We start from the raw sequence: 67,973 nt of genomic DNA, 5'->3' as shown, positions 1-67,973 counted from the left end.
GTGTTTCTTGGGTACCAGCCCCTTCCCTCGCCCTACATCCATGTGTCTTTCCTGGCGAAAACCAACCGCTCCAGCATCCACTCTCATTTTGGGGTGAATCCAGGAGATTGAGTTATTATTGCAATGATCAGCTTCACTCCCCATTAAAAATCTCACTCCGTTTAGTAACTACCACTGGGCAAATGCTGTTATATCCCGTTGGCTGCTAGAACTGCTCTGTGCAAGCTCAGATGGATATGTACCTGGCAGCAGCGCAGAGTTATACCTTTCTTTACATAAACTAAAAGTCAATTTTCCCCTGGGGCAGAGGATTTTCCAGCACTTCAAATCACATCCGCCTTGTTTAGTCTCTCCTGCCTTTATCATTTGTTCAACAAAACATCCGTCTGTCCATCCCCACCGCACTGCTGTACACCTCGGCGGGTATCCAGTGAGCTGGGGGAAATAATCCCGTGGTGGCAACCCCTGTGAAATGAAGTCATGGGCTCTCTGGCCATGGGTCCCCCTTCCCCACCTCCCCCCAATAATACGTTTTGTGATGTGGATTTCTGTCGACAGAGCGAGACGCCCGGCTCTCTCCTCCTGATGAACATGTCCCGCGAGGACAATGATGGAGTTCCTGCGAAATTTTTACCACTGACCTTTTCTCCGCTGTGGAGCGGGAATGCGTCTCCCAGTGAAGGCTGGGGACAGTGGAGAGCATGTTATAATGCTGGAAAATGTGACTCGGTCTTTGTGGAATGCCATTCCTCCCCCCCCCCCCCTTTCTTTCCCTTTCCTTCTCCCCCCCCCCCCCTTTAGAAAAACGCAGTGCTGAAAACTTGAAAATTTAATGCAAAAAATTGCTGTCTGCTGCCCCCCTCCCCTTCCCAGCTCCGTCTGAACAAGCAGCCAAGCTGTTAAATGCTTTTACCTGCTGTGTCCAAGTCAAAAGTTAAATAATGTGTGAATGAATGTGGAAGGAAAACAAGAGGCAGAGAGGGAGCGCGGGAGAGAGCCCCTCTTACAACAAGATAATTGTTACATTATGAGAAACAAATAACACGCTGCTCCTCTCTGGGTCTGTGTCCGTGACATCTTGACAGGTACATCTGAAGTTAATTACGTGCCTTTCGCTGTGTTTTGCTCCACCGCTGGGGCTGGATCCTGCAAACACGTGCCCCAGAGCATCACACCCTGGCAGCCAACGCTTGCTTTTCAGAGGTCAGTGAGTTTGCAAGCGGGGTCGATTTGCTTTCCTGGGCCATCACTGCTGCAAAAATGCCATTGGCAAGAGGCTGGGATATCCCAACTGGCCGTGCATGGTGGGTTGCATGCTGGTGTCACGGGACCTGCCTTTCACCCATGCCCACAAAGAGAGGTTTATGGCTCCTGCTGACAGGAGAGGGCTATGTTATTCTTCCTAACTAAATAGTGCAGTTGCCACATCTTTTCTTCCTGGGGCTTGTTTGTGGCTCCCAGATGCTGGAAATGTTTTGCTGTCTAATCCAATGCATTCCTCTTTGCATAGAGATGCTGGTTTAACCCTGCATGTTTCCACTGTTGCTGAATCTCCTTCACCACATCTCAGGTCCAACACTCCCTTCTTGTGCAAACCCTCCACCAGATCACCCATCCCACCTTCATCCCCATGGGGGGTGTCCTGAGCATCTGAATTATTTTTAAGTGCTAGTACTTGCATCAATGTGACAAATGAAAGGGCTCTTGGTCCCTTCTGGACATGGATTCATCTCACTTGCAACAGCCACCAGATGTCTTTTGGTACCCTGAGCTGCCTCTGTGTTTGATGGAGAGTTTCTTGGAGAGCAGTTCATCTGTCTTCTTCCATGGCTGCATTTAGGAGAAGAGGTTGTTCAAAGTGTCCCCCTCTCTATGCTGACTATGAGAGAAGCTGGACATGACTACCTCAGATCGAGGGGACATGCTGATGAACATGTTTGGTCATATGTTTCCTGCCCAATGCATAGAAATGTGTGATGCACTCACTAAAGACACTGATTTGGTCTCCTCTTTGTTTTAATATTGCTTTTATTGCGGTTCACTTTCAAAGAAATGAGGACTTTGATGAGTGGAGGGGTGATATGGGATTTCCTTCAAACTCTTCCCCCAGACACGCATTTGTCATGCTGGATCTGAATTTCTTACGGTGCAAAGAAAGGAGATTGTACATGCATGGTACAAAAGGGCGACGTCTCTTCTCCAGCCCATGTTCGGTGGGATGAGCCCAGGGTCACCAAGGCTGACCCAGCAAAATGGGTTTGTCTGCATTGCTGACCAGGAGGACATCAGAAGTTGAGCTTGAGACCTGATGGTCTACATGGCTCGCCCCCCTTGAGCTTACTCAGAAGTCCTTGTGGGGAAGGAGTGTGAGTCTGAACCTGTTTTGGCCCCTTCTGTCCCATGCATAGACCTATAGCACTATCCCAGCAGGCTTCACACCCTCAAGCATCAGTTTCATGCTAGAAAACAACCACTCCGGTGGTCTGCAGCACAGCCCGCATATTATTTCAGACAGATTAACTTGGCCAAAACACACAAAACTGTTGTTATGTCTTGGGGCTGGAGGGGCAACATGGGAGCTGGGGGAAAGCCGGCACTGTGTGCGGTGTAGGGGGGATGTGCTCCAGACAGGGGCAGCCCTGAGTGGTGTGGACACCCACTGGCCCATACACCTTGGCCTCTGGGCCAGGGACACTCGCTAGGCCTCTGTTATTTGGCAGCATAGACATGATTTACTAATCCCACTGCTAGGAGCTTCTGTGGCTCTTCGTATTGTCTTCATCCATACCCCAACATTAGCCACAGCTCCCTGGGTGAAGACATCTGGCTATGTCCACACCACCTGGCTACACAGAGTGCAAAAGTGCTGAAGATTTTCCATCCACAGTTCAAAGAGGCATTTTTTTGGACTATAGCCTGGTCCTGTGGACCTGCTCTTGGTCAGCGTGTGGTGGGTGCTCCCCTGGAGCGGGTCTTTGGTTTGGGTTTGTTAGGAACTGAAACATCAATGCAGATGCAGACCCTCCCCTTGGAGAAATGTGATGGTGAGGAAGACCATGAAAAGCTCTCCCCTCCCAAGTCCCACCCCAAGCTTCAACTCTGAAGTTCAAATAAAACTAGCAACTTGAAAGAAAACCTCATCCCAAAGCTTCCCAGGGGCAGCTTCACCCTTGCAGCCGTAGTGAGACCACAGGCTGTTTGCTCTTGCTCGGGGCAGCGTACCTTGCCCTACTCTTTCACCGATGCTCAGCAGAGTCTCACTTCCATTTCAGACACCAAATCCAGATGATCTTCATCTGCCCAGAGTTTTTCTTTTTATTTGCACCCCTCTAACAATGATGTTACTATTCCCCTGGCCATCTTCATCAACACAAATGAATGTCTTCTGTGTCTTTTTCTCGGAGGATGAATTTTGATGAGTCCCTTCAGCTATTACTTTGAGGTACATTATGGATTTGCTATGATCAGTGCTTTCTGACTTTCTAACTAGGTTGAAAATCTCCCACAAAGAAAATAATCTTTTGCGAGTAAATAAGCATTGCCACACACTCCACAACAAATTTACGATCTGGATACCCTCAAGACTTCTAAGTAAAGACCACATGTATTTTTTTTTCAAACATTTTATTTGGCAGGTGTTCCTGGAAGACCAGGGCTCAGCGGTGGGGTTGCAAACTGACTGAACAGCACCCGTAACTGTGCTTATGAGATGGCAAGCATTTTTAAGGCTCTTGGAGAAAACACCAAAGAAAATAGTTTGAAATTAAGTTGACGGTGCTTTCTCAAGATTTCTTTTCCCCCAGAGGCAAACTATATCACACAAGACTCTTGTCTTTCTATCGCTTACAGACAGAAAGGAAGGTAACTCATTTGATGTTCACTCCCCTGAGTAGACCTGCCTCTAGCCTACCATGTATTTTTAATATTAGTCCTAAAAACATTCCAGGTACAGTTCTAGATGTTGGAGGGATTTCAGAAATGCTTTTGTGCTGCATGCCAAAATGCTAAAAGCAGGGCTAGATTGTGTCATCAGTTTTCAATCAAGTCTCTCTGTGCCTCTTTTTCTAAGTTGCTAAAAAAGTTGCACATAAAATGGTGAGCAAAGACTTTCCATATAACTTAAAAAATGAGGTTCCTCATCGCAGCTGCTGTAGGTGGTTTTGGTTGTTCTGTGGAAGGACCTGGTCCTGTCTGGGTTCATATGGCAGTGGCAAGAAGAGGGGAATACTTTTGCTTGGCTTAGTTTGCACATTTGCTGTGTTTTGCACCAGATTTGATCATCATATTTTACAATTCCATCCCAGGCAGGAAATCTAGACTATGGATCAGTGGCTGCCCTAATTTTTATTGGCAAATCATGATCTTTATTGGTGGAATTATGAGCTAGCTGGACTTTACAGTCTTTGTGTAATGAAGCCAATATATTACTACTAGTGTGATGTTTTAAATGTAATGTAGCAAAGAACAAAGGTAGCTTTCTTCTTGCTTTCCTTCTCTTTCTCTTTCTCTTTCTTTCTTTCTTTCTTTCTTTCTTTCCTTCTTTCTCTCTTTCTGTCTTTCTTTTTTTCCTTCTTTCCTTTTCTCTTGTTCTTTTCTCTTCCTTTCTTCCTTCCTTCCTTCTTTCCTTCCTTCCTTTCTTCCTTCCTTCCTTCTTTCCTTCCTTCCTTCCTTCCTTCCTTCCTTCCTTCCTTCCTTCCTTCCTTCCTTCCTTCCTTCCTTCCTTCTTTCCTTCCTTCCTTCCATCTGTCCGTCCGTCCATCCTCCCATCCTTCTGTCCTTCCATCCTTCAAATCATTTAGGTTGGAAAAGACCCTTAAGATCATGAAGTCCAACCATTACCTTAACCATACCAAGTCCACCACTAAGCCATGTCCCTTCTGCATTGACAATAGGTCAGTCACTCCAACATGGACACAGTCACCTTGACAAAAGAGCTCGGTATTAGAAGAAAAAAAGAACCAATACTGTCATGTTGAAGTGTTTTTTTCTGGTGCAGCTGCGGTGAGAACTGCATCTCTACCCAGCTTAGTCCCACTGATCTGTGAGATGGAGGTCTAAGTTCAGAGATCACAGATGCAAAAGTAACTCCGGATTTTCTGTTGCATTTTACAAAGCAGAGATCCATATTTCCAAAAACATGCTGTAGACCTAGTGGTTATGCTAGTCTGAAACGGAAAAAGCTCCCAATTGCCCTTTGGAGCATCCTCTCTCCCTCTACTGACTATGGAAAAGCCAGAGGATCTCAGACAATTACTATAGCTCCTTGAAATTAGCTGGCATGAATAACTGCCCTCCCTCCACCTCCCCTCAGGCTTTGCCCTGGAGAGTGGAATGAGGATGGGAAGGTCAAGGAAAGGAATAGGGACATGGGGTGAAATCATGGGCTTGGCAACACCCTCCAGTCACTGCTGGAGCAGGGAATGCAGTCCCAGAATCTCCATTTCTAAACCAGGATCAAACCCACTAATTCGCTCAGCAGTGATAAGCTTCAGCAGGACTTCGTGTTTCACTTCCAAAAAGTTAAAAAAAAACAAACCAAACTCAACCCTTTTTATGATTCTTTTTGGTGTTGGTTTTTTTTTTGAGGATGGGAGTGATCACAGTGGTGATACAAAGAATGAGAAGGATCAGACCCCCGGTGCTGCTGGAGGTGGTGCTGGAGCCAGAGGAGCACATCTGGCTTTTCAGCTCCTGGGATGGGTTGGCAGCACGAGCAGCAAAAAAAAAAGCACCATGTTTTATTTGTAAACCATGCAAAGTCAGAGTGGTGTCACCGCAGCAGAATAAGCACTGAGTCCCACAATACCAGTTTTACGGTCTCCATCCAGACCAAAGCCTTGCTTTAATATTGCTTGCACATAATCTTCAGTTTGTAACATTTACCTAATTCCTTATTGTTAAAAACCCCAGAGGAAGAATAGGCTAGTCCTAACCTCTCCTGGACCGCAGCTCTGAGCTATTAATCTGTCATGTCAGCATATTTTATTAATACTGTTTTCCTGCGGATGATAGGTGGAATACATCATAAGTCACTTACCATCTGCTGTGTAAGTGCGTTGTAAAGTATCTTTCTTCCATAGATTATTGCTTTGATAGATTAGGGGTTTGTACAGCCATGATACCTCATCCCATCAATTTTAAGCTCCCAGGAGAGCCTTCATGGCTGAAGTATCTGATCAATGCAAAAGTCTTTAACAGCATCTCACTGTGCCCCCGCAGGCTAGGAAAGTGCTATTACACCCGCTTTCCAGATGAGGACACAGCGTCCCGGTTTTGTGCTGCATTGCTTTAATTAAGAGCCTTTTCTCCTTCTCATCCATCCCTAGGCAATAGGGAGAGATAAAGAGGTCTAGAGGGGAACATCCTTTTCTCCAGACTGCATCGGGGAAGCTTTCTTAGAGGTGCCTTGTAGCATCCCAGACACCGAGACATCTGCTCTGCTCTTTTGGAGCTTGAGCACATCTACACCACCAGCTTTTATGGGCAGAGCTGCATCAGCGCAATGGGTGACATACAGACCATCCCAGAGCAGCAGCGTCCGTAGGAGCAAAGCTCAGCCAATGCTGTCAGAATCCACCTCACGCTGATTTAGTTGCATTTAAACCTGCATGCTTAAGTATAAAGAATGGAGTTAAAAAAAACAGAGAGAGGCACCGCAACAGAAAAGGTCTATTTCCAGCCTAGAGAATGTATCTAAAGAAGGTGGGCTGAACTGGAAGTGTGCTTGCTCCATCCCACCATAACTGCAAAATAGTGTCACTCCCTTTCGTTGCGCTTTTTTTGCCCCCACAGTTACAGAGATGGGGAATCCGTGGGCAGCTGATACATCAGCGGTTCCCATTCTTTCCCCCGTGATGCAATGTGTCCTGCTGGTGGCTACTGCCCCCCACCCTTGTCCATGACGTAGCTGTGTCAGTGCTGTGCTCAGCTTTATTGAGTCCTTGCCTTGGTTCCTCCTTGAAGAGATGCCTGAAGAGCTGTCTGAGCTGGTGGTAGTCCTGAGACACTGAACGGATGAGTTTGGCCCCAGGAACCAGTGGTTTCTGGTGTGCTGGACCTGCTGTCAGACTTGAAAACCACATGAACTGAAGTGGTGCTTTTGGGAAAATGCAGTCTTTCTGGAGGAGGGCTTGTTTTCCAAGAGCTGATCAAAGGCCTGATTCAGCAAGATATAGAGCAAGGGGGACAAGGTGCTTTTGAGTGACATACATCTGGTAAAAGTTAAGGATTGTGGGGTTTTGTATGAAAGTATGCATTAAATGCAGTAAGAAATTCGGTGTGAAGAGCTCAGGAATAGATCAAATACGAGATACCCATGAGGATGGGGAATAAAGATGTCAGTCAAAGGAATACGGCATATCAGCCTGTAGTCCAAGAGATGCCGAAGAGACCGTGGCAGTTGGGATGGGGCATTGCCCAGCTGCATTTTCCCTGCATCCTGGTCTCCAGATACCCTAAACCAAAGTACACCACCCCTCCTTGCTGCCCCTAAGGACTCGTCTCCCACACTTCAAGCATGCTCAGCACTGCAAAGCCTTCATCTACCTGAAAGCCCTTCAGCATGCTCAGGGTTAAATCAGATTTGGTATCCAACCAAGACCTGGCAGCTGAATTTCAGCCCAGCATGAGTTTTTACGATCAAATTATAGACCCCAGAAAAAGAAAAAAAATGCCAAAAAAAAATCCAGTCCGAGGTTTATAATGGAAATCATGACAGAGCCGTGATTGTAGTAGCAGGAACAGCATCACTGTAACACAGTCGTAAACTGGTACTGTCCTGCAGGGTATTATAAAAAGGAAAAAAAGGCATCTGAAGTGCACTTGGTACCCCCAAAAGGTCTAAGGAGGTGGGTGCCACAACGGGGATGGGGAAAGGGCTACTTGCCAAGATGAACTTTAAAGATTAAATCTCTCCCCTGGTGCAAAATGGCATCCACAGCGTCTCCGTGGCCCCATGTTGAGGGAGGCGAGGTGCTGAACCGGCCCCTTTGCAGGGCTCACACCAGCTCTTTGCACCCCTGAGATGGGGAAAATTAAACGTGTCCATTTCCAGGATGGACCGCTGTCTACATGCAGGTAAACTCAAACTTTATTGGGCTAAGCAATGTTGGATTACAGTGGTTTTTCATAATGTGGGTCTAACAAGGTGGAGGTGCAGCCTTTTCCAACATTTAAGTACAAAAAGAAGTAATAAAGCTTCTGGATCTCATCTTTATTATTATCTGGCCATAAAGGGAGGCAAAGCATTTGTGAGCTGCTTGCAAATCCCAGCTTCTGAACTCCTGCTCTAGATCCTGGGTTTGCAACAGTTTTGGTCCATCCTTTCCAGGACCTCTTAAAAAGATGGAGCAGAAATGATGTTTGGCTCCAGCAGAAAGTGAAAGCCGAGAATGATACAATAAAGGAACAATGGTCACATTTTATTGCCTTACTCACCCATGGTTTCTTGAGTATGACTTATGGAAGCTTTGATTTACACTGGTGCAAGCTTTATCTGCTGCTGTCTTGGCCAGCTCATTCTTAATACCGAGACCTATGGGCCTCTGCTGACTTTCTTAGTTAAATAAATTAAAGAAAATATAAACGTTAATGGAAGCCACTTTATTTATGGCTAGATTGGAGCACTGTCTCTTACACCATGGGTCCAATCCAAAACCCATTAATCCAAAGCCTACTGACATCCCTGCATCAGGCCCTGTCTTTGGGCTTTTACTTCTCACTACGGAAGGGGCAGTTAAAAAATAATTTTAAATAAGATTACATTATCCCACGAAAGCCATTCTGCACAAAACTTTCAACCCTTGGCACCTCTGGGGAGGCAAAGCATTCAGGATATTTTAGTGGCTGTTGTTTGAAGGCTAAAGATACTCCTTCCACAGCAATGCCTCCCCTCCTTTTCCTCTCCATGCCAACCATCCCACCCTCTAAATATCTCTGCGTGAAACATTTTGCAATGCATCATGTGCTGTTTGTGGCCAAACACATTTTTGGCTTTTCTCTGATACAGAACCTCCTTCCAGCTCTTCAGACACTTTCTCAGATTGTTCCTTGCCAAACCTTTAATTCTTTGGCCTGGTCAGATGGGAGAGAGATTTCTGCTGCTTTCATGATCATCATCATCATCATCATTATTATCATTATTATTCTTCTATTGCTATTGTTTATTCAGAGATGCTTTCTGCCACATGTACTTGGATAACTGCTGGCTTGCCATTCCAGTGTCTGCCATAATGCATTCTGGTATTCTCCTTCGCCTTGCCCCCTCTATTTCACCTTCTCCAGTTCAAAAAAATCCCACCAAATAGCCCCAAACCACAACAAAAGCAAGAAAACAAAATAACACCCCAACAACAAAAGCACGCTTGCGTGCTCTTTTTGTGCTGAAGACCAGAAGAAAGGAGCAGCACAAAATGTTAAAAAAGTGGAAAAATATAGGAGTTGTCCCACAGAGTACTTGGATGAGTCAGTAATTGAAGCTGTTGTGTTTTCACATGGAAGTAGCAAGTTCTGGGTGTTTTTTGTAGCATAAAGTCTTACTGTTATCACAGCTGTGGGAGGGATAAAAGGAGCAGCGAGGAGGAGGATCAGCTCCTCAGTGAATATGAATTATTATACTTTATTGAGGCTGCAGCTTTTCATGTCTGATCGTGTTCTGTTGATATTAATAGAGCTTTTCCACTGAGTCAAGTGGGGACTGGATTCAGCAGCTGAAAGGCAAGAAGAGAGCATTTGGTTAGACCTCCACAGTGGAGAGGGATGGGGAATCTACCCAAAATGGTTACAGCATCAACCTTCCAACCTCTGCGTGAGCATAAGTGCATCCTTTGGGATGGCATCCAGACTTGGTGGGTTTATAGACAGCATGGTCCTTCCCTACCGGGTCTGTTAAAGCACATGCACACCCAGACATGGTATCCCTGGCTCTGCAGGATTAGAAAGCTGCCAATCTAACAGATCGAGATAATTCAGGGAGGCCTGATGCCTTTGTATCCATGTTCAAAAATAAAGAATAGTATTTATATTGCAGCAGTGGTGTTTGGGGGCCCTGGCTTGCTTTGCTCCAGGCAACTTGTGCGCACGTAGTAAGAGCGATTTTGTACCTAGGACAGTCCACTGTCCCCAGGAGGAGGATGGGAGAGGAGACAAGAGCAGTGAACCTGCACACAAGCAAGTGGGGAACTGGGGAAATCCAAAATTAACCCATCCATTTCTCTCTGACATCTGTCATCCCAAACATTACAAAGACGACATGCCAATGCTGACTCTCAGTACCACCCTCCACACCACCACATGCCTCCAGCAGCTAAGCTTGTGGCGTCTTGGTGAACTTCATGGGTCGTTGAAGGGGGTTTACCAAGCTGGCGCACCATGCTCCTATAGCCCAGCCTACAGGCCACATCTGGGGACTGCTTGCAGTTTGGTTGCACGGTTTCTTACTGAATTAGGATAACAACCCTCAGTTCCAGGGAAAATGGAGTGTTAGGCAGGTGGGCTGGGGTGGGATGTCCCAGAAGCAGCACTATAATCCCACCTAGGTCATGTCAGCATGGCCACCCTCTGCCAGGCACAGACTCTAGAAGCATCCAGAATTCTCCTTAGACCCATCTCACAGTGCTTGGTGATGAGCAAGGATGGAGATGGGGTCAGAAGAGGGGATTTTGCATGGTGTCTTCAGACTTTTGTGGCTGCTCTGCATGCAGCTCAGCATGGGAAAAGTCTGCTGGTATTTTGCCTTCCTCCTTCACACATGTCAGCACTGGTAGGCTGCAGGGATGTGGCCAGGTAAGGCGGCTCAGACAAGGCCACATTTCTCCTCCCCATTACCTCACCTTTATGAACTCCCTATAATCACCCTGCCAAGCCCTTGACTTTTTGAGCAAAGTGACAAATGGCTTTCAAATCTGCCTTGCATTTTGCTGAGGAGAGAAGGAACTTCATTAACATTTACCCTGCCAATTTTCTCAATTAAAATAGCTTGGTGAACTCTGTAGACTCCATGCAGTTAAGTGAATAAGTGATACGTAACAGCCTATGTTTTTCGAGAGCAGGATAGTGTCTGAGCGATAGCGCAGCAACGCTACAAAGAGGCAAAGGAAAAAGCGCCTCTCTGTGTTTTTATGCCATCCTTTAATTAACCTGTGGAATGGCTCTGGAATAAAATTCAAGTAACTCAGTGCCTAAGTCAGACCCTGAATCCATACTACATCCTCAAAAGTGCTATACCTTGCTCAGCACGTATTTCACAAAATTTTTATGATGGACATACTCCATCATGGAAGAGGAACCAAAGCCTGTAATCAGGTGTTTGTAGGTACACAGAAAGCCTAACTGAACTGTCAAGGTGGAAACAGAGAGAAATCCCATCAGGGTCAGAGAGAAATCACTCAGGAAAAAAAAAATCTCCGCTGACAACAAAAAGGACTAATCTCCAACAATTTCCTGGCAGTTTTACATAAAAACAACCAAACCTGGGTGTTCCTGGGAAAGGATGAAGGGTTTTCATAGGAACCCCTTGAAGACCATTCTTTAATAAAACCAAAGGGAAGGGAAGATAACTCAAGCTGGTTGTCTTAAAAATATCTTAAGGATATCTTAAAGGATGCCTAAGAAAATCAGAGACCAGGTTTTTGGAAGCTGGGCTCCCGGCAGAGCAAGCAGATGAGCAGCTCTGGGTCACCATAGCTGTGATCCAGCCAGGCAGGTTTTTAGGAGAAACTAGCACCCTAATTTAGAGAAGAGCCATGTATTAGCGGGATATAAATGGGGTGTGGATGCTTGAAAATTAGATCCCACCTGAGCTGTCCAGAGGAGCTTCAAATTTACATCTCCAAGAGAGGTAAGGGGTGAGCGACACAGATCATAGAATCATAGAATTATAGAATCATCTAGGTTGGAAAAGACCTTTAAGAACATCAAGTCCATCTGTAATATTTTTTTGTAAAAATATAAAAACCTGGTGTTAACTATCGTTTATGATTACATAGAGCAGAGTGTGTCTGGGAGAGGTTTTCCGTGTCCAAATGGTTCCAGGCTGAGTTTCAAAGCATGGTACCTTGTCTGATACCTTGCCAGCTCTTGTCAAATTAGGTCAGAAGGCGATTATTGCCATTAATCTCCTTGCTGTCCCAAATCTCCATCAAAAAGCTCCTTTTTCTCACAGTTGCAAATAGAAATACTTGGCTAAGCTGAGGCATTGTGGGTTCCTTTGGGATACTTCCCCCAGCCTGGGGGCTGTACAATCTCCACTCAAAGCTGTGGATTGCAACTAACCAAGGTGACCCATGTCCCATCTCGGGTTTGCTTTGTTTTGCCTTGTCTGAAAATGTTTCTTCAGCAGAGCAATTCGTGTCTAAATCTTCAGACATGTTCAGCCCCTTTGGTCACAGCTGGGTTTGCAGAGGTTCTCAGCTCCCCCTTAGGCAACAGAAATCCTGATTTTGCAGGATGTTCACACAAACAGCATTCAAATATCTGCCCAGGAGCTGTGGCAGCAGGATAATAGAATCACAGAACCACAGAAGGGTTTGGGCTGGAAGGGACCTTCAAGACCACCCAGTCCCACCCCCTGCCCCGGGCAGGGCCCCCTCCCCCCAGCCCAGGCTGCTCCCAGCCCCGTCCAGCCTGGCCTTGAGCCCTGCCAGGGATGGGGCACCCACAGCTGCTCTGGGCAGCCTGGGCCAGCGCCTCGCCACCCTCATAGGAAGGATTTCTTTCTATTATCTAATCTAAATCTCCCTTCTTTTATCTTAAAACCACTCCCCCTTGTCTTATCGATACATGCCTTTGCAGGGCTGTCTTGAGCCCTGCAAAAAGTCTACCTTCTTTTCTGCAAGTCAGTCTTGTCTGAAAACCTCTCCAAAAGCCCTTTGGATAACCTGGCCCTCATGCTGCCGCGCACGAGATGTTCCCAAGACCCACTGAGTCAGAGCAAAACCTGGCACAGCTTTCTCCTCGTCCCTGCTTCCCATCACAGAGTCTGAATGAATGTCGGGATCAGGGACTAGATTAAAAATGGGCAGAAATAAGGATGTCTAACAAATGTCTTGCTCACAGATGAGGTGTTTTTACTCTCAGCCAGCATTTACAAAGTTGGGACCATAATGGCAGACACTCCGCTGAACATTTTACAGTATTCCTCCTATTCCAAAAAGACTATTCAGGCGCTTTATCCCTTCCAGTTGGTTTCCATCTCTCCACTCTTGCAAATCACTGTTATCAGTTGGCCTCCTCTGTGAGGAGGACTCCAGCTTCAACACCGCAGCAAAGGAGGGGTTACTGGACTTCTTTGTAGGGAAGAGAAAGCACTACCCCACCCTGTAGGGATCATTCAGCTTTGGAGAGAGGAGCTGACAGCTGTTTTTTATTAGGATGGAGGCCTTTAAAAAGCAGTGTTGGAGTAGGGGTGGGACCTTTGGTCCGGAAAGGAAGCATGTTCTGCTCAGTCCCAGGGCTGGAAGGTTGGGCTTGCATGGTGTTCAGCCAAATGGCATAAGAGTCAAGAAGCTCTGCTTTGTTTTCCTTCTGGCTGGTGAGGGGAGCTGGACTGGTGCAGTGGGACAAGAGTTGGCCACTGCTGTGGCTGGGACTGGGCATGGACTGGGCACTCCTACAGCATAGGTGATGAGTGATGATATTAAAGACAAGGTGAAGGAGACAAACACCACTGAAACTCAGGGAAAATAAACTGTTGGCTACAGCTCTGAATCCTGCTCCTTTGCAGGCATATAAACAGGTTGTTAGTGCACAAAAATCCCTGCTACTTAAGGGCAGGGTAGGGGGAGAAGAGAGGGATAGTAAAGCAGAGCTGTGAGGCTTCGGGCTTGCATTTCACCCTGGAAAATGCTATAATCTTCTGCAAAATGTCTGGTGGGGGAGAGATCTCAGGTTGCTGTGATCTTCCTGCTTTACAGGGGTGGCCTTGCATGCCAGAGGAAGGACAGAGTGGCCTCATCCCCTTTTAAAGCTCTCTATCCCATAGGTACAAAGGAGTTTGTATATAGCCTTTGTAGGATCTAGTCTCCATCACCAGGGTTTGGGCACTACAAGGAGACCCATAAAGTCTTCACTTCCCTCTGACTGCATCTTCTTGGGACAAACCCCTCATTTCTGTCATTTGCCTTACAGCTGCTGAGACATAACTGAGCTGCATCCCCTCCGTGCAGGTGGTGGTGTAGCTGTGGGCTGTGACAGATGCTCACACATTGCTCCTATGCACCCCAGTCGTTGCTCCGTGCCTGCCAAAGTGTATTCTTGTTTTAACCCGCTGTCTGGCTTCAGAGCAACCTCCTGTTAAAAAAAAAATAATCCATGCATCAGAAGCTATTTTCCTCTTCCTAGAGATGTAGCATTTCTCCCTGGATGCTGTATGGACAAGGAAGGGCCATATCCCATCTTGTACCAGTATATTTACCCCTCAGGGGTACCAATGCTTGCTATGAGGCAGTCCGGAAAAAACACTCAAGTATAATGCACCATTCTTGATGTCATTTGGAGGAACCTCAGTTACTGAGTCATTACTTTGATATATGCTCCTGCTCTTCAGCATTTTGCAAAAGATTTTAGCATCAAACCATCTTTGTTTGTTCTTCCTGCCAGAAGAAAAAGCATGTGGCTGAACACTCAAAACTTTTACAATAATGATTTTGGTTATTTTTTTTTTTATTAGGTGGAGAAGCCTTAAAAAAAAAGTCCCTATCAATGCTTGAAATTAAAACTTAAGAGACCCAGTGGAAAACTTACACCTCCTTCAACTAGTATCTACATAGGGTAAAAGGCACAAACCTGGTCACTGACCTATAATTTATTATTAATTGGCATTGCTCACCAAAAAAACACTCACCAAAGTCTGGGCAGGGGTTGGGGGACCTAAAAGAGATGTTTCCCAGTGCAGAGTGTGGATGTGGTCACCCTGTTTTGGGCAATGGAGCTTAGGTTTCCATGCCAGTTGTGCATCGGGCCAGTAAATAGCCACTAGCCCGAAGTTATTTATATTTATAGCTGGAGCCTGTGTCTGAAGATGGACAGAAAACCTGTTGAAAATGGAGGAATGGCATCCTGTCACGGGGCATGCAGTCAGGTGCCTGGCACCTTCCAGACGCTGGTCCACGTTATATAATTTAAAAAAAACCTCCAGGACATTTATCAATGGCTCCTTTGACTGTCACATGCAGAACACACGCTAACGCCGGGTGAAGTGCTACCCTAACCCCCCTGCGGGTGAGATGGCTTTCGTGGCTCATTCATAGCACATCTTGAAACTCACTGATAAAACTGTAATACCATACCCCACAGCACACATAACTATGTCATATTAATAAATATTTGCAGAGTGCCACATCTTGGCACAGCCCTTTAGAGGTTTTTTTAAATAAAGGAGCATGCCCCCGCTGCTCCGGGAGAGCTTACACTCAGGTCCTGGGTCTGCCTATGTGTCATGCTATCCTAAGTCATCTGTGGAGGGTCTTCCCCTCTTGCGGGGAGATGGAAGAAGAGAGGGTAAGGAGACACATGCATAAAAATGAATGATAAACGATACTACCGAAGGCAGCAGGGGTGGGCTCAGGGCATTAGTAATGCACTATTCCTTTTTTGCATCTATATAGTTGATAGAAATCCAGGTGAGCTCCTCAGCACCTGGATGGCATCCCTCTCCCAGTGTAAGGGTTATGGTGCATGTAGCATCAATCTGGTGAGGTCTGCAACAGAATTAGGACTTTTGCAAGGGGCTGCAGGACACATTCCTTCTTGCTTCTGAGTTACATGTGAGGCCAGGGACAGATGTAGCTTTGGTCTGGGTGGCAGGAGTCTCACCTGTGCTGCTTTGGAAGTCTGATGTCTCAGCTCTGTAGGCACTCCTGGTAAATCCTGCAAGGACTTGCTGGCAGATTCGGGAAGGTTTCAAGTTTTGGAGGTTACTGCATCTGCTGCAACAGATGACAACAAAGACTCATTTTCCAGCCCAGTATCTTTCTGACATACTAAAAAAAATTTTTATACCTCCCCAAATATATTTCTAAAAATTGACAAGAAGATGATTTTCCCAACATTTCTGTAAGTCTAGTAATTAGGTCAATTAGCAAATGCAATCCAGACAATATCATCCAAATGCCTCCACTTCTAATAATGGGTGGATACATCCATACCCTACATAAAGCCCGTGTCTTTGCAGGCTGTGAAAACAAAGAGGGTTGTTTGCTCAACAACCACTTGTTTCCCCTGGGGCTTATATGCTTTTGGACAGCCCCAGCTCTGGTTTATTTATTGTCACACTGGTGTGGCCGGTTCTTTTTTACGAAAACCCCATGGAAAATGGTGAATCAATTTGTCTTCTGCCGATGAAAATGGTAACAGCTTTGACCCACAGAAGCAGCAGGAAAGATAATGATTGCTAAACTTTTAGATTTAGGCCCCTGGTTCAGCACTCAGGCCCTGTGAAATAAAACCCCACGTGCACACCAAGGCAGCTCCCCACTTCCCAGGTGTCCATAAAGCATCCACGCTGTGCCACCAGACCCACACCCTGCTGTGTGCATGAGGAGCCGGAGACAAAGACCCGCAACGTTTCTGCAAGGAATACCCCCGATTCATCAAAGCACTTAGAGCCCAATGTGTCACACAGAGATTAGGAGGATTTAAACATGTGCTGAAATATTTCGGCATATCAGGGCTGGGGGTGGAGGCTGCTTGTCTGTGCATGAAATTGTCTCAGATTAAAGGTTTGGGCTGGTTTTAAAGTTCCTGAAGCTCTTCCTGAGTAACTTCCTATATGCGTGTGGTTAGTCCAGAGCATGTTTACCCTATATCCTTTATGTATACATCCTTTCTCACTAGCCTTCTGGTTTCTTACTCTTTATCCCACCTTTTGACTTCTATCTCCTATGCCCTTGTGTCCTGATGAACACCGTGGACAAGCAGCTCTCATGAACGCCACAAGGAGTAGATACTTGTGCTCCCAGTGCCATTTTTTTGTAATGATTCCCCGGCACGTTGTCCCCTCGCAAGAAACCTTAAAAAACTGTTAGGGCTCAAGACAACCACGCAGACTGGAACCTTCTTTCCTTCTTTCCATAGCCCTCCTCCCCACCATCATTTCTGGCCATTCAAGTCTCAGCACCGATATTTAGACCGTGAAGGTCTGGTGATAGGACTTGCCTTGCTGTGTGGTGTTTGCACAGCTCCGAGCACAGCAGGTGCCTACTGCAAAATCAGGAGTATATAACTACTGCTACTTACTGCTGCTGCTCCTATTGATTAATAACAACTTCGTTTTCCCAACAGCCCTTTAAAGATTAAGATAATTTGGAAAAAGGCTGTTTATACAGAAATCAGGGTGTTTGCACAGCAAGCCGGACTGCAATAGATATTCCAGGCTATTTCCCCATGTAAATAAGTCCTCCTTGGAGAACTCTGACAAAACCTCCTCCTCATAGGTACGTGTTTCTGGGGGGCAGTGGGGTGGGAGGGGGGCTGGGGAAATGGGTCTTGAGAAGTTTGAGCACTTATGGGCAACTGTCACACAAAGAAAAATGGACATACTGTGCAAAGCTGCTGGCAAAACTGGGTCTTAAACAAGTAATATAGCAGCCTTGGGAATTTGGGATTGTGTATACAGGGTTCTTTGCAGTTCACTTAGGAAAGCCCATTAGCGACTTGTGTATATGAACGCAATCTTTCCGGCACAGGGACACGTACATAAAAATATTATCCTATATAATAGCTGTTCCGAAAATAGACCTTTAGGAAATTTGTTCTGAGTCTCTTGGTCCTGAGACTAAAGCATTTATTCTCTTCTTTCCTTTCACCTGAAACCCATAATTAAACTGCATGATTGAAATGACACTGGTACTTTTGTAACCAGCATCCAGTTGTTCACAGCCCACAGCTGACACAGACGTCTTAAATTCAGACTCATGAGGCTTGAGGTTGAGAAGCCAGTGGTGTTTTCTTTCTCAAGGGTTTTTTTCTTAACTCTTCTATTTCTTTATCTCTTTTTCTCTTTTTCGTTTTTCTCTTTTTGTTATTTCTTTTTCTTTTTTCCTGTTTCTTTCTTCTTTTCACCTTTTTCTTTTCTGTTTTACTTTTTTGCTCTTCCTTTTTTCCTGTTTCTTTTTTACTTTTTTCTTTTCTCTTTTTTTTTTTCTTTTTGCTCCTTTTCTTTTTCCTTTTTCTTTTTTTCCTGTTTCTTTCATCATTTTTTCCTTTTTCTTTTCCCTTTCCCTTTTTCTCCCTTTCTTTATTCCTTTTCTTTTTTCTTTCTTTTTATTTCCTTTTTCTCTTTTTCTTTTTCTCCTTTTCTTTTTTCCTTTTCCTTTCTCTTTGTTTTCCTTTTCTTTTTTCCTTTTTTTTTTCCTTTTTCTCCTTTTATTTTTCTCCATTCCCCCCCCCCCATTTTTTCCTTTTCTTTTTCCTTTTCTCCTTTTCCCTTTTCTCTTTTTTCTTTTTCCTTTTCCTTTTCGCGCCTTTTCTTTTTTCCTTTTCCTTTTCTCCTTTCCTTTTTCTACCACGCAATCGCCAATCCTCCACCCCCGATACTGGCGTGAAAGCGAAAATCAGATCCCAACATCTGAACTTTCCACCGATAGAAGTAAAAGACAGGTCAAAGAGAGGAAAAAAAAAAACCAACCCGGACTAAGCTTGGGCAGCCCGAGGGCTGCCAGCGGGACGCGGTGAGGCAGGACCCAGGAGCGCGGGCAGCGGTCCCCCAGCCCCGCGGGAGGAGCAGCCCACCTGCCAGCCCCGGGCAGCAGCAGCAGCGCTGTGCCTTACCGGGGAAGGGGCCGCGCACCCCCGGGCTCAGCACCCTCCGCCGGGGCAGCCCTTTAAAAGTTTCCGGTGAAAACACGGAAAACACGAACCGGCGATTTTTCCTGCTAATCATTAACCGCTCATTAGAATAACGCCCCTCACCACGGCGGCACCGGCTCCAGGTCCCGGCCGTCCCGGGGGGTCGACGCCGGGTCCCCCCCCCGGCAGCGCCGGCCGCCCCCGCGGAGCCGTGCGGGGGGCGCTGCCGGGGCGGGGGGCGCCTCCCCGTGCGCGGAGCCCCGCGGAGCCCCGGCCCTGCCCGCGGGGGGATCCGCGGGGCGCGGAACGCTCCTCGCCGGGCCCTTTGTTATGCTAATCCGGGCTGACATCACGCCGCATATCAAAGCCGAGGGGGCCGCATATAAGGCGGCTCCGCGGGCCGCCCCGCCAGAGCAGCCCCGGCCCCCGCGCAGCCCCGCCGCGCCCGCGCAGCCCGGGCGGAGGTAAGCGGCGGGCGGGGGGTGGGTGTGTGAGCCGCTGCCCGGAGCTCTGGGAGGGGACGATGCCCCGGCCGGAGCCCTCCGAAACGCCGAAGGTGTGGGGGTGGCTGAGAGCAGGGGGTCTGCGGGGAGAGGGGAGAGCAGGCGGGAGGCTGGGAGTCTGCAAGGGGAGAGCCGGGGGGGATGCAGGGAGAGGGGAGGCTGCAGGGGAGAGGGAAGAGCCGGGGGGGATGCAGGGAGAGGGGAGGCTGCAGGGGAGAGGGAAGAGCCGGGGGGGGATGCAGGGAGAGGGGAGGCTGCAGGGGAGAGGGAAGAGCCGGGGGGGATGCAGAGAGAGGGGAGGCTGCAAGGGGAGAGCCGGGGGGATGCAGAGAGAGGGGAGGCTGCAAGGGGAGAGCCGGGGGGATGCAGGGAGAGGGGAGGCTGCAAGGGGAGAGCCGGGGGGATGCAGGGAGAGGGGAGGCTGCAAGGGGAGAGCCGGGGGGATGCAGGGAGAGGGGAGGCTGCAAGGGGAGAGCCGGGGGGATGCAGGGAGAGGGGAGGCTGCAAGGGGAGAGCCGGGGGGATGCAGGGAGAGGGGAGGCTGCAAGGGGAGAGCCGGGGGGATGCAGGGAGAGGGGAGGCTGCAAGGGGAGAGCCGGGGGGATGCAGGGAGAGGGGAGGCTGCAAGGGGAGAGCCGGGGGGATGCAGGGAGAGGGGAGGCTGCAAGGGGAGAGCCGGGGGGATGCAGGGAGAGGGGAGGCTGCAAGGGGAGAGCCGGGGGGATGCAGGGAGAGGGGAGGCTGCAAGGGGAGAGCCGGGGGGATGCAGGGTGGTGGAAGATACGGTGCGTGCAGGGAGGAGAATTGGAGGCTGCATTAGCGACCTGAGGCCCGGTGGGGTGCAGAAGAGAGGGGGAACCCAAGGGCTGCAAGGGAGAAGAAGACCTGGAGGGTGTAGAGAGACCAGAGACCCATGTGCTGCAGGGGAGAGGGGAGACCCAAGAGCTGCAAGGGATACTGGACGCCCCGAGAGCTGAAGTGAGAGGGGAGGCCCGGGGGCTTAAAGGGAGGGGGAGATGCAGAAGGGTGTAGGGCAAGGGATACTGGACGCCCCGAGAGCTGAAGTGAGAGGGGAGGCCCGGGGGCTTAAAGGGAGGGGGAGATGCAGAAGGGTGTAGGGCAAGGGATACTGGACGCCCCGAGAGCTGAAGTGAGAGGGGAGGCCCGGGGGCTTAAAGGGAGGGGGAGATGCAGAAGGGTGTAGGGTATAGCCTAAGATCCGGGGTCTGCAAGGAAGAGGGAAGATTCAGGGCTGCAAGTGTAAAGGGAGATGCAGGGGGCTGCAGTGGAGAGGGGAGACCAGGAGACCGTGGGGTAGCAGGGACACCCAGGGGTTACAGTGGTGGAGGGAGATGCAGAGGGCTGCAAAGGAGAGGGGAGACCTGAGGGCTGGAATCGGCTTCCCTCACACCCCCACCCCACCCGCCCCCCGCCTCCATTCCTTGCCCCTGCTTCCCATCCTTACTGCAGGTCATCTGGGGATGCGCTACCCCTAAACCAGGCTCCGGTGCTCCCGGGGAGAGCTGCAGGCTGGCGGCGGGGGCAGGTGGATACCTCTCCTTCTTGGGTGGGAAAGTTGCAAAAATGTGAGATGGATACTCACATGTTTTTATGTACTTCATATTGCGCTATGCCTGGGACCGGGCTCTCAGAGGTGTCAGATAGGAGCGTTTTCTGTCTGCAAGAGTGGGGCTGGCTGCACAGAGGCTCGGGGTGAAGAGAAAAAAGCCTTGAGCTCAAAACAGCTCCGTTTTTTAGGAGTCCGCAGGCCACTTGCTGCTGGTTTGATCAGTGACCCAGAGCTCTCCAGAGCTGTAAACATCACGTCTGCCCCAAAGAGTCTCCCTCCCTCCCCTCCCCTTGCAAATTCCTCTTGCAAACGTAACCTGTGCTGGGCTAAGTGGAAAAAGGCATTATTACCTCCCCAAATAACAGGGGTGCGATTGCAGGCCAAGCTTGCAGCTCTTGGGGGGTGGGGGGGGAGCGTTAGATCACTTCTATTCATCCCTGGGGGCTGGGAAAAAAAACAAACTGTGACTTTTTCAAGGCAAGGGGCAAAGCAGAAGATGATGTTGGCTCATCAGGGTTAGCGAGAGGGGTTTAAACCATCTGAGGCATTTTACACCCAAGTCTTGTGTTGTTCAGCAGTTCACGGGAGGGAGATAAGGGGTCTGAAATATCTAAACAGACACTAAAAGTCACGGGCAGGATTAGGGATTGAAGGTTTCCAGTGTGCTTGTGCTGGGGTGGGAAGAAAAGAGCTTCCAAAGATGAAAAGATACAGAAATATCCTGAAACAAGAAGTATGCCTGGATGCTCGTGGGAGCACTGCCTTCAAGGGACACATCAAACCCCAACCCGTGTGGGCATTAAAGCAAAACAACCCATGGCGATGAAATCCTGCCTCCCTTGTAGTCAGCCAGAGTTTTGTCTCGGACTTCAAGGGAGCCGGGAACTCGCCCCTAGAGGTTATTAAAATCCTTTGTAATAACAGCACTTCTCTGGTAACCCTTTACACCAGGCACTGGGGTTGGGATAGCCAAAAAGCAGCCTAAATGGAAAAATACACTGCAGATGGCAGAGAAAACACTCAGAAATTTTCCTTCCCCCCTCTCCAACCCAGTTGCTCCTCAAATGAGGGTATCGAGGCAGAAAGCTGCAGCTGGGTTATATCCAGAGCTGGGGGTCAGGTGGGACATGTTTTTCCCAGGGTAAGGGGTTCCCCGAAGTGATGCTGACTGCTCCAGTCGTTCCCGGTCCCATCCCAAACCACTTTGAGGGGGAGACCGGGGTGGGGGTGGGGGGGGTGGGGGTGGGGAGAGACCGGGGGGGGGTGTGGCAAGGGGGGGGATGCGTGGTCACAGCTTGGGGATGCCAGCGTGCCATATGATGGGCTGTGAGAATCCAGAGGTGCAATGTGGTGGGCAGGTTTTCCAGTTTATTTTATTATTGGCTTTCTCGTGGGGTGGGAAACCACCGCAAAGACCACAAAGAGCAGCCTGGAGCGGTGTCTGAAGTGAATAACTGAAGGGAAACCCATTTACTGCTATTAATACCACTGCTAAAATAAGCAAGCTGTGCCCTGGAGACAAAGAGGACCCCTCTAAGAATTTAAGTCCTGCACCTGGTTTGTTTATCTGTTTGGACTGAAGAAGGGGAAAACAACAAAAGAAAAAAAAAAGGGGGGGGGGGGGGGAGGGGGAAATCTTTGAGAGCTTTTTGTCTCCTCCTGGCTGCTCTCCAGAGACAGAAATGTGATTTTATGTTTACGAAGTTGCAGCCCTTTCCTTGAGCTCCAGGTGCCCGAGGACTTGGAAGAAGTGAGAGGCAGAGTTAATGAGGTGAGAAGGAAAGCAGAAGGGAAAGAGCAAAACACATTTGTTGTAACAGATCAGACCGAAACATCTGCAGGGCACGGGCACCTGCGTTAAGTTGGGAAATGCACTTTTTATAATTTGTCTTCTCTGCAGGAAAAAAAAAAGGGGGGGGGGGGATAAAAAAAAAAATCTGGAGAGAAGGAAGGGAGAGATGAATAGCTGAAGATTTGGGCTCGTCTAAAGATATTTTTTTCCCCTTCTTCCCGAGCAGTTACACAAACCTTTTGGAGAGGGGGGGTAAAAAAGTGAAGCAGCGAATGAAGTCTTGCCATGTGCAGGGTTAAATGGAAACACACAATCAGACCATAACTCAGGGTGTAATTCAAGCCATACGGTTTGTCTGTCTGTTGACTCGAAAGGTTGTATCAAGGCTTGGCGAGGGAGGAGACTGAGAGGGAATAATCCAAACTTTTTCGTGATTCATAAACCACTCCTTTGCAATTTGGATAATAGATCTCTCTCTCACAACGACTCGCTAAACTTCAGAGTTAACTGTAGCTTGTGCTCTTTCTCTCTTTCCTTTCAGGTTGTTCATCTCTGAGGACGAGCAACACCCAAACTGAAGGGAAATACATTGTGCAGAAAATTAAGAAAACTCCTTTTTTTTTCTTTGGAGAAGCTGATTTCCTTCAGCAAGTGGGGGACGGTGGAGAAAATGAAGCTGAGTCCGCAATTCTTCTTAGCTGGTTTTCTGTCTTTGATTCTGCAGACGGGACTTTGCTATGGGATAAAATGGATGTAAGTACCTGGCTATCTCTCTGCATTTTTAAAGTCTGTGTAGGCATTGCTGGTTTCGTACCCGTTTTTGCAACTGCTGTTTGAGGCACACTGTAAAGCCGTTTAAAGAGCAGTGAGCGCTGTATTTCTCCAGGCATTCATTGATTTCAAGTGTGTGTGCTAGGGGCTTGTGCTAACAATACGTCTCCATCTTCTCGTCAAAAAATGCATGATTTAAGCTTGCTTTTTCTTCTCATTGATACCAAAGGAAAGGCACACACTTCAACGCTCACATGAGCCACTTAATGCAGTTTCTAGCGTTAGCCCCTGCCACTCTGGGAAACTCTTCCACTGGGACCACTGGTCGTGCTGCATAGGAACTGAGAGCAGGAGGCAGGCAGCTAAGATAATGCCACCAATCTCCAACCACAGGGGATGCTTGACAGATAACATGTTTTTTTTGTGGACCTTTTAACCTTTGGGTTTTGTGAAGGGTGTTAAAAATGGAGGGGGGGGGGCAGGAAGTGGGGGAAGGAGGATGAAGAAATATCAAGGAACGTGGTCAAGTCTGGATCGAGTTTCCTCAGAGGTAATGTCACTGCAAACAAAGTGAAAACATCACTATCATTTCTTTGCTTAAGCAAGCAATCAATTAGTTGCTTACGGCAAAATAAACAAACCCCTTCAACACCCATCTGGTTTCATGTCCTCGATGAGTGATCTGTCATTTCTACTCTTGTTTGAAGTTGTGTGCAAAATAAATACGGGGTTGTGGGCTTAGCTTCAAATGAGCATCTTCTGTAAAAGAAAAGACACAATGAAATGCAATGCCATTCTGTTATGTAGGGTATAGTCGAGGTGAGGATCTGCAGGTTAGGAGGGGAAACTGGGACAAGAGGTTCCTGTTTTGTGCCTCCTTCTGCACAGCATCTGTGCTACATCTCATTCCCATTCCACTGTCCCAACAGTTGTCATTTGAGTCTCTCCCCATGCCGCCTTTTATAAAGAGTCTCTTAAATCTGGATATCTGCAAATTAAGATGTCTTGTTGGAGCCAGTGTTTTCACTGCTCTTACATGCAGCTGAGGGGAGAGAGGACCTTCCAGATGGCGATTTGTCCTCTCCAAAGAGAGACATCCAACACAAATGTCCTCTTGGAGATGCCATGCAGGGAGCTGGTTGAAACCACACATCCACCTTTTATATGGATAAAAAGAAGCAGGGTGAATCCTTCCACAGGGTGTTTAAATGCACGTGGCCAGGTAGGAGGAATAGTCACTTACTTTAGGGCATCTTTCATTTGCTGTCTCCGTACTCTAAGGACCACCTTGGAATTAGAGGAGAGTCAGGATCTGACTTGCTCTTCACTGTCTTGGCTTTATACCTTGTAGCAGTCACCTCTGCTAAATTAGATAGCCCAGCTATTTCTTTCTGCCAGCTTCCTTGAGTATTTAGGCTCTCAGATCTGCATACATCCAGAATCTTGCACAGGGCAGGCATCTTCTCCTGGCAGGGCATTTAGCAACATGCCCATGGGCTGGCAGAGCCTGGACTCGCTTGTAACCTTTATTTCTATGCAGCACAGAAATAAAGCTGTTTTGTGGCACCCTGATTCATCAGGCACTTATGTACAGACCCATAACTGAGCAGAGGGGCTCGCTCATGTGCTTGGCTTTAGGCTCTTGCTTAAGCAAGGTGCTAAATCCCAAGCAAAGGGCTTGGGTTCTTCCAAAGGGCAGGGTGAGATGAGCTTCAGAGGGAACCTGATAGCATGGTGACAAGCCATAGACATAAAAGAAGGCTGGAAGGCAGGGCAAGATCCCTAATAGCTTTGTTGGTAAAAGCAGCCTTTCGGCTGGTAAGTGGTTAAGCTGGGAGAGTTGCTTTTGGGGATGGGGTAGGGGGATAAGAAGCTGGAGGAAAGAAGGTGCAGTTGCTGCTCCTCCCCTTCCCAGCAGACATATCCCTTCTATCGAAAAGCAATTGGGAAGATGAAAGCTGGGATTAAAATGGCATTTGAAGCATGAGCTGCATCCAGATGCGCTGCTGGGGCTCCCCTCACACCTGTTTAAAACCTGGTGGAGACCTGCACTCCCTGTCCCGGGGCACTTCACCACTGGGATGCTGCCAGCTGGGATTTCATAAAATTATGGGGTTTTTTTATTTTCATTTGCTGTTTCTCCTCCCTTTCCCAGCACTGTTTTTCTATGGAAAAATGGGCCAGTTTTCCCCCCTTCCGCATCACCTCTCTTCCCTGCTGCAGCAGTGCTGCGCTGCCATCCTTGGGGCTAGGGGAGCATCCTTGGAAGTCTCGTAGGTAAATTCTTGGTGGACAGAGACTGATGCTACCAAATACCGAGTAAATACCTCAGAGCTGCAATCCCAGCCCTGGACTCACATGCTGGGTGCAGTACAACCAAACCCTGCCCCTTCCCACTTGTGCTTATAGGTGGAGGGGCAGAGGAGGAGAAAAGACAGGATGAAGAGGGAGGAAAGTGCTATGAGATGTTTTCAGTCATGGGCTTGTCTCAGCAGCCTGCCTGCTGTGTCGTTGTTGGCATGGTGCCAGAGACAAACTTCAAAGAGGATTTGGGAAGGGAGGGGGAAGATAAGGAGGTGGCTTTTGCCAGCCTGGGGAAGAGGGAGTGACTGATACGAAAGGCGATAGGAAATTCAATTTTGATTCAGTGTGTGATGTAATTGTGGGGGGAGGGGGAAAAGAAAAACACACTTTCCAGCCGCTTAGGACTTCCCTGTAACACAAATATCCCTTGTAAATTAGCAAAAGTGGGGAGAACGTAAAAGGGAGCTATTTGTTTTATTTTATTTGGCTTATTTTTACGAGTTCTGTGGTCCAGATCCCCAGCTGCTATAAATCAGCACAGTGCCCTTCCCTGCCATGGAGGCGCGCACCGCTGAGCAATCAGCACAGTGCATGGATGGTCAGCATCTCGTAAACCAGCTCTTGCTGCTGGAGAAGCTTCATATTTTGGCCTCTTCTATCCAAGTTCCAGGGAGCTGCTCAGGTGAAAAGTCAGGGTACAAACAGATCTTTGCAGGATCAGAGCTGTCATGGAAAGGCAACCTTTCCATTCAATGCACATGAGATCCTGAGTCTTATTTTTGCATGCAGGTTTTTGGGAAACACTTTCCCATCCTCTTTTGGAGTTTTTTGCATCGCTTTGTGGTCCTCAGTGCTTGTTTTTCATCACAGAGGCTGGGGAGGTGAGGCAGCTGTCAGTTTCAGTGGGAGATGCCTTAGGGCCAGTGCATGCAGGAACTCTATTGCCTTATCTATCTCTTGCACATCCTTTAGCTTTCCCAGGAGGGCTTGGGTTTGGCCAAGCAGGTTGCTGAAGCAACTTGTTTCTGTAGAGCCGAATAACAGATGAACACTAGAGGGAGTTGTGGCCAGATGTGCGTGCTGCAGAGGTCTGCAGATGTTGGGATGTCCAGGCAGAGTGGCTTTTGAGGCACTTCTGCCTCCCTGGGGGTTGGCATCTCCTCTGCCCACAGGCCAAGACACAGATTGGGCTGTCCTTCTGTATTGGGGCTGGAGCGCACCCGCAGTGGGTTTGCAGAGGACACGAGCTGGGGGCAGTGTGACCTGCTGGGGGGCAGGGGGCTCTGCAGGGGGTCTGGGCAGGCCGGGCCGAGGGGCCGAGGCCAGTTGTATGAGGCCCAACAGGGCTGAGTGCCGGGCCCTGCCCGTGGGTCACACCAGCCCCCCACAGCGCTGCGGGCTGGGGGCAGGGGGCTGGGAACTGCCCGGCGGGGAAGGGCCTGGGGGGGCTGGTCGGCAGCCGGCTGGGCAGGAGCCCCCAGTGTGCCCAGGTGGCCACGGCGGCCAGCAGCGCCCTGGCCGGTGTCAGCAGCAGCGTGGCCAGCAGGGCCAGGCAGTGCCCGTCCCCCTGTGCTGGGCCCTGGTGCGGCCGCCCCTCGGGCCCTGGGCTCAGCGTTGGGCCCCTCACCCCCAGACAGACCCGGAGGGGCTGGAGCGTGTCCAGAGCCGGGCAGGGGCTGGGGAAGGGGCTGGGGCACAGCTCGGGGGGGGGGCGGGGGGAGCTGGGGGGGCTCAGCCTGGGGAAAAGGGGGCTCAGGGGGGACCTTCTGGCTCCCTACAGCTGCCTGGCAGGGGGTTGTAGTGAGGTGGGGTCAGTCTCTTCTCCCAAGGAACCAGTGACAGGATGAGAGGAAACAGGCTCAAGTTGCACCAGGGGAGGTTTAAATTCGATATTGGGAAGAATGTCTTCCCTGAAAGGGTTGTGAAGCACTGGAACAGGCTGCCCAGGGATGTTGTGGAGTCACTATCACTGGAGGTGTTTAAAAGATGTGGAAATGTGGCATTTTAGGACATGGTTTAGTGGTGGACTTGGCAGTGCTGGGTTAACTGTTTGACTTGATCTCAGAGGTCTTTTCCAACTTAAACGATTCTATGATTCTGTTGTCACCTTCAATGCAAGAGTGTTTGTAAAGAAGCCAAATGCAGCAAGTGGGCTTTTTTGCATGGCTTGCAGGAGCAACCCATGACAGCGAGTGGTGATATTAGGAATCCCATCATTTTTAGGTGGATCTTGGTCACTTTGGGGAGTCCCTGCCTATGCCTGTTGTGGTAGCCTGGACATGCCCCATGCCCTCTGGAGCCATCGCTAGCTGAGTGCCTTTCCCAGCTAGGATAGGAGGTCATCCTTGCTGCACAGTTCCCCTGGTTAAATCACAACCCTTCAGGAGCGAAAGGGTGCATAGCCATGCGTTTTGATGAACCCAGGGATGTCCCCCAGCTCACCATCCTGGAGCAGCACCACAGCCTTCCTGCAGCCAACAGAAAATGGAAGAAAATGGAAAGATTTTGTGTTTCCCAGCAGCGCCTGCTTCTCTGCTTTAACCGGGGCGGGGGGAGCTAGGACACTGGGGCACGGACGCCTGCGAGGAGACCGTCTGCCTGGCAAGGGGGCTGCTAGATGAGCTGCTGTGAAAGGACTGCAGGATGGGGACGGCAGGAGGGGAGCAGGCTGGGGTGAGGAAGGAGGGGGGACAACAGCTTTGAAGTTTGCTCTTCGCTCCGTAGGCAGCTTGGGAAAACTTGACAAAGCTCCATGGCCTTCCTCGGTGCTCAGTGAGCCAACTTGCCGCTGGCATCGACTTCAGTCGAGCTTGGGCTGGAAGTCAATGGCCTTGTGCCCACTACTGCCAGCGCTGGATTTGGCACCGTATCTGAAAGCAGCTCTTATTTTAGGCTTTTACTTCAGGGTTGGTCCCTCCTCCCCCCGCCTCCTCTCTATTTCGTTTTGGGGTTGTGGCGTTTTTGGTTTGGGTTTTGTTTTGGTTTGGTTTTTGGGTTTTTTTTTTTGCTATATAAATCCCGCTTCTCTGTTTGAAAAGGCTTTGCAGAACCAGTGGAAGCATTTACCAGGGGATGTGGTAGCTTTCCCAGAGCTTGTGGTCCCCAGACCAGGACTAATGCAGGGCATGGTGGCAGGGACATGGGCTGCCTCTGACTACCAGGAGCTTAGAGAAGGTTATTGTAACAGTCCTGCAAGCCTTTTCCAGTTGAAAACCTGAGAAAATGAGGCTCCTACAGATTAAAAACCTTCAGTGAGATCAAATGCAAAAAACCACCCTGTCTATGCCTCTCTTTATTGAAGTTTATCACACATTTTGACCTCCACAGCCATGCAAGTTTGTCTAGATCTTTTTGTTTCACTCAAATCCCTGCAAGATTAAAGGGTTTAAGAACAGGCATAAAAAAGAGAGTGTCTTCGCAGAAAGTAACGTGGGAAATTTGGAGCAGAAGTTCATGGTTTCACCAGTAGTCCCTCTGTGAGACCTTCCTCTGTCACATCACACAAGGGAGCATGGGGAGATGCCCTCCAGCGAGAGCCCATATCAGAAAAAGATGAGATCCTTCCACCTTTTAAGGGTGTTTTAAAGGGCACCAGTGCTTCACTGCTCGATTCAAGCAGTTTTTCTCCCTTTGGCTTGACCAGGAGCAGTGTCTTACTCACAGCCATCCTTGTAAGCCAAATAATGTATGGCTTTCACTGATACCTGCTCGGACCTGAAGGTACTTCTCCCAAGCTGCTGCTCCTCCTATGAATAGTCTTCTCATGGAGCCCAGATCTGCAGGATCATACCTCTCAAAGGCCCATACCTCTCAAAGGACCCAACACTGCAGAGCATTCATGTTTTCAAATGAATTTATTAACTGCCTGAGATAATTAAAAGAGTAAACGAAAGTCATAATCCATCCATGCATCACATTTCCTCTCTAATTACGTTTATGGTTTGCTGTCAGTATCCATAACTTCAATCAAAAGTGCTGATATGCTATATATAAAGCAGGAGATGTTTGGTTTGGAGCCTGTTTATTTAAAGGGATGGGTCAAATATGTATATTTAAAAAAAACCCAAAACAACCGCCCCTCAGTTGTCCTCAGCTTTCTGGAGAATGAAGGATGGGGCAGGAGAGTCAAGGGAGGGGAGCATGACGTTAGCAGGAGGAAACAGTGAAAAGCAGCATTTATAGGGTGTTAGCAGGTAAAATCCCCATGTGCTTCTTCTCAGATGAAGGGTATGAGTCCCAGGAAAGATGCTTATCAGAGACTTTTTTTTCCCAATTTAAGAACTAAAAGCTGTTCTTCTAACTACGCCCTCGAGGGCTGCTTTATTCTGGCTGGCTGTGCCCCTTTGGCTCTGGTTTCCCTCCCAGTGCTGGTGGTCAGTGGAGACTGGGTGGAGGTAGGATAGCGACCTGCCACTGAACCCTGCCATGGACAATGCTCTTCTGGGGGAAGGTGATCTCCTTTCCTCTGCCCCACAAATGGACTTTGTTCCCCAACAATGTCCTTTGGAGGTGGTGGGCATCCCTCTCTGGTACTGCCAGAATTTGGGGAGCAGGGAGGGTTGGTGCCTTTCCACAGGGAGGGTTTAAAGCGACAAGGGGTGGAGAAGGCATTTCTGAATGCAGGGTAGACTAAGCAAACCTGGGCTGTCAGGGCATGGGCTAGATGACCTAATAGGCCTCTCACATTCCTGATCTGTGATTTATAAATGCACTTTTTGGTCTCGGCAAGTGACTCCAGTAACTGTGAGTTTTCTTTTCCATCTCCATTACCCTTTACTTTTTCCTCCCGGTGCTTGGAGATGTTTCCAATTATAGGTTCTCACAAGCAAAGGCATGAAGTTCAGGCCTGGGAGATGTTCAGAAAACACCTTCCTGAGTCTCGCATTTTTATTCTTGGTGGGTTCCCTGGAGCTCGGCTCAGTTGGTGGGAAACAGCCATTGCTGTCATTTACTGCGTTCTCCCCAACGGGGCTGCGATCTTTCCTCTCTTGACCATCTGGCAGATATTTCTCCCTGTTCCATGAAGCAAATTTCTTTTTTGTTGCATTGTAAATCTGCTTCTCTAATGGTGATCATTTCAGGCCATCTGTAATAACATGATCTTGTTGTATCACATCCCCTTTTTTCACAATGGGGATGAATTTCAGTCTGAATTCAACTCTCATCCCAACTTGTAGGTGCTTATTTCTGCTGTTCCTGACTTGTCTGTAATGGTGAGATGCAGGTGCCTCAGTGGAGGCTTCCAGGTCCTTTAAAGATCCTGAAGACCTCTATACAGGATTAGAAAATGTGGTACAGGACCTAGGAAGTCTCTGCATCCTTCTGGAGGGCCAGGTGAAACATCCCAAGACCTCTGAAGTGTCCTTTGGCACCTCTGATTAGAAAATTGAGGTGGTGCCCCATAGTACAGCAACTCTCAGAGACCTGGAATGTTCCTCATTTGCCCAAAGTCCAGGCCGTGAAGCTCTCTTATTTTGTGTGCCTCACGCTGCCTGCTTATTTTGCTGCTGGGACATACTGTGCCGGAGTATTTATCATTTCTGCTCTATTAGTGACGAGCTGCATTGGCCTTTTGCCTGATTTGCATTTCAGCCCATTCCTGAGAGTTGCTGATAGGCTTTCTGGGATAAGTTTTCACAGGTTTCTGGTGCCAAGTACTAGGGGTTGGACACATCTCACCCAGCTCTGTGTCTATGCAGTCCAGATGTCTGCATCTGAGCTTGGTGCCTGAGTTCCCTCTATAGACAGTGCAGAAAATGAGCACTTCTAGGGTGTGATGTTTTCCTACTGTAGATCTCAAAAGTACATCAGGCTAATTACTCCCTAGACATGGCTTTTTCTTTCCATGGGCTGAAGAAGGCCCCTGAAGGACTACCATAAGACCCACACTGTAGAGGTTTGCAGTCAGGTGACATTCACACTGTCCAGGCTCATGCCTCTACTTTCAAGGACATGATGTATCTGAGATACCTTAGCACCAACAGTATCACCCACAGGTTTTGTCTCCACCAGCTCAGGTCCAGCACTGGTTCCCATCTGAGGCAGGATGAGCTGCCTTCTGGAGCTGCCCCTCTCAAGACAAGGAGCAGTGCATGAGCAACAGCATGCAAGGGACTGAGATGAACTACAGGGCAGAATTCTGATATTTAAATACTCCACTTTTTCCTTTCCCTTGAAATTCACTGGCCAAAACTTCTATTCGCGGTATATTTAATGGACCTCTTTAAATATATGTATGATGTATATATTTACATGACTAGCAGAGTGGTGGTTTCCCTTCCAAGTTTACCACTGATTATCTAGTGCCAGAAATGCCAAACTCTAACCACCTGGGAATTTGTCAGTGCAGACCTACTCAGCCCCAGCAAGGATCGTAGCTCTTCCCTGCTGGAAGAGCAGTTGGGGTTAGCAGTTATGCACAGCCCAGAGAGAACTCCAACACACACAGCAGCTGGTTCAAGCCAACCTTGAGGGAGCTGGTGGAACATAGATGTGTTTTCCTGAAAACCAGAGATCAGAGCTAAGACCTCTGATCTTGGTTAGGGCTCAATTTTAGCTCCATTTCCATCTCATTTAACTTCTGAAGGATATGGATGTTACAGTAATAAAGTGAAATGCACCCCGAAATGTGTCTGCTAATAAGCCAAACTAACCAAGATGGCTTAGGATGAAACTGAAAGGCAACACATTTAACAAGGAGAGAAGGAAATATGTGTTAAGGCAGTTGTGTTGCCAGGATCAGATGCCAGTTACTGATGCAGCCAGCTAGAAAGTTGTTTTATGGGAATGAATAACATTTATGACTACCCTAAGCAGGTCATAAAGATACAGAGAGAGTTACACACCAGGCTTCTGCTGATCGCTGTGAGTGCTTAGGGAAGAAAAGCACAGCCCTGTATGATGCATGGCAGCGTTTTTTGCCTTTTTACCTGGAAACATCGGCAATTGCATGCTAGAAGAACCAGTGGGGTCTTTGGGGTGTTGTTGGTTTCTCCCGTGGTAACATAGGTGCTGGTGCTGGTGGATCGCCTCTCAGTTTTGGTCATGGTACTCTCCCTGAATGTACTGTCATCGTGCTTCTGCACTACATTTTTTGAGATTAGAGAAATGGACTTATCTACGTGCAACAGTGATGGAATTGGTGGAGGCCCTTGGCCTTAACTGTAAGGGAAAGCATCTGTCTTGCAAACTTGGTGGCTTTTCCCTAGGCTATGCAGGGGATTTTCTCCATAATTAATTACATGACATTTAGCATAATCCTTAGAGAGTGTGTGAGACAGATGCTGAATGCAAAACACTGATAACACCAACTTCACTTCCCCCCCCCCCCCCCCCCCCCGAATACCACAGTCTTGGAAGATCCAGCTTTCTGTTATCGTGGAACTGATGGGTCATTTTTTACTCTGTTGGGAGGTCCATCCTTTTCATTCTTCAGAAAAAAATCTTTCCATAAGGATTTACACATTCAGTCAACTTGGCATATGCCCCAGGAGCTTTGTGCTCCCCTAGACGATGGAGAGAAATGCACGCTTTTGGAGGGTGTTTCTTCCCACCTACTTTAAACACCTACTTCAGATGAGATAAATCACTCTTCATAGTTGCCCATCCTTCTCACCAGCTAAAACTAAGCACCTATTTACAGGTAGATAAAGTTAAGTCAGATGAACACAGGCCAAAGCATTCACTGGTTTGGAGGTAGTGGAGAATTTAATAGTGACCTGAAGATTAACTTTTTTGCAGGTTTTAATGCCTTTTTGCATGTGCTTGTCTCCTCAGAGCTCTGTCCAAGACTCCTTCAGCTTTGGCCCTGAATCAAACCCAGCACTGCAAGCAGCTTGAAGGCTTGGTGGTTTCCCAGGTGCAGCTGTGCCGCAGCAACCTGGAGCTAATGCAGACCATCATCCAGGCGGCACGGGAAGTGATAAAGACCTGCCGTAAAACTTTCTCAGACATGCGGTGGAACTGCTCTTCCATTGAGCTGGCTCCTAACTACCTGCTGGACTTAGAGAGAGGTAAACTGCACTGCTGGCTTGGCCGGGGACATGAGTGAGTAGAGTCAGCCAGTGTGTGTATGCGTGCTGGGGTTGGGAAGGGTCTTGCTACCAGGGGCGACATGGAGAGCTTGCATAGCCTAGTTGTCCTATTTTCTAAGACCATGTTCATTGTTACGGTGCCACTCATGCCCAGGAGCTCTCAAGGCCAAGACCTAGTCTCCCTCAGCTCTTACAAAGCATGCCACCAGCCTGGTCTGCTCATCTCATGGTTAGGAGGACTCATGCTGCATTTGCTGACAGCCATGGAGCTGTTGTTCAGGGCATGCAGGCTTGTCAAGCAGCACACGTTACACGTGAGGCTGCAGTCAGCTTTCATGGGCCAGAGCATCCTTGCATGCTCTTGCTGCAGGTCTTTGGCCTTCCACCACCTCCCCCAGCTCCATGCATGCTGCTCCATGACCTGCCAGCAAGCTACATTCAGCACAGGGGGAAAGGGCAGTAGGAGAGTCCGTGGCAGGGGCTTCTTCATGTGCTCCAAGAGCAGATTATACCACAGTGCACAAGCTGCATAAGTCCATGTGCCTTCTTACCCTGCTGGGATGTTGCCTCATGCTGAAGAGCTCAACTAGGAGGTGTGCCTCCAGCTGGTGATGCCATAGGAGGTCTCAGCTGCAGTGAGTTGGTGTGTTTGCTGCTCTGTTGGGCACAGATTGTGTAGGTCTCTTTTGGAGGAACATTTGGCTGTCCCAGGAGGCTGAGCTGGAGTTCTTGTTTCTTCCAGGCACAAGGGAGTCAGCATTTGTGTATGCCCTTTCTGCTGCTGCCATCAGCCATACCATTGCCAGAGCCTGCACCACCGGGGACCTCCCTGGCTGTTCCTGTGGTCCCATCCCAGGTGAGACACCTGGACCTGGGTATCGATGGGGAGGATGTGCAGACAACCTCAACTATGGTCTTATCATGGGGTCCAAATTTTCAGATGCTCCCATGAAGATGAAAAAATCAGGATCACAAGCCAATAAACTGATGCATCTGCACAACAGTGAAGTAGGGAGACAGGTAACAAAACCACGAGAGTTATTGTAATTGTACAATCATCTGTAGTGGTCGGTTGCTCTGTAAGGTTCAGTGCCTCTATCAGCTAGCGAAAGGCCAGATTGCTCTGAACTCCTTTGGCCTGCTGAAGACTGTGGCTTTGTAACTCACTCTGGGAATCAGGAGGTCCTGAATGCTATTATCAGCCCTGTATAACCGTGGGTGGGAAGTTCATTGCCACCCTTTCCACAGCCAAGGATGGCTCTGGCTTGCTTACCCCAGGAGGTGTGGTAGGGATGGTTCCCGTTGTGCTCTGCCAAGGGCGTTGCACAGGCGAATTGCTGTGTAAGCGTGGAGGATCATCATCTGCCAGATGCATCCAGCAGCAGCTGCCTCCCAGCCATTGCTGCAGCCAGGAGGGCTGATTTTTCCTTTTCAAACTGCTTCGCTAGTGATTATTCCCATATCTGGCAGAAGCCGCTTTTAACAGCTTGCATCCAGTGGAGGGATAATGCTTACCATGTGCAGTGCTTGGTGTGCACCGAGGTGCAAATCCCTATCGCAGCCCTCCATGCAGCTGGAGAAGTGGGTGGAGGACTGTAAAGCTGACCCCTGCACCCATCTCTGGGGCTGCAGCAGCTCTCTAGGCTGGTCCTACTACACAGCTTGGTCCTTCCAGGCTGCCTGTGCTTGGGCACTGGAGCAGAAAAAACATGGAGCACGTTGGGCTCATTTGCAGCTTACTGTGTAGCTACAGGCTGAACTCCCCTTTGCAGAGCACAACCATGCCGAACTTGCCTCCCCTGGGCTTTTTTCTCTACCATTCCCACTCTATCTGGATTTCTTTTATTTTCATAATGTCTTGAGGTTTTTTTTTCATTGCAATGGGCCTATTTTGGTTTGGGACATTGCATTGCCATGGCTGGTGCATTCAGCCCTGCCTGGCAGCATCCTACCATGTCCCACAGAAATGAGACTAGTGCAGAATCAAAGTAAAAGGCTCCTTTAGCCCCATGGCCAGCAGAAAGGCAGGGTGAGGGCACCCTGAATTCATCAGAGCCTTGACATCTCTGTTACCCAAAGCCCCAAAGCTGCTGGAGGCAGAAATGGATGTTAAATACTTATTTAGGGATTGCTTTGATTTTCAGCTCTTTAGGTATTTAGAGGGTGGAAATGCAGCCCTATATTGTTATCTGACCAAAATTCAAAATACTCTTCTGTCTGCTGGCTGCAGAGGTGCCTTGGTAAAAGTAGCCCTGGGCTGATAGTGATCACCGAGGTGCTCTGGGATCTCATTCCCTTCGCACAGTAGCTACTTTAGAGTTACTGTGCAGAAATCAGAGCAGCAGTCCTTTTCTGTAGCAGTCCCTGCTAAGAAAGTGCCTTCTTTAGCAAGCTTGTGGGACGTTCAGAGGTAAGAGAAGGGCATTTCCTAACTCCTGCATTCCTTTTTGCAGGTCTTGAAAGCCTCTCTTGAAATGAAATGTAAGTGCCATGGAGTTTCTGGGTCATGCTCTATCAAGACCTGTTGGAAAGGCCTTCAAGAGCTGCGAGACATTGCATTGGACCTCAAAAACAAGTATTTATCAGCCACCAAGGTCGTTCACCGGCCCATGGGCACACGCAAATACCTCGTGCCAAAGGATATTGATATCAGGCCGGTTAAAGAGACAGAGCTGATATACCTGCAGAGCTCACCCGATTTCTGCATGAAGAATGAAAAAGTGGGGTCACACGGGACCCAGGACAGGTGAGGGTTTCTTCAGCAGGTGCTGACTGCACTCTGAGTCCCAAAGAGGGAGGGGCAGAGGGGAACGTGTGAATAAGAGGCAAATAACTGGGCTGGTAGCACATGCGTGCAGGTAAAGGACATCTCTAACATACGGTATGGTCTACAGATGCCTAAGCCTGCTAGTGGTGGCTGTGGCCAAGACAGGGCTGCAGCCACCTTTTGCATTATACAGGCAGGTACAAGATACCTTTTGACATTTCCCAGGCAGCTCACCTCCACGGGAGCTTGTAATGATCAAGCAGCTGCTTTATGCTGTGTTGAGTCTCTCCAAGTCATTTCTTGCAGTCACTGCTGATGTGATGGGTTATTACTCTACTGCGAGGCTCCTCTAAGTAGCCAAGTGTCAACCCAATTAGGACCAGTGCTCCTAAGCAGTCCTGAAAAATCTCTGGAAACTACGAAGGTGATTTTTTAAGATTTCTTTTCCACTGCATTTTAAAAATCCAGGTTTGTTTGTATTGCTTATGGCTCTGCAGAGGAATTTCATCATGTCATCGATATTAGTGATTTAAAGTCATCATACCCAGCCTCCACTGGGCATGGTGCTGTCCCCTTTCACAGGCAGCAGACATGCCTGTCTCTTCCCATCATCTGTTTAATTCCCTCCAAGAGAAACCAATTCCACGTTTCAGCAGTCTGAGCATCTCTAGGTGGGCAGCAGACCCTTTGACAGCCAAATAGCTGTGTATTTCCAGAATTTTGCAGAATTTCCAGAATTTTTGTTAGGTGGCTGCAATGGCTGGATTTCAAGCTGTCTCATTACTTGCTGCCTGCTGGTTTGGCTTTCTTCAGATTGTTCTCATAATTCTTTGCTCTTTGTGTTACTTTGTGGTGGAGACTCAGACAGTCAAGTTGCAAGGAGCATGCACCTACCCTTTTGTAGGTTGGCTTCATTTTAACTCTTGTTGGTCGTAGTGGTATTTGGATCGCTTAGGTTCAATGGAGAGAAGGTTTTGCTCTAGTGGAAATGAAGTAAATGACGGAAATGCATAAAAGGTATTCCCTGGATCCCTTTGATTCATATGAAGTTTGGTGGGGGGACTTCAGAAGCTATCCTTTGGCAATGGCCATTTCATCTGGAACTGCAACTCTGTATACAGTACATCAGCATTTAACTGGTGGAGCTGATCAGGAAATGACGACAGTTGAGTAAGACAAGTGTGTTCTTTTTGTCCTCTGATGTTTTGTGGTAGTTACAGTTTTGTATCATCCAAAACCATTGGCTGGACTGCTCTGCAGCAGCACTTACCTGGCAGCTTTGTGGTGGGAACACCAGGCTGACGTTCATCACCAGCCCAGTGGTGGAGCAGTAATTAGCAAGTGAAGATGTTTATGAGTCACCAAGGACTGTAGGGAAAAAGCATGTGTTGTAACTGGTTTCTGAAGGAAAATGTGATATGAGTGGAAGCAATGTTTCTGTGGATTTGTATGGATTTTGACAAATGTGTGTCTTGAAAAAGACCTCTTTGTTGTACCACTCAGTTTTGCAATGAAAAAAATTGTGGAAGCTATTTGGAAATTAGTTTTATAGGAATTGTGTGAAATCACAGGTTGTGTCAAAAATAAACTGAATCTGTTACAGATTTGCTAAGTAAAACATTTTCCACAAACTGAAATCCTTTCAATGGGGAGGGAGACATGACTTCTTCTTCATCTAATTTCATTTTACAGCAGATTTTGCCTTTTTATCCCAGCTAGGGATGAAAAATATGTCAAAGTCTTGAATTTGTTTATTTATTTTTTTTTCTTCCAAGGCTAGGAAAATATGTATCGCAGGCATCCATTTATCCCAAGCTGGGCGACAGCAGTGATTGTGAGCAAGCCAGGCAAGGGTCTGTGGGAAGTGAGATTGAGTGAGGATTTAGAGGACCAAGATATTAAGGCAGGAGGGGATGACTTTCAAAAGAAATCTGTCAAGAAATAACTCATTCTTGGATGTGCAGCACGGTGATGGCCATGGGAGGGGAGGAGGGTGAGATAGTCCTGTGTTGAGCTGTAAGATTCTCTCAGGCCAAGTCTTAAAGTGATGTGTAGCTACACTCATGTTCATTGCAATCCATCCGCAGGCTCTTGAGAAGCTGCCTGGTGTCTCAAAATTGGCATGTGCAACACAAGCCATAGCATCCCCCTTTCTGCATTAAATTAGTAGAGGAAATAAGTGTAAAATGCACACAAAGTGTTTGCAGATCAGTCCGTTCTTCCTGGGGGCAGTGGCAAAGAGGAGGGATCTTCCCCAATTTCCTCCTCCCATGGTTGCCTGTCTCCCTTCGAAATTTTTCTCTCACGAAGAGGACATCTAAATGTATTTTAAACACGGTGGCTCTGTTCCAGCCAGCCGCAGGGCTGCAGAGATAGCACCTAATGACAGGGATGAGGGAGAAGGAACACAAAAGGGATGCTGTTACAGAGGGCAGGGAAAAATGAGGTTCGTACTTACTCCACAAAGACATAAAAACACTTGCATGGGAATAGCCCAAACAGGTTTTTATTTTATAAGTCAAATCTGCAGGTATCTTAACATTTTTTTTCTCGGGGTAGGGCCCACTATTTCCGACTAGGCTAAGTTTTAAGGTCTTTTATGGCAAATATGATCAAAGAGGGATTTTTAGTGGTGGACCCTCAGTTTGTTTTCTTTCTTCTTCCACCATCTGCATATTCCCTCTTTGGCCTTTTTCTGGCCATGAGCATGGGTGCAGGGCTCAGCCCATGGGGTATTACAGTGCAGACCCCTATCAGCACAGTCCAGGAGACTTCAGTCTGGGCATCTCCAGCAGCTTTCCAGCCCCACTTTCTGCCTCCGGAGGGAAGGAGACCCCATTAACAGCCCCTTTTCCTGTTACTGAATTTAAAAATTCAGATTGCTGCATTTTTGTTACAAAAAATGAGTAGTCTTGCATCATATGGAGAAAAAGGCCTTTCCCCCCGCCCTCTCCCCCAGGTCTGATTCTTGCTCAGAGCACGCTGGAAGCAGGACAGAGGGTGATGGCTAAGTTGCAAGACCTTGGACATACTGGGTTTCAGCATATGCTGTAGGGAACAATCCTGCATCGGCAGGTGGGTGGAAGGGATAATCTAATTGGTGGCTTCCATCTCTCCAATTATCCCTCGCGTTATGTGGACTTATTGTTTCTTTTTCAGGCAGGAAATTGAATTACCTTGTAGTGGAACTGTGTGAAAATCCATGCAGAAAATGTGCACCCGCTTACTCAGAAGCTTTTCAGAGCTCTTTGCTGAAAGGATTTCAAAGCCTTCTTCGGAACAAGCCTGAAATGTTTTCTAAGACACCTTGGCCTTTCCTGGTTTGTTGAAATTAGAAATGGTTTGGAAATCTGCATGCCTCCAAGCACTTGGGGTGTATCCAGATTTCAAAGTCAGGGAGCTGAACCCAAACCTGAGATTCAAAGCCTCTTTGAAGTGCTCAAAATCTGATCAAGGAGCTGAGTTTTGCAGCTGGTGTCCAAGGCTTCTGCAAACTGGCTGGCTGCAGCCGCAGCCCTCATCGACTCCAGCCAAACTCCATGTGCTGATATGCCACCATCACGCTTTCATAGCCAATAAAAAATGGTCTGGAGAAAAATCTAAAGAAGCTGATCTGTGGAGCAGCAAGCAGATCGTACAACTTTCTATACAAGAAGTTAACCACTGGGAAAAAATTTACATGTTCCCGTTCTAGAGCTGTCATGGGCAAAAGCACCCTATATCTCATTTTTTAACAAGGTAGTTCAGTTTCTCCTGCCTGAAAAATTTCTTATCAACTTTGAGTAAATGATAAATAATAGCAGATTATAAAATTGAGATCTCTTGTGAGAAAAGAAGCAAAAGTATTAACCTTCTTTATCAGCAGGGTGCAATGTATCATATTTCAAAGGCTGTTTAAGGTCCCTTAAGGAATCCGAGGAAAGGGATATTCTGCCATGCGTGCAAAAGCCTCCAGCCCCTGAAGCCTTGCAGAGATAACTGAGCTGTTTATTATGATCTTTCCCAGAGCAGCCTTGGGACCAAGTGAATGCTGCTCCCTCCCTGCTGAAGATGGGAAGGAGCTCTCTTAACACTGCAGAAATGGGGCTGCAGTGTTGCACCGGAGCTAAGCTGGGCTGCTCAGCCACAGCCCCTGAGCAGACTCACTTTGGCACCGAATGGGGACATTCTTCGATGGTTGCTCCTTCCCAAGCATTCGTTCTTTTCTGCAACATAAAATATTAGTCTTAATTGTCTCCCAAGGTGTCTTAGGCTGGTGTGTTTTCTTGGATAAGCACATGCATGAAATCAGGTGAGCATGCCACTGTTGCTTGGTGGTGACTGCAAAAACTTAGACACAAGCACAGAATGGTTTGGGTTGGAAGGGACCTTAAATATCATCTTGTTCCACCCCCCTGCCATGGGCAGGGACACCTGCCACTAGATGAGGCTGCTTACAGCCCCGTCCAACCTGGCCTTGAACACTTCCAAGGACGAGGCATCCACAGCTTAATAGCTGGTGGTCACCTCTTTGGCATCTTGGTGGTCCCAATAGCAGGGCTGATTAAGTGCTGCAGAGAAAGGGTGTAGTGGTTCTCAGTGTTCAGTGGCAGCCCTTGATACCACTTGTTTCCTGTCACCCTGAAAATATGCTTGTCATTGCGTGATTATGTGGACAACAAAATTTCTTAGCAGAAGCGCTCGTGTTTAGGTAGGGAGGAGTGGTACTTACGGGTAGACAACAACGTTTGGTGCTTGGTTTTTGTTCAGCCTCTTTTAGTTTCCATCACTCAGTGAGGGCACGAGAAGCGACATGATGAACTTTGGCTTTGAGTAGGTTATTGTGTGTATGATGATTTAGTAATTTTTGGAGCTGTTATCAGGTGTGCCACCTTTTTTTCATGGGATCCAACGAATGATGAACAACAAATAGCAAATAGTTCTTCTGTGAGTGTCCCAGAATGGGACTGGTGGAAAGTCAGAAAAATGGTAGCTTTCTGTTCCTCTCACCTGCCATGCTATTTCTACTTTGCCAGGGCAATGTGCTCATAGCTGGTGCCCATTTTGGTAGCTGGGCAAGCTGTGCTTCTTTGGACTTTTTCTCAGTTAACCCCTGGGGAAGTTTGAATCCTTCCCACATTGAGAGACCTGGATTTGACCGTAAAGTTTCCTGAACAGATTTGTGAATAATAAATTTATTGGTGGAAAGAGTAATTTCACACAGTAGAAGTGCAGTGGGTAGTGACTTCAGGGGATAAAAACCTGCAGCCAGCTCTCCTAAGTGCCTTTAGTCCCTCTGCATCAAAACAGTGTTGGAGCTAGGGAGTATCAGGGCTGGGAATGACTTTCCACAGAGCCTGATCTTTTTAGGAGCAAAACTCCATGGAGACCACCTAGACTGTTATTGAAGATACTTGTCTACTCTGGCCTTCAAAACAGTTTCCCTAAACAACCTGTTCCAGGGTTTTACTATTCTCAAAGTTACGTCTTTCTTAATCTAAAATCAAACTAATAATTTCTTGTCCTCCTTCCTCATTTCTTCTCTCTCCTTTTTGCAATAATCTTTTATAGATGGGAAGACACCTCTTCTTACAAACTTCTCTGAATCAGTTCCTTCATAATTCTCTACTTTCTGAACTGCTCATCTGACTCTCTGGGGAACATTCCCACATTAATCTGGATTTTTCTCGAAGTGTGTTGCTTACTTTGCGTTTTAATCCACTCTCCAAAATGCTCTCAGCTCCTTTGCCCCAGTGTTATCCCAAATTTTTAAGCTTCCTCTCTACTCCTCCTGAATGAAAATACAGGCTGGTTCCAGGATCTCCCTTGACATCTCCTTGCTGACATGTACTATTGATAACTCTCCTTCGTACAGTTGTTCAGTGTCAGCCTCTAGACGTTCCTTGTGGATGAGAAAGCAATTTAAAAGCAGTTAAGATTCTGCCCTCAAAATCTTATATGAAGCTATGCACTTTGATGTATTTTTAGCAATGTCCACTGTGTTACATACCCCCTGGGGGCTTTGAATTATTTTTCTCTTTCTTTTATATACTGCGGTATGACTTGACATTACTGGAGCAAGGGGCACTAAAGAAATGAATAGAAATTTGATTTAAAAGAGAAAAATTAAATTATTTCTTTTCACAGCAGTCCTGTCTTCTGGGACTTGTGGCTGCTGGAGTTCATGGGGGCAGCTGCTTTCCCTGAGGTCAGAAAGGGATGAGACAAATGCATGGCCAAGATGCCCACGAGGGGTTACTGAGATGTCTAGGCAGGAACATACCTTCTGTTATACCTAATGCAACAGCTCAGGTGCTGGTGGTGTATGAGGAAAAGGACTACAGAAAGTGTCCAGATTTGTGTTTTCCTCCCTGAACAGCATCTCCCACAGTCATTGGGAGATGTACTGGGCCAGGCAGGCAGCTGCTGTGACCCAGAATGTCTTTTCTTATGCGCTCATAGCATCTTCCACTTATCAATAGGAGTGATGGAGTGAGGTCCCAATGGACATCTGGCCCATCCCTGTCATCATGTGTCATTTCTGTAGGTGACACGGTGCAGAGTGGGCCTCAGTTTGGTTCTTGGATGCTAGGTGGGCAATCAAAATGATCATCTGCTGATGGGACAGAGGTGAACTAAGATCCACAGTGAAATTAAGCGTGACATCTCGCTATAGCTTTCAAAATTAAAATCCCCTAGGAAGTAACTGTGAGCTTAACCTCTACATCTGGGGGAAGACTCTTAGAAGTGCTGGGATGTCCTTCACCATCTCTGCTGAGGAGCCACCCCCATGATGAGGCTGTGTGATGTACCACAGTGTTTCAGCAAATGAGAGCTGGAAAAGGGAGATTTTGGACAGGGATATTGAGTGGGATTTGACCAGTCAGCAGGGTTGGCCTCCTCCCTTCTTGCATAAAGAAGGAAAAAGTGCTGTGACAATGTGAAAGCCTGTTCCTGAGCCAGGACCTTGGCTGGGATTACCACTGAAGCATCATTTTTCACCCGTCTTCCAAGTGCTTCTAGAGGTTACGGTGTTGTGTTAAGATGCAATCGCCTGCCTTCGTATTTTCTCTCTGAGGCTCAGGAGGAGGGCATTTCTCTGAGTTGCTGGAATCGTGCTGGACCAGGCCCAAAACAAATGAGATTGAACTTAACCCATCAGCGGGGAGCCTGGTGAGATTGCATCCATGGGCTCTGAAAGCAGATGCTCAGGGCAGCTTCTGTGGGTAAACAAGTCTTTGGGCTCCTTTGTCTTCACCCACTTGCTTTTTATATGAATAGATACAGCTGAGAAACTACCTCTGTTTCAGCTTGTTTAAAGAGAAAAAAAAGATAATTAATCCAAACCTATGCTTTAAAACAGAAATCAGAATCTCTGGTTAGTGGCCTTCTCAGGAAAGTTTTCTAGAAGCCCATTTAGGTTCAGGATGGGGTCAAAAGCTTTGTTTTAGCTATTCAACCCCTCCATTCAGAATGCCCCTGTTCCTTTATCTAAAACTGAGGGGAGCTTGGGGACTTACTTTTAATATGATTTCATTTTATTCCTTTATTTCAGGCTGAGTGGGACAGGGACAGCTATGGAAATATATATCTCCTAGCAGATCCACTTTTGTTTTGCAGGCCACAGGAGTGGGTACAAGGAAAGGGAGATTCCCAGGTCTCAATACAGCAGGCAGAAGAGTTTTGCTCTCTGTTTGAATGGGGCAAATTTGACTGTCGGGTGCTTTGTACGTTTGGGGAGTGAATGTCATCAATGGTGAACTGGAGTCAGAGTGGACCCCTATTCATTTGCTTGGCCATTTTAATGAGCTGTCAGCACAAGGTGGCACGGATGCACTGCACATCCATCACCATGCTTCTGCAAACTCCCCATCCTCCCTAGGTGAACCTCCGGGCAACAACCTTTACATCCACTGGTAAAGCTGAGTAAGGCTGTCAAATACCCTCCCCTCTTCTAATGTCAACACGCCTATATTTGAACCTTTGCTCCAAATATTTAATGCATTTACTAATACATTTATGAGGAGTCATTCGGAGGTTTCCTGGCGGAGGGGCCCCGGCTCACAGGGGCAGTAACAACGCCTTTGGTTCAGCGTTAGGCAAACACGCTCAGTGTGGCTGCAGACTTCAGCTTTGGTAGGGGCTTTCAAACGTTTGTAAATATTTACACACACTCCTGAATGAGGGGGAGCGGGGGGGGGGGGCCTTTAAACACTGAACCTGGAGAGGAATGCGAGTCAGAAATAACAAACAGGAGGCCCGCCTGAGTCAGAAAAAAATAAAGGAAGAACAAGAACAAAATCTCAACACCTCATTAATCCAGTAACTTCTCCTAAAACATTACCTCATGAGGAATTCCTATAAATCTCATGGATTTGTTTTCATCTATTAATGGAGTGCTCAGCTCAAGGGTCCGACTCATGCTCCTCTCTCCTTTCCCTGTCCCAAACCAGCCTTAGAGTGTTTCTGTCCAAAATAGCCATGCAGAATAAGATTTAGGAGAGATATCAGCAATTGCCCCACTCTCCAAACCACCTTTCTTACAGTAGCTTCAAGACTCCATCAAGTTCACAGCCCCACACTGTTGGATGCATAATGAGATCTGTTATCCTACAGTGCTAGTGTCTAGCCAAGCATCTGACCAAACATCTGTACAGCCCCTGGAGAAACAGCATCTCTAGGGCATGACTCATCTCATCCAAAAGTCAATGTTTGTCGTGCTCTCATGTCCAGTGACCCAGCTTGGAGTATTTTAGGAGAATGAGATTGCTGTTTTTTGAGAATGGCTGTGGATCCGTGATCAATGGATCAATGAGACAGATTCCCCAATTCATGAGTTACTTCTGAAAACCTCAAGGCAGCCACTTGCAAGTGGACAAAGCAAGGGATCCCAAGACAATGGACAACTTATCCTGACAAGTCTGGCTTTAATTAGCAGAAAAGCAGAAGCAAAACAAGCAATGGCAGTCTGTGTGATATTTGACGACTTGTCATCCTACACTGTGCTCCTGCCGTGCTGCCTGCTCCTGGGTCAGGACTCGGGGTGTTACAGGGCCATCTCCCCGGCTGCTCATGCCCTGCTGGGTGACACTCGGGCGCAGGAAAAGTGCAGTCCGGCCCTACTAGCATCGGTCATGATTTCCCTGATAGGGTCAGGGCTGGACAGTGGCTGTAACAGTCTGCTCTGCACTTTCCCAGCCCAGGATCATTGGCATGGAGCCTGTGCAAATACTTTGTGGCTGCAGGGTTCCTTCTCCATCCTTTTCAGGTTAGGTAGCATTGGACAAACACCGGTGTTTGTTCTTTAGGGTATCATCTTCTTCCACCTCCTTTCAGACAGCTTTGGAGCCTGTCTAGGAACACAGATTGCTAGGGACTATGAATTTTGGTGGAGTTATCATGACAGCTTTGCTTCTCTTCCTGTACAGCAACTTGGTCCTGCCTGCCCTTCCTCACAGGCAGCATGAATGACGCTGAGCCTGAACTGAGAGTTAGAACAGGAATTCAATGTTATTTTGACTGTCACAGCAGGTCATGAAAGTGCAGTCCTGGGCATCAGAGCAGGTGATGCGAGCGCAGCCCTGGGGCTCTCCCTGCCTCCCTTGGAGGTGCAGAGGGCTGCTTGGTGGGGTGCTCACCCTTGCCATGTGCTTGCTGCAGCTGATATGCAACCGCACAGGCTTCACTCAGCACCTTGCTGAGCTGTCAGGCCCCAGCACCACCACAAGGCGGGTTTGGAAAGCCTTGCAGGGATCTGCATTTGCTCACTGCATTTTCTTTCTTTCAGGCAATGCAACAAGACCTCCAACGGGAGCGACAGCTGTGACTTGATGTGCTGTGGCAGAGGCTACAACCCCTACATGGACAAAGTAGTGGAGCGATGCCACTGCAAGTACCACTGGTGCTGCTACGTGACCTGTAAAAAGTGCGAGAGGACTGTTGAGAGATATGTGTGCAAATGAAAACCCTCCTCTCTCCACCCGGGAGCTGAGACGCCAGTGGCACCCTAGCACTATTCAGAGAAGAGAAAACTTTCCCTGACTAGAAGTCATTTATCTTGTAAAGACATGGACTGGAAGAAAGATGGTAGGAGGGAAAAAAAGCAATCACACCAGTAAAAATAAGATCCTTAAAAAACCCCACCAACAACCCACAAATGTTTCCCCACGAATAAAATGCTCTCTGAGAAGACAAAAACTCATTTGGGATGGTATCTTCTTCCAAAATATTTCCTATAGTTGCCAATGACGTCCAGCCATCAAGTGCCTTAGTATTTTGAGAAACAAAAGTAGAAACTTTTCCCTGGGAAGAAAAGCAACTCTTGTTTGAAAATAACTAAGGCTCACACCTGCCCATGCCTTCTAGCACAGGTACTGAGTCTGCAATAAAAGACTTTCCCAGAAGGAAAAATGCTACAACTTTCCAGCAATAACTGCCTTGGTTGCCAAAGACTTAATTTTTGGCAGGGAAGCATCTACTTCGGATGGTAAAGGTGGAAAGATTTCAGGTCAATCACCTGAAATGAACAACTCATTTTAACCTTTCTTTTATGCAGGTCTGCGACTTTGAAGTTACTGCTGCAGTAAAAGCTGTCCTTGATTTGTCCAGGCTCGATGGGGTTTCAAATTCAGCTGTGCAAAATGTCCCCTGAGATCCTGAAGGCAGTGAGAACAGGGTACCCTGAGGAGGACTTTATGGGGTCAATGAGATAGTAGTGGAGCCGTTAGGATAAAATAACAAAGTGAAGTCGAAATCCAGTAGGAAAGTATAAAAAACCCAAACAGCTCCTGCTCTCTTTCTCTCTTGCTGTTTGGGGGTGATGCCCTTAGTCACCAGTGTTCTACCACATTGGGCCATCGAGTCCTTAGGGAAATATGCCGCTGCCTCTTTTACCCCGGTAAAACCGTTGATGCAGCCCCAAGCAACTGCAGAGAGCGGCGCAGGTCCAGTCCCGGCTGCAGGGAGTGCAGCCATGCAGGGCAGCAGCTATTCCCAGCAGAAGGGAATGGGAATGTGTCAGTCCTTCACGTGGCCCTGCCCTGACTCAGCAGAGAACCACTATCTGTGGCTGTACATACTTTCTCTTGTATGCGGACGTACAGAAATATTTATATCTCAAGCTTTCATCTACTCTACTTCCTACATAAATATATCTATATATTATAAACAAGCATTAACAATATTATGAAATAAATGCTGAAGTTACTGGTGCAACAGCAAAATGTTAGATTATTATGTTTCACTCTCCTACTTGGAAAGCAACCCTGGTTTTCTTCCCAAGGACGGGAGGAGAGCATGGCTCGAGGCACTCGCTGGCGTGGGATAGATAAGTTCCTTTATTCCCTGTCTCCCCAGTCTCTTCATTTTGAGCATAATTAGCCAAGATACAGTCAAGACAACGAAACAGAGCACTTGGAGAAAGGAAGAGTTACCATTCTTGTTTTGCTTTTTATATCAGTGATCACTCTCATCGGTAAAATATCCCAGTGCCCCCAAGGAGCTTAATGACAAACGTGACTAATACCTCTCATGGGTGGTTTGCTCCCCGCTCCTGCATGTGGAGAGAAGTTGCTGTGCAAGGGAGTTTTTAGCTTAGGTTACATTCCATTCCTTTTTTCTTTTGCCTTGGGCATCCAGCTCAATGTCCCCGCTATTGGAGAAAGATGTCTGCACCAGGAGCAGAAGGCAGCAGAGCCTGTGAGGTCCTTCAGATCATTTTTGGGCACCCCATTCCCCAAGCAAAGTGCTGTAAGCAGCCAGAAGATCACTCCTGCACAAATGTAGGGGGACAGCAGCACTTTCCTAGGGGGAAATACATCCACATATGCGGAAGACCGCAGTCTTCCTCCAAATCCCTTTTTTTCCCCACCCAGCTGCTCTTTAGGAGGCAACTGCCTCTGCCATGTCTCTGAGCAGTCCTGAGGAGCTGGAGGAGAAAAGTGTCATGGGCTTTAGAGCAAAATTAGAGAAGTTTTGTTCTCCTCAGCTACTTGCTTTGCTGTAATGGGTTTGGTCTCCTTACCTTTTTCCCTCCCCTAGCCACAAGCATGCAAAAAGAGGCCTTTGGTAGTTTGTCAGTGGTTTGCGTTATTGTCACCCCATAAAAGCTGGTGGACTAAAACGTCTCCGCAGTGCAGTGTGATGAGTGGTGGGTGTCTTTAGGCTGACATGCAGACAGGCTGGTGGCACAAATCCCATTGCTCTCCAAAGCCAGAATTTGGCTTCGTTTGATATGTAAAGAAGTGCTCTACGTTCATTCTTTTAAGGATTTTTATTTCCAGTTTCTGATGAAGCCCACAAGGCAGGGATGTTCTGACTGAAGAAAAATGTGAACATTTCAATGCTATTCTGTAATGACTCTTTTTCTTGCTCCCTTGCTGATGTCTTGAGTCTTTCTGCTTGGCGAAAAAATAGTGAGATAGAAGAAATGCTCTATATGCACATTGTTTTCAGCTGCATTTCACTCCTCCAGTGTCAGACCTGTGTTCCTCAGCTGGTTTTCTCATGTCAGAAGAAACCATAACTTTGTAGAGCATGAAAAGATGTGAGTAAGCCCACCAGGCATCTGCAGGTCCATCAGGTGCGAAATGACCCCTCAGCAGACCTTTAGCCATGGTGGTACCTCACGCTTTGTGCCTGCCTCTGCCCACAGTTGTCTGTTACTGAAGATGCTGAACTGAAATGGCTGCAGTGTTGGGAGGTTTGCAGTTTGGGGTGTCCAGGCTCAAAATCTCTGCTGACTTCTCTAGATAATCCTCCACGGGCTTCATTTTAATTTTGTTTCTTTGAGCTAAGAGCCTGTGTGGCCCCAGCCCATGTCCTAGGCTGTTGGTCTGTGAATTAACAGTTACACCACTTTTACCGTAACTCCAAAGTTTCCGGGACCTTTTCTTCTCTGGAGCAGCTGCAGCCTGTGTTAGCAATGTGCCCAGGGTGGTTGCCATATGATGAGAATCATGCACAGGACAAGGTCCAGTAAACTGCAGCTTCCCTTGTTACACAGCCCTGCTTCATTCAGCTAATTAGTGTCATCTCCCTCCTGATGCTCTGGCATTCTCTCATTTTTCAGAAAATGGCTTTCTATGAGTGGGAGACAGCACTTTCCTTTTTCTTTCCCTTTTAATGCAAACTAAGAATAAAAAGAAAGTCTATAACACGGGACCATACCGGTGGAACATCTCATGGTGCATCTTGCTCTTTGCACCTGGCTCTGATGCTTTCCTCCTAGCATCAGCAGCAAGAGGTCAGAAGAGAGAAGTCCTTGCTCTCAGCTGCACTTCTTGGTGCAACAGGACTCCAAAATGTAGTTGCCAAATTATTTTGTGCGCATGTGTGGTCTGAAAGTTATTTGGGAAATGTTTGTTACAAACCAGTTTTGCAAGGAGAGTATATCCCTAATGGCAGGGCAAGACCTTAATGTACCAGTCTCCTTCCCTCTCCTAGCCCCTCAGCAACCAGTTTTCAAGGCTTTGCTCTGAAACACTGAGGTCTTTCAGCTTCTGAATGAAATGGCTTTAATTACTGTGAATGTCTCTGTCAGGTGATGCTACAGTTCCCTCTCTTATGTCATGCCCTACCAGATCCTAACAGCTGGTATAATTTGGCCCAGCTCCATGTCCTACTACACAGCTCTGTTGATTTACACTAGCTGGGAAAATACAGCTGATATATTCCCATAAATACTATTATTTCAAAATATTACACTATTACCCCTGAAGGAAAAGGGCACACTCTTGAGAAGTATTATGCCAGTGGCTTTGTAGTATTTATTAATTTGAAAAAATATCTGCGATTTAATAAAACAGTTTGGACTGAACGCTATTTGCAAAGCTGAGGGTTTAGACCTTGTGTTCATCCAGCTGGCTTTATATTTTTTGAATGAATTCCCTCCATCCTCACCCCCTTCCAGTTTTATATCATTTAGGTTTCTCCCCAAGGTAGGCAAATTACATTTATTATAGAAAACTCCCATCTGGCTGTTTTAGTCTGCAAAACACAAAGCACCTGAATCATGCTAAAGCAGGCAGCCCACGAGTGTTTCATGTGCAGCTACAAAAGCCCTTGTGGAGGGGAAGCAGGGCAGGGAAAGGTAGCAAAAATCTGAATACAATTAACAGTGTCTTTGTCAGGAAAGTGATAAAAGCATCCCTGAGGGGCCATCCCTTTTCCTGCTAGAAAACAGATCCCTGTAGACAACCATTAGCATCCTCCATGTGAGCTAGGCTTGTGCTGCCCAGCTCCGGGCTACCTGTGTGGGGAAGATGCTGAGAAAAGGCTCTGGAGGTACTGGGGAGCAAGAGGAAAATTCAGTCCTGGGATCGCTTGTCCTTAATACCCTCACTCCATCACCAAGTATTTGCTTCTCTGCATCAGGCAGAGGGTGGCGAAACACCGTGGCTTTGCTCCCAAGAGCTGGACACAGCCAGCACAGGCATGACTTTGTCCTCTACACATGGGAGATGGAGCAGAAAACAAGATTTGGGAGAGGGGGAGAAAGAAAAGGAAACTTAAAATCCACCTGAGATTAATGACTTTAACATGTACAACATGTTTTGTTTTGTTTTGTTTTCCCCTCAGGACCAGTTTCATCAGTCAGAGTTTGATTAAATATCTCAGCAGAGCCATGGTTTATTCATCTAAAGCAAAAGTTACCCCCTGTTCAGGGAAGCAGCATTAGCTTTGTTTTCTAATTGTAAAAGCAACAGTAATAATAAAAATAATGACAATAGCATGCACTGTGGATCGTCTTTATTTGCTTTTAGTTGGGAGTAAGTGGACTGTACTTTCTCTGTTTTGTAAAGATAAAATCAGTTATTTTAAAGATCTTTTCTGGGCTGTGTGAAGGTTTCTTTTCTCTTTTAAGTGGAATTTTCCCACAACCGCATGGTCTCAAAATTTCTCATAAGAAAAAAAGGCAGAAAAGGGTGTCATGTAATTGTCCGATTTCAGGAGCTGGGACCTGAAGGGATGCGCTGCAAAGGCTGCAGAGCTTATGAGAAAGCCACTGGATCCGTAACGCTGCACTGGGGCTCTTGTGCTGCCATCCGTGCAGGGATGAGCTTCAGACCTAAAAATTGCCACGGGTTAAGTTACTTTGGGAATCCGCCCTGTTGTACGACACAGTGACAACTCAAATAGCTCAGGATAGCCGGCACGCTTAGGGCTAAACATGTGTGTAAGTGTTTTTCTGGATCAGGGCCAAAGTGCTAGAATTGGATCCTTTAAATGCCAGTTATCGATAGCTCAGATCTCTCTAAGTGGCAACTGCTGAAAAACACGGGCTTTTTAGAATGGAGACGTGTGTTTCTCTCAGATTTTCTAATGCCAGGTCCCAAATTCACTCAGTCCGGGATCAGGTCTGCAGCATTGCTCAGTGATGATGAATGATGAACCCAGGCTGGAGCAAAGGTGGGACTGTAACATAAAGCCAGGTAAAGCTGGGCGCTCACAACCCCGTTTTTGTCTGAAGCTCTAGGGATGTGTGACAGCTCAACGTCAACACCCTTGAGGATTGGCTGCTTTCTCAAAGTCATACTGAATATTAGAGGAGAGATTTTAAGTCCATCGTTCTAGGAGGCTTCCTTCCTTCCCTGTTATTTCACATCCTAAATTTCAATCAATTTAGGTGTATCCTAAAATAGGTTGGGATTTAGGATGAGATGCTATAATCTGGGTCATTATGAAAGTCATTGATAGCAGCAACTTCATCACCAAAGAAAACAAACCGATGGGCATATCTCACATCAAGTGCCCTCCAGGTCCAGGAGGTTGCTTGTGCAAAGGAGGATCCAGAACTTTCCCTGCTGCATGCAGACACTGAAAACACGCACCACCTGCCGCTGCTTTCCACTCCGCTACCTGCTCAATACGCAATTAATTTTACAAAGTGCTGCACATGTTTACCAGGGCCTGACTCGGGCAGGAAAACTGTTTTCTTTTCTGAACTCCTGCTTTGTCCAGGGCTGCTCTCCTCATCTGGCTTGGACAGATTAAAATACCACCTCGGTGCTCACCTCTGCAGGTGCTTCCTTCCTTGCTGCAGGCAGCGCGTGAGCTGCGGGGGGTGTGAGCTGGAAGTATCTTTGCATTTGGGGAAAGTTTGAAACGATGGCTAGCAACTCCCTGTATATCCACGCTGGAGGAGCAGCCCTCGGCGTGACAGAAAAGCATCAGGCTGACAGTTGCAAAGAATTGGCTGATTTAAGGCAGCCGAAACTCCCCAGCTCACCCTGAGCCCTGCTGATAACTCTTCCTCCTCTGGACACAGGGCTCCTCTCATCAGTCTGCAGTGAAGCATCTGGTACCATCTGAAGCTTTGCACAGGACTTCAGAGTGACCTTGGCCCCAGGGGAGTCACCTGTTCCTGGAAGAGGAACATCAAGGGAATAGACAAATGCATTTCAGATAGTATTGACATTTAAGCAACGGAATTGCATCCCTGCATCTGGTGATGCAAGGACTCGAGGACACTTTCTTCCTTCCACAACGCTGGTCCAAAGGGCTCTTCCAGGTCCACTTTGACCAACAAACTGAGTGGCCCTCGAAAATGAGCTCTGCAAAGCCATCGGGATGATTCTGCCTCATAATTGCCCTTGACACACAGAGGCCAGGTCGGACCTCCAGGTCTGGTCCTTACAGCCCCAAATCACCAAGAGGGGCTTCTGAGTTAAACAGGACCTTAGGGAAAAGTCCCAAGTTGTTGAATGGATTCCCCCAGGAGGAATTCACCTCCTCTGACATTGTACAGGTTGTGGAACAAGCAGTCCTCAGCTCCCTGTGCTGTCAATAAAAATATTTCTAGAGTGCTGGAAGCATGGCATGCCTCCAAAGAGGGGATCAGAAGATGAACTGTGACCATTGGGCCTTTTCATGTGTGGCCCTTTTCATGTAGACATCCACAGCGCAGATGTCAGAAGCCAGGTGAGATTTATCCTTAGCCTGATGCTTGTTGTAGAGGTCCTTCTGTTTTGAAGTTTGGTCTTGTTATAAAGCAAGCTAATTAATTGTTAAGCATAGCTGGACTATTAGCATGAGAGCGTGATCCTATATAACTCCTATAGCCAAAATCTTTACAGCTGGCATCTATTATTTTACATAAAATGCTTAAAGACACTTCCAAATAAAACAATGGAACTGAATGGATGAAACCAAGCATTGTAATCATGTAAATGTAGCTGGTTAGATTTACTTTTTCCTTTTCTCTCCATTAGAGGGAACATTTACATTTTGGGATTTGCACATAATTCGAAAGAAACTAAAAAGTTACTTTTTGTGGAGTTTATAAAGAAAAACAAACCATTTGAACGCACTGTCCATTTTGTGGTTCAAATCAAATGTCAGACTCGAGGCCCCTGAACTTGACTCGTATTTTTAATCGCTGTGGTACAAAGGAACGTTTTTTCCCAACCATTAAAGAGGCTATTCTAGATAATACAGTGTAAACAAAGAAACTTCAAAGAACAAAATGAATACTATACAGTAACTGCGTTTTACATGAACACTGAATTGCTGGTAAAGGATTTCTCCTTGCAAAATATTTTCTGTTACTCTGTGTAGTCTGGTTAATAGCCTAAGTGCCCTGGCTTACCTTTAGGAGTCTTAGATAAGCTAAGAGATCTTCCTGCACAGAAATACACTGATCGTCCTTTCAACATCATCCTTTTTCTCCACAAAATGATTTTGGCCAGTCTAACAAGATTGACCTTCTTTCTTGTGGCTGATATCCTGCTGGTACTTTTGAACACTTCTCTCAATGATGTGTGTACTGCATGAAATACACAAGAATAAAGGAATCGTGGAGAATGAACTGAAATACTCCAAAGCAAAAAATAAAATAATAATTAAAAAAATCAGCACTTGGGGAAGATGCTCCCAAGTGCCTTTTAGGCACCTAAATTCAATAGTGAGAACTGAGTGCCTCAGTGACTAATATATTATCGTACATTTTGTCCTTTTTTAGTTGAGATCAATTGTTCCTTCCCAGCTTTACAACTAATGTGGGTATATAAATAGGGTATATAGAAAGGAATCAGGTCTGGGAATTCACTAACCTTTTCATTACATAAAATTCCCACCTTCTTTTAGCACAACCAAATGCAACTCCATGGACCTCACAACCCATCCAAGTTTTCCTTCTGCACCATATCCCACATATTTTCAGGTGTTCTCATGCAGAGAGACACCCCAGGTGCTCATGCAGCTTCAGGTGACAGTGATGGAGACACCTACATCTGAGCTAACCCAGCACCACCTTCATGATGGATGGGTGCGAGGAAGGGATGAACTGGCTGTGCTCCCTCTGTTATTCTACTTTTTAGCCTAGTCTGGGGTAGGAACATATGATTTGTGTTTTACCTGGTTTGCCTCTGAGATCTGGCCAGCCTCACCTAGTTCTGGATTATAATTGAATCCAGGACAGGTTCTGCTGGGTTTCATGCTAAGGGACTTTTCACCACTCTAGCTGAGGCTAGGTAATGGAGTTATGTTATGTTAGAAATCCGGTGGAGGTGGGTTTATATTTATCATCACCCTGTAACTAGGACTGACACAAAAAAGATTAAAGCAATAAACCCAAAATAGAACATCTTCTTGCAGGGTTGTTTTTTTTTTTTTAAAAAAAAAAAAAAAAGGGTCCAAAGTTTTCAACTAGGATTTGTCTTGACAGGATAAAATACATTTTCAGACTCAGCTTCTTAATGGGCTACATCTGCTTAATGTAATTTTGCATTTGAACTGTGTGTCTTGTCAGATGCAAGCACAGTCAGAGCTGCACTCAGTGGTACTCACTTTCCCTGGAATCAGATAAACTCAGCCCAATAAATTAGTTTTACTGCTCTCGGTATCACCCTGTTATCATTGTGAGTGATTTAGTCTGGGCTTCCCAAACTTTCCCAATGAAAGGAATTGAGCTCCCAAAATAAATAAAAATTATGTCTTTCTTTCTCTTTCCTTTCCCTTCCTTTTCTTTTTCTGTCTTCTGCTCTCTTTTGGTCTTTCTCCCTTTCTCTTGCTTTCTTTCTGACTGACTTTCTCGCTTTCTCTCTCTTTCCATCGATGGGCTATATAAAGTAATTCACAGTTACACTTCTTAAAAGTATAGGTTTTACTCAAAGAGAAGCAATTTAATTAGGCAATTGTGACCTGGTTCTCAGCTGGTGTAAATCAGCAGCAGTGATTTATACCAGCTGAACATATGAATTCTGGTGTTTGGTAGCAGGTTTTAGAGGGCTTGCCTTGTAAAGTGCATTGGACTGTGTATTATATTAGCTACAAGAACATTTTGTAAAAATACAGTTGTGTTTTATGCCATCTTTTTTTCATATCCTTTATATTCCCACATTGTTTGCATGATTAAACAAGAGGAAAGATGGACTTGTCGTTGCAAGGCAGACCAGGAGTTGGGTGATAATGGTTTAAGCTCCCTCTTACATCATGGCCAAGTCATTTGAAGCTGAGGTGCTGAATATCCCATATGAGGTATTGACAGTTTGCAAGCCCCGCTGGAGCCCACGGTGCTTTACAGAGATCTAAGGGGCCTCCAGAGGCAACTGGAGCTGTGATGGATACAGCCCACAGTTTGGATACTCAGGAGGGAAGAAAGTGGGAATAGGTGTCCACCCACCATGGTGATGGATGGGAAAGACAGTGCAGTGTGAGGGCAAACAGGAAGTAGCATTTGGGTTTTGGGGGGGGATTTCTTTCATTTTCTCAGGAAGACTGATGGATCTGTTCCTGGAGCAAATGAATTCAACGAGTGACAATCAATATCTGGACCTCTGATTAAGGGCATCTGAAAATGTCGTGAACATCTGCCCCTCTCGCGGGGTTAGCTAGGTCTGGCAGAGGGTTAGAAAAGGAATTAACATTTGGGAGTGGTGATATCCTAAATCTCCGAGCAAACTTGGCTGGAGTTTGTCTATCAGAACTGAGAGTTGTAGGAGAGGTGGCAAGTTCTAGTGAGCTGGAGGGACTGTGATTTAGACCCTCATTTGCTAAAGATATAAGACTTTTGCAACATTCTTCTTCTGCCTTCTTCAACGCCTCTGTGTCCATCCTCTGTCCTTTCAGATGCCTTCTGCACTCAGTGGCCAGTTCCAGCAAACTTTATCAGGGGGCTGAGGTTTCAAAAGCATCAAAGGTAGATGCTATCCCATCTGCCTAGATGTGCTAGTTCCGTCATTGAGCTAGTTTGTCCTGGACTCCCTCTATAAGCAGTGATTAGAAATTGGCGTCAGGGGCATGTTTCATCCTTGTGTAAAATAGTTCAGCACTTCTCTGATTAAGGTAGCACACTGCCATGGTATTTCAGCATTAGTCTACTAAATGTTCAATTATACTTGGGATACTTAGAAGAAAACTGTAGTCTTTGTAGAGCTAGGTAAATTAATTTAGTAATAATAATCCCAGAACTCTTGGAGCTGAGTTCCTGTCTAAATTGCCTTTGAAACATGTTAAATCTATTGGCATAATAAGTTGAAGAAAGGTATTTCTCTACGAAACACCGATTTGTTTTCCTGCTCTCCTTTATGCTCGGTTATAACCAGGATTTCATAAGAGTGTGCTTGAGAGTGGAAAACTCTATTATCCTTTAAATATGGTGTCCCAGCTACAGCTGAACTTTCTGTTTGGCCTTTGACCAAGCTGCTGGGCTTAAATCCGAGCTCTGAGCTACCAGATGGACCACATTATTCTCACTTGCAGAAACCCCATCAGACAAACTGTTTTGACCAGAACAGGTCTGCTGCTCATGGAAGATGCAAAATTCTAATGGAATGTTGTGTTCCTGCCGTGGGTGCCACATTCCTTCTGGTACCCATCCCAGCTTGCATCATAATATGTTTTTAAAAATTCCCTGGATCACGGGAATGAGGAAGGTCTAGTGGAGTCACAGCTCTGCTAGCTGATGGGGCAAGGCCAGATGGACATGCCTAAATGAGGACCACTGGCACCTCAGCATCACAGCAGCCTGAAGTACTTCACAGGGGAATGTCTCAGCCCAGCCAACAGGCACTGCCAAAGAGAGAGACGTGTTGGAAATCACACTTCTTTCTTGGACTCAAACGCCTGTGTACAGCCCCAACATACCTGCATCTTTGGCTGTGTTTGACTAGTAAATAAACCCGGCTGGAATCTGTTCACTGGCTGCCCATGGCAAGTGGCACAGCAGAACTTGCAACCAGATGGTTTTTATTGCCCAAACAAATGACTTCACCCCTACCAAGCTTTGTCAATGATCCTTGCCCTTTGCAAGTATGACCATGCCTGGATGTTGTCTGGACTCACTAGCTGGTGTGAGCCTCAGACATAACGGGGAGAAAGCTAAGATTTAAGCAGTCTGGATGATCATGGAACAGAGTTGGAGACATTGCTCCAGCTCTAGCTGGCTCTTTAATACAGACATTACCTTGGAAGCTTAAAACATTTCATAACCCTTTGGTTTCCCTTTCCTGAAATCATACATTCTCCCCTTGATCACCTGTCACCTCTTCATATCCTAGCAGACAGTCCTGCAGTTCACCTCTCTGTTGGCTGAAGAGCTAACTCCCGTTGTGAACCTGGCTCCCAACAGCTTAGTTTGGTGTTCCTTAGTCCTTCTACAAGAGAAGGTTCTGAAAGAGATCTCCCTTCATCCCTCCTGGATGTTACCAGGACATTCTCTCATTTTCATGTAGCTATCACCCTCATAACCCTGAAGGATGCATAACAGAGGCATAAGGGGGATATCCTGCTACAGCTGTAGCCGGTAGTCAAGCAACACACAGGCTGTAGATCTCTGTTTTTATCCCTCCTGAGAAATAAGCCCTTGCAGCTTTTTGACTGTGAGAAGCAGGGGGTCACTGTGATGTCCATCCAGGCTTCCCTTACTGGGGATAACAAAAGTAGGACAGCATCACATTTGCTTATTTTTCTTGTCCCAATATATACCAGGAGATTTCATACCCAAAGGAGAGAGAGCTTAGACAGTGGTCCTGGGCCACGACATGGCGAAGGGCCAGGAGAAAGGCAAAGAACTTTTTTCATGTAAAAAGCACCAATGTCTCAACCAAAAGACAGGGACCACATCATCCTCACTGGTGATACCAGGTCAGATTTTGATTTAGTTATTCACCTTCTTGCTTAATAAATTGAAGGCTGAGGGAGGAGACTGAGAAAGAAGTGGTAGATCCTTTACTGGTCCTCCTGAGCTTTTTCTCCATGGCCCTTTGCAGACAGGCAGAGAAGATGGGGGTGATGGCAAGCCCTGAACCCCCCATAGTAGGCTGGGAACAAAATTCAGTGCTTTGCCTGCATGCAGCTGGAAAGGCTGCCCGGTCAAATGTTCTTCTGGAGTAAACCACACCTGTATCACCCTGGGGAGTAGTAACAGAGCACACAAGATTCCTTTCCTTCCACATCTCTTAATGCAACAAAAGAATAAGACAGCTATCCTGGAAGGGCTAGCAGCAAACTGCTCTTTTCCCCATCTCTCAGGAAACCTCTGTACCTCTGTTATACTTCTTCCCCATTCATGAGATCCTTTCATATGCTGCTCGGGAACAGAAGCACACGAGGACCAGAGATTGAACCCAAAATGCTTCAGGAGCAGGTAGCTTCCCCGTCTCCTCAGCTCAGCGGACTTTGGGCACTGGAGGTTCAAGAACAAACTCCTGAGAGGTTCATTGCATGGGGTTCATCTGGCCACAGAGGTCTGTGCTTCAACTGGAGGTCTTAGCACCATCCCTGAGACGACGGAGGCATGTTCAGGTATCACAATGTGAGGTCTTCAGGGGAAGCAGAGGCCTCCCTGTCTTGAGAAACTGGGCAGGGGGCTGGTGAATCAGTTTAACAAGACTTTCACGGCACCACCAAACCTCAGCAGTGTCCAACACCCTCCATTCTTGGTGCATGGATAGGAGGGTGGGGAGCTGAGCTCCACAAGCATCTGGGGAAATAAAAAAAAAACGGGGTTTTTTGGCTTCATGTCAAGATGGAAAACAGATGGAATCCTTGTACTGTGTCTTTCTTCTTCCCTGGCGAGCAGATGTTGTAACCTTTTCTAGAGTGGGCTGGAGAAACATGCCTCGTTCTCCAAGAGCTGGCCAGGCTCCCCACCAGGAGAAGGAAGATTAAGAGATACAGACCTCTTCTTAGCCCACTTGACAGCCTGAAGCCTGACTGGCCTGCAAAGAGAGTGCAAAAGGGTGTGCATGGGGGCACTGACACCCACTGCATCATTGCTTTGCATCCGTGGGAAAGGATCTGCAAAGAGAATCATGAGTGTTGGTTGGCTCAAGGTGGAGTTCCTTGCACAGCCTGTGTGGGTCTTTTTAAGCATGTGTAATCAATTGTGACCTGGCTGTAGAAGTGAGTGGGAACTCTGGGTCCTTTCTGTGCACAAAAAAGCAGGTAGTAGGTTTAAGGGTGGGCTGGAAGGCAGAGGGTTGGGAACCATGAAGAAAAGAAAGTGTAACAATCAAGGAAAAGAAGGGAATGAAGTCACTGATTGCTTCTCAAGGCTGTATTTTAAAATGTCACCTGATGGGTTTTCAAGCCAGAAAGGTTTCAGGTCCAGTGGGTTTCCAGTAATGATGGTAAAATAAGGAGGAGCATTGAAAGGAATTTGTAAACTTTGTATTTCTTTCCCAGTTTTTTAAAGTTTCATGAAAAGGACTTTTGTCCTTCCTGGCTTGGAATCAAACTTGGGAGTAAAAACCTGTCTATGTTCACCAAGAGAAAAGGCTTTTTCTCAGCAAGATTTCCAATACATGGATTAGTGACATTGAAGGCTTTTTTTTCTTTTTTTTTTTTAGGAAGAAACGTTTCGCTGTATCTATGTTTTGCAAAACTTCATGTTGTACTCACTGGTCAGTGTGGAAACAGCCTTTCTGTAGGCAAAGTCCTCAGAGCCCCAGGTTTCCACCTCGAGGAAGGGATTGAGACATTTGCAAGGAAAATCCAATGCTGCCACCTCGATCATTTGAAGATAGCATTGCAAAGTGCATGGCCATCTTCCAATTGATCTGTGCTCCATCAGCTGGAGCAGTGCAACCACAGACCAAGGGCTTTTCTTGGTCTGCCTTTCTCCAGCCACAGCTAGTGCCAGAGCAACCCACAAAGATGTGCAGTAGTGAGTTTTGGAGCCCCCACTAAACCATATCATTATGCCATACCAATGCACTTTATGTGACACCATAGAGCGGAGACAACTAGAAAACAAGAGGATGAGTCAGTAGGCACCTCAGCTCGTAGATAAGTAGGGAGAACCCAGACCCTACTAGCTCTGCAAAAAACACTGTTACTGTCTGAACCTAAACCACTTATTAAATGTCATAATCAAGCCTGTGGTTTCTGCAAAGGTTTCTTTTTCAAGAGAAGGAAATATGACTTCATCATGCTAGCAAGTATCAGAGAAAGAATCATGGACCAGGGTCCATGGGATATTCAGGAATCCAAAACATGCAGAGCCAAGGACAGGATTGCTGGAACGGAGAAAATCGCGTAACTCTAGCCTGGCAGGTTGATCCAACACTAGTCCTGGAGACTCACCTGCAAACCAAGCTGAGCACCACCAGCTTATGCAGACCCCAAACCAGAGGGAATTGGCTTGTATGTGCTTAGTGTGGAACAGCTTGGAAGGGATTTGGTGAATCCAACTTAATTTCCATGTGTCTTCTGATGAAATCTGTATTGAAGTCATTATGATAGTGCAGGCTTTTCCAGATGTGACAGTAAATGTCTGCAGGCACACTTTTTAACAGTCTGCAGGGTTAGGAAGACATTTTATGATCTAGGTGGACGAGGCTGTTTAATGTCTGAGTAAAAAAAAATTAATAGCAAAGAGCTGCCTAACAAGCCTTTTTCTCAGTGATTGCTAGCCAGGCTAATGTATATTTGGTCATAAACCAGCTGGGACATTTGGGATGTATTAGCTAACTTTTGCATAGCATATGCAGGAAGATGCTGAGAAGATATAACTGGTATGTTACGGTGTTGTAAAAAACTATTGAGGTACATGGTACAAAATTTGAGTTTGACAAGATGAGGTGTCCACTGTTGTGGACATGGTTCATGTGAGAGGCATAGATTTTTGGTGTGACCTTTTCTTAAGATATTTCATCTGTATTTCCCTTTTTTCCCCCCTTGTCTGCAAAATAAGGTTTTTACTTTCCTGTCCTCTTGAGGATCATTCAGATATGGCAGTAATGAGAGGCAGACACTTACCTCCAAGGAAGCGGGCCCACTTTATTTTAGTGGCAGGAGACCAGTGGCTGCTTTCTCATTGGAGAGTGCTGACTTTGCTACTCTCATGTGAAACTACACTTTTTAATAATAGCCTTGTTTAGTAATGGTGTTGTCTGTTGGAATGGCCTATGGAAAGGGCAACTAGAAGATGCGGTGGTCTTCCCTTCTGGAGTGCCCTTGTACTTGAAGGTGGATGGTGCTGCTGCTGTTGTGTTCAATGAAGGAGAGCTGGGCAACCGTCTAATCTCAGTTTGCATTATAGAATATAATCTGAAGTCCTTTAGCAGGCCCCATAGGACTGTCATTGCTGCTTCTAAGCCATGGAGGAGCTGGTTTAAAGATCCCTGAAATATTTTGTGGGATCTCAGGGTATATCTTTACTGCTAAGTAAGAGAGCTCCATGGTGCAAGCTCTGGTCTTGGAGCATCAGTTGTCCATGCTGCTTCACCATTAGCTCACTCCCAAACCCTGCTCTAAGGCAGAGGAGAGCCAAGGTGTTTGGACACAAGCCATGCTGTGACACTTGGCCTCAGGGCCAGCAAATCAGCCCCGGACAGCTTTATTTAGTAGAGTAGGTGTTGCTGATGAGACTGCAGCACTTTTGGCTCCCTCTTCCCTGCACAGTCCTTCAATACCGTCCCGGCAAGCTTTGCACCTTCAAACACCCCCACAAGTCTTTATGCCACATCTCAGAGCTCGTAACACCTACCCTTGGTTTCTTGCTATAAAAACATTACTCTGGCAGGCTGCAGCACAGCCCACTTAATATTTCAGACACTTTGAACTGAACCCCCCATCTGTCCTCCAATAATTACTGTGAACTGGGGCCATGGGGCATCACACAGGACCCAGAGGAGGCTGAAGGCCAAATGCCATGTGCTGCGGACCAGTCCGTCTGCTGGCAACCCCAAGCTGTGTGTGGCGATACAAACCAGGCTGCACAACTGGACTTCAAGGCTAGATGGGAGTACAGCCCTCTGCTTTAGCACTACAGAAGAAATCATTGTGGATTTAGGGGAACCATGCCCTTAGAAGGCAAAAAATACTTTTGCTGGTGCAGACATTGGAAATAGTTTGTGAGATATAAGTTCATCTGACTGACTTCCCAGCTCATTTTCATGTGATGAAAATTGTGGCTCAGAGAAATCTTCCTTTGGTAAGACATGTGACAACACTCAAAACCCAGCAAGTTTCCATAAATATCCCTGGTTAAGTTCCTAGCATGACAGAGTTGTTTAATAGGGTTATCAAACGCAAGGTAAGCCGTGACAGCCAAATATGAGGTCATTCACATCAACTCAGCTTACCATGCAGAAGTGTCCAGCTTCTGCTTGCCTTGTATGGGGAACGTGCACTGGGATAGTTACCACAACTCAGCCAACATGTGGCGATGCCATATGGGCTACCATGACTGGGTTGTGTGTTTGAACCCTGGCATCCAGCTGTTCACAGATGATGGGTTGCGTCTCCACAAAGGCGTGGCAGATGTGGACTGCTCTTTCAGAGAGAAACCCCAGCTTGCCTTTAATCCAGAGTGCATGGGTTTGACATTCCAGGCATATCTTAACATTGCTGCAGATATTACAGCAAACCTCTAGGCCCCCATGCAATGTGAGCACGGATGGGTTGTTATATATACAAAAGGATCTTGTGCCAAAATGCTTGTGGTCTAAATCTGATAGCCTGGATGTGGTCTACAGACATATGAGTGACTTGACTTCATAGGCAAAGGTAGGCAGGTAGGTGCCTTAGGCAATGACTTGGTATAAAATCATGGACACAGTATGGACTGTTTGCTTAAGAAGCAAATGACTGAAAGTTCACTACTGAAAAAGCCAACCTGGCTTTGACCTGAGGAATTTGCATCTCTTGACACAATGACCTTTGCTGTTGGCCTAGAAGAGCCAGCCTGTGGAGGTCTGAAAGCCAACAACTCATCTCCCAGCCAGACAACTTCATGAGCTTTTTCCTTCAGCCCTGAGAGTACAAGGGCACTGCTGTCCCATTTCTGTGGGTGCTGGGACAAAATCCCTCAAACCTTGTATTTGGCCCACCCCAAAGAAGATAGCTGTTCCCATATTTTGTCTTCCAGCATCACTGTGTGAAGTTGCTCTGGAGATCCCAAGTCAAACAAGACAGGCAGTTCATCTGCAAGAGTGGAAGCGGTGTGCCTCGGTCAAGCTCGATACGTCTTCAGAGATAATGTGGAAGAGAAGCCATCTCTCTTGCAGGGAGCATGGAGGAAGAAGCAGCTCCTTCAGCGCCCACCTCTCTGCTGACACGGAGATCACAGAGGGTAACTGTGGCTTTTATAAGATGGACATGTCTACTTACTGACTCCAGGCAGTGAGGAGATGGCAGACTTTCACTGCTATCAAACAAGGGTGGATTTGAACGAGCATCCAAAACATACCCCAGCAGACTTACAAGCCCCTGAATGTCTCCCTTCTGTGCAGTGCTTGGCTCTTGGAGGCCATGGGTGTTACCACTATAATAAACATTCATGTTGCCTCTCTATCTGCCAGGTATGTTGCACTTTAGAAATGCCACGTGTATTCTCAGCTTTTAGGAATTTCCCAAATCCTACCCATTCAAAACAGACCCCACAGCTGCTTCCCTTCCAAAAATCCAGATGCATCTTCTATTGTGCCTTTACAGTGAGTATCAGATTTTCTTCCAGTTTAGTAGAGCTGCAGCTTATACAATCTTGACCTCTGAAGCATGCAGAGAAAGAAGAAAATAGCAGGGCACAATGTCTTCTTTAGCTATTATTCCACCAGGGCCAGCCAAGCTACTGAAAGGGAAATCCCTGCAGAAATTAAGGAAATTCAGATATTTCTTTCATTCTAAGAGGCATTCCCGACAGAGCCAGGGCTTGTTTCCAAAGACATGGCTGCATTCCAGACTGAGAGAAACTGTATTATGCAAATATTGACCAGTGTTGAAGGAAACAGCAATAAAAAATTGTCAAAGGTGACAAAAGCTATTCAGCTTGGGCTGTAATATCTGAAGCCAAAATTTGGGAGCATTGTTTCACTGATGAGATGGCTTTTGCAAGTAGAAGGTAGCAGCGGATGGTCTGTGTTCCTTCCTTTTTTTCTTTCTATTTTTTTCTTTTTTTTTCTTTTCTTCTTACTTGGTTTTAATTGGGGAAATTTTAGTCCTGGAAACGATGACGGAAACACTAACGAATGCACAGAATCTTGTTATTGTCCAGGACTCAGTCTCACAATGATCCAAACAATGATCCAACACGTAGACCAAAACTAATAAAGACCTACCTGGCAGGAAGACGAAGAGGAACATTATGCGTTATGGACTGGCCCCAGGAATGAGAGTGCTGTGTGGAAGAATATTGGAAAAAGATGGGAACTCCACCTCCAGTGAAGCTGATGGAAAAGTCCAAAGGAGGCCCAGGAATGATGGGGCAGGAACTCAGTAATGATATACAAGTTGTAAGGTTTAAGGCAAAAGTCAGGGGTCACACAGATGAGGGTTTAAGTTACACGTTGGTGAGGGAGAGCCAAGAAATCTGAATATTTGCAGCTTATGTGCAGAGGGGCTGGAGAAGACATGAGGATACAGCACAACTGCACAGGCTGTGTAGGTGTGAGTCAGGGCAACATCTTGCCCTTAAAATGACTTCACCTGCCTCCACAGCAGAGCTGAATTAAATCTTCACAAGCTGGGGAGAGACAATTTTAAAAGTCATCTCTGTAGAGAACCTGGTCCTTACAAATTAATGATAAAAGAATGACTACATTTGACCATACGTACGCAGATAGCATCCTACTCAGCTGTAGCCAGAAACAAATGTTTGGAAAAGTATTTTAAAAACCAAGTAATGACACCTCTTTCCTTTGCAATACCCTCCTAATTTCTGGCATGAGTGAGTCTAGGGAACAGTTTTATTGTATTCAAATGCAAATATACCAGACCCACATTTCATCCTTAGGAACTCCTGTGGAAGCTGAAGGAGAATTTGGCTCTGAGCTAAGGGCTACTTTAACTGATACTCTTTTCTGCTACTTATCTACTTCTGTTAGAACTGCCAACTCTAGGCCATGCTCACCTCAGCAGTATATAGGCACTTCCCAATAGCTCTGTAAGATACCTTCATTTATTCAGAAAAGATGTCTTCCTTTTCCCTTCAAGCTCCCCTCATCATATATATTTTTAGCATCACAGACAGTGTGGAAAATAGAGTTTATACCCCATCCCTGAGCTGGCATATGAATCAGAAGCCAAGGATGGGCATTGCTTTTAAATTGTCATCTGCATTCCCTCAATACCTCCTCTTCAATACGTGACCATGGTGAATAAACTGTCCTCTTGCATTGCCCACTTGTTCCACTGATTATAGACACAGTATAGTTGGTGCTGCACCAAATGCTAATTTGTCATGACGATTAGAAAATTACTCCAAAAGTTCACAGAGGGCACAAGCTTTCCATGACCCCCCGACTTCCTGTGTGTGCATGGGATCAAGCGCTTGTTCAACCACATGATGCCACCTTGATCCACATACAATATCACTCTTTGGGTTTGACATCTGGGAGTGGTTTCAGTGCAAAATGTTAATTTGGACCTTTGGGATTGTCACAGGTCCTTCAAAAGCAGCCTGGTGTTCATGGCTGAGACTCACAAAATGTATGTTGTGGTTTAACCCCAGCTGGCAACTAAGCCCCACACAGCTGCTTGCTCACCCCTGCCTCCCGGTGGGATGGGGGAGAGAATCGGAAGGGTAAAAGTTAGAAAACTCATGAATTGAGATATAGACAGTTTAACGGGTAAAGCAAAAGCCGCATGTGCAAGCAAATCAAACAAGGAATTTATTCACCACTTCCTATCAGCAGGCAGGCGTTCAGCCGTCCCAGGAAAGCCAGGCTCCATCACGCATGATGTTGGCTCGTGGAAGACAAACACCATCACTCCAGATGTCATAGAATCATCGAATGGGTTGGGTTGGAAGGGACCTTTAAAGGTCATCTAGTCCAACCCCCCTGCCATGGGTGGGAACACGTTCCACTACACCAGGTTGCTAACAGCCCCATCCAGCCTGGCCTTGAACGTTTCCATGGATGGGGCAGCTACTACCTCTCTGGGCAACCTGTGCCAGTGTCTTACCACCCTCAGCATAAAACATTTCTTCTTTACAGCTAGTCTGACTCTGTCCTTTTTTAGTTTAAAACCATTACCCCTTGTTTTATCACAAGAGACCCAACTAAAAAATTGTCCCCATCTTTCTTATAAGCCCCCTTCATGTACTGGGAACTGCTCTAAGGTCTCCCCAGAGCCTTCTCTTCTCCAGGCTGAACAATCCCAGCTCTCTCAGCCTGTTCTCATAGGAGAGGTGCTCCAGCCCTCTGATTATTTTTGTGGGCTTCCTAAATCCCGCCTCCTTCCTTCTTCCCCCAGTTTATATGCTGAGCATGGTGCCCTATGGTACAGAATATCCCTTGGGTCAGTTGGGGTCGGCTGTCCTGGCTGTGTCCCGTCCCAACTCCTTGTGACCCTTGGCCTGCTCGCTGTGGGGTGGGGTGAGGAGCAGCAAAGACCTTGACTCTGTGTAAGCACTGCTCAGTAATAATGAAAACATCCCTGTGTTATCAACACTGTTTTCAGCACAAATGCAAAACAGAGCCCTGTACTAGCTGCTATGAAGAAGATGAATCTGTTCCAGCCAAAGCCAGTACAATGTGGCACCTTATATGCTGTTACTGCCCAAAATCCCTATGAAGATGTGAACCAGGAGTTTACTCCTGGAAAATCCTGGTCTAAGGCTGTGCTGCTGCTATATGTTCAATTTGCTTACTAAGGAAAGTGTAACTCTGAGCTGGTGCTGGTCACTGTGTCTCTGCACAAGCAAGTTCTGTTACCTGCAGAACTGGTTACCTCATGGTTCAGGAAAATGGGGAGAAAAGGTCTAACACTGAGTCTCTGCAAATGCAGTGAAAGGAAATAGATGCTGGTGCTTCTTTAGCAACTTTCAACGTTTCTCAGTGCTGCATGTTCAGAGCTGGCAAGGGGACACAGCATGCCAGCTCATCTCCCCGCGGCTCTCTCTCCCCTTCCCCGTCCTATTTATTTAGGTGTAGGAGGCTGGTCTGGCTCTGAGGAGCACTCTGTCTAACCTGGTGTGGTCTCAGAAGAAAGAGATGGGCAAAATATTTTACTTTACATTTGATGGGAGGCAAGGGGGAGGGGGGGGGGGAGGGGCATGGGTGGTATCAATCTGCAAGTACACCCC

The 67,973-nt window shown here is 46.9% G+C and overlaps 1 protein-coding gene across 1 annotated transcript; it reads left to right on the top strand.

Moving 5' to 3' along the window:
• Positions 1-23,193: 23,193 nt before the first annotated feature.
• On the top strand, positions 23,194-47,678 carry WNT11 (Wnt family member 11). The gene is made up of 5 exons (XM_037377465.1): positions 23,194-23,401; positions 33,500-33,735; positions 34,499-34,776; positions 36,210-36,502; positions 46,290-47,678. The coding sequence occupies exons 1-5, from the start codon at positions 23,319-23,321 to the stop codon at positions 46,462-46,464; spliced, it is 1,065 nt and encodes a 354-aa protein (XP_037233362.1). The 5' UTR covers positions 23,194-23,318; the 3' UTR covers positions 46,465-47,678.
• The last annotated feature ends 20,295 nt before the right edge of the window (positions 47,679-67,973 follow it).

Source organism: Falco rusticolus, chromosome 2 (assembly GCF_015220075.1).
Source record: "Falco rusticolus isolate bFalRus1 chromosome 2, bFalRus1.pri, whole genome shotgun sequence".
NCBI classification, from domain to species: Eukaryota; Metazoa; Chordata; class Aves; order Falconiformes; family Falconidae; genus Falco; species Falco rusticolus.
Note: the sequence above shows the minus strand (reverse complement) of the source record. Positions and strands in the feature narration are given on the sequence as shown.

Bases quoted from the DNA above. Each gene is read 5' to 3' on its own strand.
- WNT11 (XM_037377465.1), top strand. From the start codon at position 23,319: ATGAAGCTGAGTCCGCAATTCTTCTTAGCTGGTTTTCTGTCTTTGATT. The intron at 33,736-34,498 runs GTAAACTGCACT...TGTTTCTTCCAG, and splicing joins CCTGCTGGACTTAGAGAGAG to GCACAAGGGAGTCAGCATTT. The intron at 34,777-36,209 runs GTAACAAAACCA...TCCTTTTTGCAG, and splicing joins ACAGTGAAGTAGGGAGACAG to GTCTTGAAAGCCTCTCTTGA.